At 37.7% G+C, this 67,519-nt stretch overlaps 11 protein-coding genes and 1 pseudogene across 16 annotated transcripts in view; 8 read left to right on the plus strand and 4 right to left on the minus strand.

Annotated features, from left to right (window-relative positions):
- The first annotated feature begins 3,638 nt into the window (after nt 1–3,638).
- On the plus strand, nt 3,639–7,554 carry LOC137729975 (hydroxyproline-rich glycoprotein family protein). Its single transcript, XM_068469028.2, has 5 exons — nt 3,639–3,847; nt 3,939–4,113; nt 4,327–4,804; nt 5,414–5,616; nt 7,203–7,554. The coding sequence occupies exons 1-5, from the start codon at nt 3,790–3,792 to the stop codon at nt 7,312–7,314; spliced, it is 1,026 nt and encodes a 341-aa protein (XP_068325129.1). The 5' UTR covers nt 3,639–3,789; the 3' UTR covers nt 7,315–7,554.
- An 851-nt stretch (nt 7,555–8,405) lies between these two features.
- LOC137729599 (uncharacterized) lies at nt 8,406–16,317 on the minus strand. Of its 2 annotated transcripts, XR_011068018.2 has the most exons (8): nt 15,749–16,213; nt 14,345–15,157; nt 11,516–11,871; nt 10,257–10,468; nt 9,573–9,829; nt 9,287–9,465; nt 8,801–8,968; nt 8,406–8,734 (listed from the first exon to the last, which is right to left on the minus strand). XR_011068018.2 is itself a non-coding variant. In XM_068468577.2 (7 exons), exons 1-7 carry the CDS (start codon nt 16,005–16,007, stop codon nt 8,885–8,887), a joined length of 2,160 nt encoding a protein of 719 aa, XP_068324678.2. In that variant the 5' UTR covers nt 16,008–16,317; the 3' UTR covers nt 8,406–8,884. The 2 variants fall into 2 exon arrangements, 1 of the variants encoding a protein (XP_068324678.2); XM_068468577.2 differs by having other exon boundaries at nt 8,406–8,968; nt 15,749–16,317.
- A 224-nt stretch (nt 16,318–16,541) lies between these two features.
- On the plus strand, nt 16,542–22,255 carry LPA3 (Low PSII Accumulation 3). Of its 3 annotated transcripts, none has more exons than XM_068467751.2 (12): nt 16,542–17,008; nt 18,009–18,039; nt 18,400–18,492; nt 18,570–18,632; nt 18,857–18,968; nt 19,165–19,250; nt 20,104–20,162; nt 20,252–20,354; nt 20,433–20,493; nt 21,459–21,541; nt 21,640–21,720; nt 21,871–22,255. In XM_068467751.2, the coding sequence occupies exons 1-12, from the start codon at nt 16,674–16,676 to the stop codon at nt 21,928–21,930; spliced, it is 1,167 nt and encodes a 388-aa protein (XP_068323852.2). In that variant the 5' UTR covers nt 16,542–16,673; the 3' UTR covers nt 21,931–22,255. The 3 variants fall into 3 exon arrangements, with proteins under 3 accessions (XP_068323852.2, XP_088534706.1, XP_088534707.1); XM_088678580.1 differs by having other exon boundaries at nt 16,558–17,008; nt 21,640–21,761; XM_088678581.1 differs by lacking the exon at nt 18,400–18,492 and having other exon boundaries at nt 16,559–17,008.
- Nucleotides 22,256–24,061: 1,806 nt separating this feature from the next.
- Nucleotides 24,062–25,562, plus strand: LOC137727685 (uncharacterized). The gene is made up of 2 exons (XM_088677201.1): nt 24,062–24,134; nt 24,602–25,562. Exons 1-2 carry the CDS (start codon nt 24,062–24,064, stop codon nt 25,174–25,176), a joined length of 648 nt encoding a protein of 215 aa, XP_088533327.1. The 3' UTR covers nt 25,177–25,562.
- Nucleotides 25,563–25,959: 397 nt separating this feature from the next.
- Nucleotides 25,960–29,142, plus strand: LOC137727575 (pentatricopeptide repeat-containing protein At1g71210, mitochondrial pseudogene; annotated as a pseudogene). Its single transcript, XR_015952283.1, has one exon. The product of XR_015952283.1 is annotated as a pentatricopeptide repeat-containing protein At1g71210, mitochondrial pseudogene (transcript).
- A 711-nt stretch (nt 29,143–29,853) lies between these two features.
- On the plus strand, nt 29,854–36,229 carry LOC137727574 (uncharacterized). Its single transcript, XM_068466413.2, has 9 exons — nt 29,854–30,165; nt 30,248–30,357; nt 30,539–30,746; nt 30,846–31,368; nt 31,493–31,744; nt 31,858–32,049; nt 32,135–32,209; nt 32,327–34,861; nt 35,661–36,229. The coding sequence occupies exons 1-9, from the start codon at nt 29,984–29,986 to the stop codon at nt 35,961–35,963; spliced, it is 4,380 nt and encodes a 1,459-aa protein (XP_068322514.1). The 5' UTR covers nt 29,854–29,983; the 3' UTR covers nt 35,964–36,229.
- A 413-nt stretch (nt 36,230–36,642) lies between these two features.
- LOC137727576 (NADH dehydrogenase [ubiquinone] 1 alpha subcomplex subunit 8-B) lies at nt 36,643–39,357 on the minus strand. The gene is made up of 3 exons (XM_068466415.2): nt 39,237–39,357; nt 38,935–39,144; nt 36,643–37,032 (listed from the first exon to the last, which is right to left on the minus strand). Exons 2-3 carry the CDS (start codon nt 39,120–39,122, stop codon nt 36,900–36,902), a joined length of 321 nt encoding a protein of 106 aa, XP_068322516.2. The 5' UTR covers nt 39,123–39,144; nt 39,237–39,357; the 3' UTR covers nt 36,643–36,899.
- A 2,387-nt stretch (nt 39,358–41,744) lies between these two features.
- Nucleotides 41,745–42,067, plus strand: LOC137730352 (uncharacterized). Its single transcript, XM_068469414.2, has one exon. The coding sequence runs from the start codon at nt 41,745–41,747 to the stop codon at nt 41,922–41,924; it is 180 nt and encodes a 59-aa protein (XP_068325515.1). The 3' UTR covers nt 41,925–42,067.
- Nucleotides 42,068–42,075: 8 nt separating this feature from the next.
- LOC137729212 (subtilisin-like protease SBT3.11) lies at nt 42,076–45,797 on the plus strand. Its single transcript, XM_068468074.2, has 3 exons — nt 42,076–43,496; nt 43,602–43,699; nt 45,569–45,797. Exons 1-3 carry the CDS (start codon nt 43,288–43,290, stop codon nt 45,640–45,642), a joined length of 381 nt encoding a protein of 126 aa, XP_068324175.1. The 5' UTR covers nt 42,076–43,287; the 3' UTR covers nt 45,643–45,797.
- Nucleotides 45,798–47,706: 1,909 nt separating this feature from the next.
- LOC137727817 (calcium-dependent protein kinase 11) lies at nt 47,707–51,818 on the plus strand. Its single transcript, XM_068466650.2, has 7 exons — nt 47,707–48,493; nt 49,244–49,387; nt 49,501–49,653; nt 49,765–49,880; nt 50,802–50,969; nt 51,108–51,332; nt 51,414–51,818. The coding sequence occupies exons 1-7, from the start codon at nt 47,950–47,952 to the stop codon at nt 51,564–51,566; spliced, it is 1,503 nt and encodes a 500-aa protein (XP_068322751.2). The 5' UTR covers nt 47,707–47,949; the 3' UTR covers nt 51,567–51,818.
- Nucleotides 51,819–52,295: 477 nt separating this feature from the next.
- Nucleotides 52,296–56,921, minus strand: LOC137729020 (putative membrane protein At4g09580). Of its 2 annotated transcripts, XM_088677738.1 has the most exons (5): nt 56,273–56,891; nt 54,973–55,243; nt 54,723–54,893; nt 53,964–53,988; nt 52,296–52,744 (listed from the first exon to the last, which is right to left on the minus strand). In XM_088677738.1, exons 1-5 carry the CDS (start codon nt 56,527–56,529, stop codon nt 52,698–52,700), a joined length of 771 nt encoding a protein of 256 aa, XP_088533864.1. In that variant the 5' UTR covers nt 56,530–56,891; the 3' UTR covers nt 52,296–52,697. The 2 variants fall into 2 exon arrangements, with proteins under 2 accessions (XP_088533864.1, XP_068323939.1); XM_068467838.2 differs by lacking the exon at nt 53,964–53,988 and having other exon boundaries at nt 56,273–56,921.
- Nucleotides 56,922–64,147: 7,226 nt separating this feature from the next.
- The window catches only part of LOC137727686 (NAC domain-containing protein 30-like), a 3,503-nt gene continuing 131 nt past the window's right edge, over nt 64,148–67,519 (minus strand). The window contains exons 1-4 of the mRNA XM_088677739.1: nt 67,153–67,519; nt 65,679–65,864; nt 65,074–65,345; nt 64,148–64,804 (exon numbers count right to left, since the gene is read on the minus strand). The exon at nt 67,153–67,519 is cut by the window's right edge and continues 131 nt beyond it. Of these exons, the coding sequence (XP_088533865.1) occupies nt 64,301–64,804; nt 65,074–65,345; nt 65,679–65,838 (936 nt within the window). The 5' untranslated portion in view covers nt 65,839–65,864; nt 67,153–67,519 and the 3' untranslated portion in view covers nt 64,148–64,300. The remainder of the gene's footprint in view (nt 64,805–65,073; nt 65,346–65,678; nt 65,865–67,152) is intronic.

The raw sequence follows: 67,519 nt of genomic DNA on the forward strand, positions 1-67,519 counted from the left end.
GTGGGAAAGTAGTTGGTGGAGTAAATAGAATTAAGCAATAGGTAGCCCACAAAAAGAGAAACGTATTTGGTGTCCAAGGTCTTCGGATGAGGATAACGTCAAATGTAAAACCGTACTAAAAGCTCCAAAAAGTAAGAAGAAAGAAGGAGATTTTTGAAATGGGTCCAAAGTAATTAAAAAATGAACTTATTTCAAAAGTCAAAAATCACTAAAAATTGAACCTATTTCAAATTTTCCCAAGAAAAACAATACACAATGAGAAAGTGAGGAAAGAAGTTCAACTTCGATACATTGAAGAAGTTGAAGAAATTAAAGTTGTAGGGCCAAAGACATTGTCGTGTCCTCTTAGGCATGTGGAGTAGTTTACATCTTGCATCAACACAACTATGCATTGGTTAAAAAATAGAGTCTAATTGCTATATTTTAATCATATAGGAAAATAAGAAATAATTCATGCAACTAAATACCAAATTTAATAAACTAGCCTTCATGTACACGCTTACACGCGTGCAAAAGGTATTTTTTGAAATACGGCGTGCTACGCACGACTTACACATTTTAAATGTATTTATATGCACGAATTGCTTCAATATTTTTTTCTATGACAAAAGGAAAGTCAAATATTTGGATTAAATGAATAAAAATGAATAATATTAGATCATGCTAGAAAAAACCTCTCATAAACCAATCAAAGCAGTTGAATCCACATAATAAAATAGACATGTCTATTTCCATCTACATTCTATTGAATTGACATTAAAATAGAGAAAACAATATTTAATAAACAACTGATTGAATTACATTATTGTTAACCCATTGTGAGGCTAAACTCATCGCCTCCCCCTTAGAGCAACTTCAGCCCTCTTTAAGAGGCTGGCCCAAAGCTTAAAAAAATAGGCTGGCACCCCAAAAACCCACTCTACCCCCACAAAATAGACCGGCCCAAAGTCCACCCCAGTCTCTAGGCTGGCCTAGAATAGGCTGAGTGAAGAACTGGCCAATCTGACGTCATCCTGATGTCAGCCACGACTGATTCTTTTTTTGCGGCTGGCACATGGGATACACACATGCGTTCCAGACTTAAAAAAAAAAGATAAAATATATATATATATATATATATATATATATATATATATATATATTAGAATCTTAATGTGGGCAACGTGTCCACTTTTGGGCTGTTGGATTTCAACCTTTTTGAAATCCAATTGTCCAGATTAATTAACTTAATAAAAAAATGATAAAAAATACGGAAAAAAAAATTAAACGATTATATATATATATAAATACCTAACCACTTCTACAAAAATTGTACTTTCGGAAAATGACACATGGCGTGACAAGATTAATTAAAATTTCTATCCAAAATTAAAAATAAAAATATTTTTTATTATTTTATAAAAATATTAATAATATTTTAATACGAATTGATTAGACTTTGGGTCAGCTCATTTTTTAGGGGTGGAGATGCATTTGGCCAATTACTGTTCATTGGGGTCAATTACGATTCATTTGGGTGGATTAAATGGACTTTGGGCTAGCTCACTTTTTAGGGGTGGAGTTGCTTTTAGTGTATATAATATTGTTTATTAAAAAAAAAATAATAATAATGAAAATGACTTGAAAATTTTGAGTTTTAACGATCAGGACAAAATAAAGGGTAAAATGAATAGTACCATGATTGACTTTTTAGTGTAAAATGTGGTTTTTCGTTAAGGTTAAAAAAAAAAAAGGATTATTTGACATTTAATTGAATCACATTATCATGCAAGTGCGAAATGTATTTTTATAACTAGCACTACACGCCTCTTAATTGTTTAAAAATAGAGAAAATAATATTTAATAAATAAATTATTGAATCACACTACTGTGCACGTGCGGATGGCTTTTTTTTATCACCAGCAGTACACACTTCTTAAAAGGTTTTGAACGTGTTTAAAAATAGAGAAAATAATGTTTAATAAACAACTGATTGTATCATATTATTGCTAGCTTATTGTGAGGCTAAGCCCACCATCTTCCCTTTAGTGTAGATAATATCATTTGTTCAAAAAAAAAAAAAAAAAAAACAATCATCTAACAACTAATTGAATCACATTATTATGCGCGTGCGAAAGACCTTTTTTATAACCGACATTACGCGCCTCTTAAGTTGTTTTAAACGTGCTTAAAAATAGAGAAAATATTGTGAGGTACTATTGTTAACCGACATTACGCGCCTCTTAAGTTGTTTTAAACGTGCTTAAATCACATTATTGTTAACATATTGTGAGGTACTAATTATAAAAAAAAACACTATACAAAAAATTTAATTATTAAAAATATTGTTTATATGACGAAAATACCCATGTATTATTTTGGGCTGCTTTTGAACTTTTTTGCTTGGGGGACATTTTTTTGTCCCATTGTTTTTGGTGAAGCTAGTGACCCCAAAAGGGGGCTGCTGGTCTTGTATATAAAAATGTGGAAGTGACGCTTCATAATAGTTTTGTTTTTTCTTAAAGAGTCAATAGTTGCATCTCTTCAATTAAAAGACAAAAGTTGCATAATTTCTCTTTAATTGAAAAATCATAACCTAATTCATAAATGAACACAACCCATCATATATAATTCCATTCAAACAAAATAATTTAATTCCTTTTGAATTGAAGTTTCCAACATGCCCGACAAAAAAAAAAATTACTTGACAGTAACTTTTGTACTTTTGTTATAGGCGATATCATTAGTCTAAGCTATACTAAAAAAAAAGAAAAGAATTTGAGCTTAAAACAGAATGAATTGAAGAATGAGATCATATTCACCAAGACAATTCATAACTTAGGGCATCTTCAATGGGGATACAAAATGCCTTGAAATGGCCATTTTACATATTTTGTTTGCTGAAAAATTCTTCAATGGTATAATGCAAATTATCCATCTTCGTCAGAAGTTGTAAATAAAAACCTAAATTGACATTCTTTTTCACATCTTTGGGTGATGATTGACGAGTCCAACTATTCAAAGAGGTAAAATTAAGAGCATATCCTATGAAAAAAAATGCAAATTTTAGATGCAAAAACCATATTACATCCTGTTTTATATTTTCGACAAATATAAATGAAAGTGAGACTCCAATTAGAGTGATGTAAATTTGAGATCTCATTCAATTTTCTATCTTTGATTAGTGGGACTCATCACAAAAAGATGTAAAAAGAATTTAATGTTAGGTTTTTATTTACATTTTTTAGCTAAGATGGATAATTTATTTTCCGTGAATTTTTCGACAAAGAAAAGATATAAAATGCCCATTTCAAGGGACATGGATCCTCTTTGGATCCAGTTGTCCTAATCCACCTAGTCAAATCATCCGAACCATTGAAATTTGATCCAATGGCTAAAATTATTATAACTTTTAAAGTGAGCCCCTATTTATAGCGGTTGAATCAAATTTTAATAGTCCGGATGATTTGAATAGGTGAATTAGACAACTGGATCCAGATGATCCATGTCCCATTTCAAGGCATGTCAGCAAAGATGCTCTAAGTTAGGGAAAAATGGGCTGTAAGATTTGAGAATCCGAAGAATGGGCCTTGCATGGACAGATTCCAAGTCGTTTTCTTGTCTTCTTAGTTTTGGAAGTCTTATCAGACGACAGACCGACCCACGAAACCAAAAAGACCCAAAAACGTAAAACCCTTTTGCTTCTCTTTTCTCTTCCCTCTCTTCTTTCTTTCAGACAAAATCGTAGGCACAGCGACGACATGCAAATGTAGAGATGGATTTCGACTGAGCGATTTGAATGCACAGAGCATGTTACGACGACGCCTCACTTTTTCCTCCTTCAACTCCAACTGCCCCCACAAATCTGGTAATTTTTCTCTTCCTTTTTACACTAAAACAATCGGTTTGATCAAAAGATTATGTGTTTAATGTTTTCTTTTTTTGGTGGGTTTTTACAGTATTGAGTGGGTGGCGCCGACGTCCGTACGCTAGTAACTCTAACGCCGCTGCTGCCGAAGCAGAGGCAGAGGGGGAGGCGGAGGCGCCGAATGGAAATGTCCCCAAACCCAAAGTTAAGGGGAAAAGGCTTCCCAAAGCGGAGCGCCAAGTTATGCTTGAATCCTTTGTCAACCAGTAAGTAGATTATATTATCATATGAAGTACTGAGTCTGATTTTGTGTTTGATTTTGATGGTTTTTATTTGAATTGATGATCAATTATTGTGTTTAGAGAGTTTTGTCATTGTTTTGAAGTTTGATTTGGTAGAATGTTATACGATTTTATTTTGGGGTTTCGAATCTTCGGTAAGGAGGGATTAAGTGAAGCGACATTGATTATCATTTACAGGTACAGAGCAAAGAATGCCGGGGCATTCCCTACCGTTTCATATGCCCAGAAAGAATTGGGTGGCTCTTACTATGTCGTGAAGAACATCCTTCAGGAGCTGCAGTACAGAGCTAAGATGTCTCCCTCGTGTCCTGCGACTGAAGATTTTCCAGTACAACAGAAAGTTAGCGAAACTGAGTCTTTGGCTCATGTTGAAGAGAAATCAACCGGTGAGGTGCCAGCTGATTCCAATGCTCAAAATGTTTCTGCGGCGATGTATGATTTGCCAAGGCAAGAAGAAGTTAGAGAAATTAAATCTGTGACTCAAGTTGAAGAGAATTCAACCAGTGAGATGTCAGCTGATGTCAGTGTTCGAATTGATTCTAAGGCGACATATGATACTGATCTTAATGGTGCAAGTGGCGGGAATTTAGAACCCAAAGAAGAGGCTCAGACTTCCTCCTCAGTTAATGTTGTGTCTGAAGAGGTTGCCACTCCAGTAAGTAGCCGACAGTAATAGTACTATAGTATGCTTCAATAACTTATGCAATGTATTCTTCGTAGAAGCACACAAAAATGTTGCATCCTAGGTCTTCCTCATGTTATTGCATTGAATTTTATAATAGGCTTCTTCTCATCTGATTTATTGCCCTAATGGATTGTGATATTGAATCCATCCTTATTCAAGAAATTTCTTCGAATCCGTGAGGTGCATGCTAGGTTCTTCATTAAACCTTGGTTCTTTGATTCTTTCAAAATTTCAATGCCTTTAGACTAATGTCAGGGTTGCCATAAATGAAAGTCTTTTTCTGTCCATGAAAATATGATGTTCCATGTTAGCATATTTTATATGAGGCTTCTTCTCATCTGATTTATTGCCCTAATGGATTGTGATATTGAATCCATCCTTATTCAAGAAATTTCTTCGAATCCGTGAGGTGCATGCTAGGTTCTTCATTAAACCTTGGTTCTTTGATTCTTTCAAAATTTCAATGCCTTTAAACTAATGTCAGGGTTGCCATAAATGAAAGTCTTTTTCTGTCCATGAACGGATGATGTTTCATGTTAGCATACTTCTATTTATATCTCTTGTATTTTTCTCTTTCAGGGACCGAAGAGTAGTCAAACAGACGAAGCCCAAGCTGATCAACATGAATTTGTTGCAAAAGAAAAAGATCTGCCAATAGGGGAAAGTAATAGAGTTGCTCATCCAAGTTTAGGTGATACAAAGGATATGATAAAACAATATGATGACTCAAAGCGTAAAACAGAGCAATATAAAGAGATCCCTCAGCCAGACAAACTTTCCAAGTAAGTTTCTATTTTGTATAGCAGTGTCATTATCATCGACATTCAAATATCTGATGTGATTGTTTGCCACCTAAGATATGCTCAAATGGATATAGATTTGTATTAGATGCACTAAGATCAGAGGCTTGTACCACAAAGACAAATGATAAAATATTCTTGCTTGGTGTGTAACATCGTTAGCGTATGAACTTGGTTGCTTTAATTTTGGTGTTCATCTACTCTAGTCTCCACTTCAATCATTCTCAACATATTTCACCAGATATATGACCCTTTTAATATGGTAAGAAAGAACTTGAAGCATTTGCTCAAAACTTCTCAGCTCAGTATCCTATGTTTTTACTATAGTTACATAGTTGTAAAATTTTCTATACATAGATAAGTGGGAAAAATTGTCACCTGAATAGAACTTGTCGCCACCTTATGTTCTCATACCATGATTAGCTTGGATCCTCATGCAGGACATGGCGTATGGTTATACTGGATAGCGACAATTAACTATGCTTTTGAATCAGTGCGCTTCCAATTCATATGCATTTAGTGTGTGAAAAGATAAATAAATTGGTTATCTACAATATTCAGCCCAAAGATCGTGCCCAAACTATTCTTCTGAACAAACCATGCTACTAGTTCGTCTGCAATTCATGTTGTGAAAGATAAATGAAAATTATTCTTTAGAACATCAACTATGGACCTCTACTTCTGAGTTATGACCCTGAATAACCTATAAGTTCAACTCCATTGATGCTCCTAGTCAGGGTGCTCTTCTGCTCTTATTTAACCCTGTAGCTCTTCATGTGCCCCTTCTCTCATATATTTATGCCATTGCTTGGGCATGGGGACAATGGAATTGAATGGAAAATCATAATTACTTACTGGTATAAGGACGGACATTAAGTGTACGGATAAAAGATTAGTGTTTGATTTGGTTGTAACTGTGTTTCCATGGGTTCAAGCTATAAAGTATTATGTCTTATCCCCTTGCTTATCTGCGCAAGATAAATACGATTGTATTTCTGATTTGCTTGTAGGCCTCTCTATCTTATCCAAGCATTTCAAGGAATTTTCCTTTGTATAGAATTCTTCTGGATTGGTCTTCATTTTTCGTTTGCCGCTTCCTTTTCCGTCTTATTTTATACTTCTCTCTCTTCAGTATTCTTGATTCCTATCAGAGAAATAGGGCCCTAAGCACATGCAGAAATTTAAGTTCAGGAACGTGATATTATCTTTGTATGTCACCTCTTCTACCATGGTTGGTGGGATGTTAACGAACCACCAATCCATGAGTCAGTAGTTAGCAAACCAATGAGCATGGTAATTTCCTTGTCGTTTTCCATGGTTAAGCTCTCAATTCACGATAATTATGTGCAGATGACGGCTTAATAGCTAAATCCCATCTGAAAATATGTCAAATCTACTTATTTTAATTTTTTTCGATAAAAGTTTGGTCAAAGGCCATGCTCAGTCTCTTTATCCGAATCTCTTTATCAACGATTAAGTTATGTGGGCAAGTGTTAAACTAGACATGTCACTTGAACATCTTTTCTTGAGTTTGATTTGGATGTAATGCAAAATTATTTGTTTTGCAGAGAGCGTTCCGGTACGCAGGCTGAAGATGCAGAGCCATCAACGACATCATCTCTTTGGGGGAATATGAAGTCATTTGCCAATGGCATTATTAGTCTTTTCAGAAAGCAGTAAATCTTTGTCTAGGTAACTATTGGAAGTTTTGGTATATTAGTGTTTTTGCAAGTGGTGATGGCGTATCGGTCGATATATCCTGCTTTCTTGGCTCTTGCTACCACTTTTATCAATTAATTCCTTCTTTTAGTTGGAGAGATGTACAGCTTTGCAGCCACATATTCTGAAGCTGTAGCAGTTGTTTGAATAGTTGCACAGCGAAGCTTAAATTTCAAATTCTTGAGGTCGTTTATCCAAAAATCTTTATGGTCTGTCTGGTACTCTACTTGAATCCAACTTTTTAAATTCAAAAACAATTTTCAAGTTTTAGGCCTTAAAAACTTATTTGGTAGGATTATTTTCAAAAAATTAAACTCAAGACTAACTCAAAAATATAGTCTATTCTCTAAAAACATAAAAAGTGAGTTTTTAGAGTTTTTAAACTTAAACCCACTCATTTCTTTTCTCTCCCTCTTCCCGTTACTCCAAATCTATCTCCCTTTCTTTTATTCTTTCTCTCTCCTCTTTTTTTTTTATTTACCTTTTACATCTCTCCTCTATTCCGCTCTCTTCATTCTCTCGATTATTTCTCACTCCTCTTCCACTCTATCTCGTCCGATCCTCTCTTCTTCCTCTTTCCTTCAATCATCACTTTCTTTCCTTCTCTCTCCTCTTTCTCCCTCCCCTACGACCCCTTCTTTTAGATTTCTTTGTCTAGTTTAAGTTGTAAGATTTAAAATTTTTAAATCGCAAACCAATCAAGTTTTTTTAAATAAAATTGTTTTCAAGAAATGTTTTGAGAAATGACAAAAATTTTCAAATATGATACCAAACAGGCCCTTATATTCTCATGAAATTACTGACCATGAAAGAAAATGTTACACTTTCTGAGGTAATTATAATGTACAAAGGGAAATAAATACGCATGGATCGAAATATTTTGGATAATTGTGTGCAAAGGGAAAACAGTTCTGTCCACCATGGCCTTTTAAACCGAAAGGTAGAGGGAGCTTCAACTTCACGAAGATCGAACTGAATCACTATTTCCCAAATTAAACCGAAATACGGGTTTTAAAGTAAAAAGTGAGGGCAAAGTGGCTCAGCAAGGTCAATTCAGAGAAATGAATTGTATTGCCTAAAAGAATATACGCATATGGTACATGCTTGAATGAGCAATTACAAAAACAACGAGACCGAAAAATATCCATCTGGTGTAAAATGCATGAATCGACCTATGATTTGGATACAGTGTCGGTTGCCGTAAGCGTGTTGCTACTTCACTTGCCTCCAGAATCCAGATAGGGAGCAACGAATCAAAAAATGAGAGGAATACAACCAAGAAGCCAATGTAGCTTGCATGCAGGGTTATGTTTCTTTTCGAAAGAGCGGAATCAGCAGCAAAAGCAGCCGCAGCAACGCTTACTTCACCCCCAAGAACTCTCTGGAAAAAGAGAATTCAATCATCATTATAGTCTGCTCACACTGAAAGTGCAAAATTTCTGTGTACCGTGTAGTCAGTCGGCACTTCTACACGGTGGAGCGTGGCCAAACACCATTTGTATAAAGCAGTTGCAGAAAAGCCAAAGAAACTCTACTCTGTTGCTTTTTTCCGAATACTCCTCTTCTCTTCTGACCTGTGGCGAAACAACTTAGCTATGGCTCTCCTCTCGCAATCCTGCAATGTTGACAGAAGAGAAGCAGAAATTTATATCCAATCCACGCCCCTTTTTTCTATTCTTAAGAGAAAAATGCTTGGCTTCTTATGCGTAAGGAGTATTCCTCCTCGCAAGATTGACGTGTGAATTGGGATTTACCCACATAAGCTTGTGAGGAGAATAACTTCTTAGTCCTTATCCATAAGGCATCCAAGCATTGTTATTCTTACTATTCACCTCATGTCGGTTGTGGTGAGGAGAGGTAATTTTTACAGTGATTGAATCAAATCGAAATTATTCACTTAGTTTATATTCAGTTTGGCTAGAACCAATCATACCTTGAACATGTTAAGATGAAAAGGCTTTCCCGGATTCATCCTTGTTAACTTTTGATATGTATATGCAAAACTTAGCTGATCACGAGGGGTAAAACGCTCAACCTCATTGAACCATAGACAGGAAAATAAGTTTGACATTGGAGTGTGTGCCCGGATGATAAAAGACCCTTCTGGTACATCTGCAGATGTGATAAAACAAATTATGTCATGGATTGGAACAAGCAAGTGCATTGCAGTCAAAATATTATAATGAAAACGCTCTTTTTCTCATTTAATAAAATCATACTGCTGGAAAGAAGCCTGTTGGGATCCGAGGCATTAAATCTTGTTAGGCCATCAGCCTGGTAGAATGTAAATTGTTGATCTATGATGGTATGGTTATACTTATTCAATCTCTTATTCTGTGCAACCTCTTCCCATACACAGTGTCGGTCGTAGTGATTGGAAATTGCATACTCATGACCTTTTCGCCACAGAAAGTATTCCAATATGACTAAGGGGTCAAGTTGGAGGCGCAATTTACTGTCCAGCCAGATTGAATACCTGAAAATTAATGGAAGGGCGTTAGACGAGCTAAGGAAAAACACCACCCACCAAATGAACAAATCCAACAAGCAAAGCGTACGAAAGCACAAGTCCTATTGTAGTAATATGCAGCTGCTTATATTCTTTGAACATCGCTCCTCAGTTGTTGGCTTAATGTCACACTTCCTAGTTTTCTTCAAGATGTGAATCATTTTCGGTAAGACTTGATTACTGAGAGCAGAATATTTGCGTAATGACTCACATTTAATAACTGTTTTTCATAACTATAACGGATACACAGATGCACACGCACAACATAATCTACACAACTAACATGCATACACACAAAAGTTAGCATTTTTTTACAAGCTTTAAAGGCAGCTACTAAATATAACTAACCACCTACAACATGACAATTAGTACATTTTAGTAGTCAAAGTCTCACCTTGCAGAAGGAAAAAGGCGATGAGGCAAAAGTTTTGGTATCTTTCCCACTCGCCGCATATCAGTGTATGGTAGGTTCTTCACCACCACAATCTTCCATAAACCAATAAAACCCATCCTATCTGGTGTTCGCCCTTCAGCAGTCAGGGTTTGCAAAGTAACTTCATCAATGAACATAACAAAACAAACATTCTTCCTTGACAAACGAGAGACCTGAAATCAAGAGAACTTCGATTGGGTCACCATTCTTTTTTACTCTGTATTTCTTTTCCCCTTTGTTGGCTATGCCATTTATTGCAACTTTATGCCTAAATCAAAGAATCTTCCTTTTTTTTTTTAACTGAATAAAGATAAAAATAATTAACAAACTAAAAATTGCATTGTTATTGGAAATTTCCAGTGGATAACTATAAGACCATTAAAGAAGACCAGAGCAAGTATTAGAATCATATAAACAAATGTGTGATTTAACCAGAACATGGGACAAGAAAAATCACAACTCTGAAATATGGGAAAATAAAATCCTACTGAGCATAAAGTGGACCTGATGAAGTGAAGAATGTCAGAGATTATCCCAAATAGTGAATCAAGCTCAATCCCAAAGTTACATTTGATGTGTTGGTCTACATTGCACATCATTGAATTTCAACTTAAAAGAGTGTTGCAAGCTTAGATCATAAAAAGGTCCATGTTCCACTCTAATCACGGTACACAGCAGACACTATATTCCACAAGTTCAGTATATGAACAACACAAGCCTTGGAGATTCGTAATTGAATTTTTTTTTCTCACTAGAAATGCACTGGGCTTGCTCTATCATGTGAGAGTTGAACAACCATGTAATAAGAGAAGGACCGGAAACATTGCTATTTATTGTTAGGTGTAAAAGTTATTGTAAAAGTTATGAAAAGAAGCAAAAGGCATGAGATGGTGTAAAAGGTATAACGTCTACCGTTAATCCTATGAGTTATAGTTCCATATTTCACTTACATATGACATGAGTAATAGTCCATATTCCCTTTAGTTTTCATTCATTAAACCCAGCTTAACATGTCATGGCATAAAACTTCAATTTACTCCTGTATCAATGGATGCTAAAAGCCCAATGCTTGACAAAGACGAGATGAAACATTATTTTTTATTTTTTTTTTCCTTGACAAGAAAGATGATATGAAAACTGGAGAACATCAAACAAATGCAATTACATCCTTAAGAGAACAGTAAAAAATTGTTCCCCCCATAAAAAATGAACCTCCTTACCATTTTATCGTAAGGTGTCCTCAAGCGATCTGAATTTCCAAAGATACAAGAGCTAACAGCGATGTGGCATCTGCTGATGTAATTTGTGTCATCTTCTGCCAAATCAAATCCAGTGCTTGGGGATCCTTGAGGAGCTTTAACAAAACCGCACTTTATGTTTTGATCACGTGCCAAAAAGGAATTTTCCCGTTCTTCCAAAGACTGATGTCCCGCAAATCTCGGTTCCCATTGCTCTTCTCCTTCAGGCTTGTCCTCTACTTCAGTATACTGCAAGCTGAATCTTGCAAACTTTCGACTTTCTAAAGGCTCTATAAGCATTGCACTAGAGTTTAAAAACTTCATCTCACAAGAGGAACCTGAAGAATTTCATTATGACGTGTCAAAAACACAACAGCAGCAACAAGGAGCATCCCCTAAAGTTGCTAGATCGAAGGACAACTCCTGTCATGAAGACGCATTCAACTATATGCATAAAACAATCCTTCAAAAACCAAGCCAGAAAAAAAACAGGTATAATGGCTCTTCCAACCAGTCATGGTCTAATTCACAGCATTTACTCCTAACAACCCCACTTTCTACATCTATAGAAATATCTCACATTATAAATAAAACACCTGAAATTTGTTACTCCAAGAGAACATGCACAAGAAAATATCATGATTCACAGAACCAGTTCTTATACATAAGGAGCAGCATCAAACAATCATTGCCAAGCTCAAGTTTTGTTCTTGCAGTGCCCCCTAGTGCATGTAGGACTGGCAATACGTATAAGTTTAAGACATGCCAAATTTGCGAAGCCAAAAATGTATTGATACAGAACCGTAAAAATTAACTAAGCAAAACCATGATCGGTTCCCTTGAGGTTAATGAAGTTTAAGGACTCAACACTACGGTCATGATTTTATAGGACTACCAACAACGTGAGAATGCTGTAGTAATCTAGCGGCTTCCTTTTCCTTTTTCTTAGTAATCGAAATAAATTAAGGACATATAGTACGGGGAGTGTAGAAATTACTCCTACTGCCTAACTAGGAAAAAAAAAGTGGTTGTAGCTTTGAAAAAGATGAAGCATAGAAAAGCAGTGGGTCCCGAAGGTATACCGATCGAAGTGTGGAAGGTCTTTAGAGAGACGGGTATAGCATGGCTCACAAACCTTTTCAATAAGATTTTGCATAAATGAACTACAGGAGTATTAAGTTAATGAGTCATACAATGAAGCTTTGGGAGGAGAAAGTAATTGAGCATAGACTGTGGCAAGAGACAAGGGTCTCAAACAATCAATTCGCATTCATGCCAGGGCGCTTAACTATGGAGGCAATCTATCCCTTATGGAGATTGATGACACGATGTAGAGATACGCAAAAGGATTAAAGATTTGCACATGGCCTTTATAGATTTGAAAAAAGCGTATGGTAGGGTCCAAAAGAAATTCTTTGGAGGATTCTAGAGATGAAAGGTACAAGTAGCATATATCCAAGCAATAAAGGATATGTATGATGGAGCAATGATTGCAGTAAGAACTCATGAAAGACAAACTGAAAGCTTTCCCATAACCATAGGGTTCATTGGCTCAACTTTAAGTCCTTAACTTTTTGCATTGTTAATAGATGGTTAATGGACATATTCAAGATGATATCCCTTGGCGTATGCTTTTTGGAGATGATACAATGCCGGTATATGAAATACAGGAGGGAGTAACTGCGAAGCTTAGCCTTTGGTGGGAAGTGTTGGAATCTAAAGGTCTTCGCCTAAGTAGGTCAACGACAAAGTATATAAAGTGCAAGTTTAGTGGGAATGGGGTTCTAAATGAAATAAGGGTGAGGATTGGAGATCGAGAAGTACCAAAGAGTGAACGCTTTTGTTAACTTAGATTTATCTTGCAAAAGAACGGAGAATTCAATGGAGATCTCAACCATAGAATACAAGCTAGATGGATGAAGTGGATGAATGCATCGGGTGTGTTGTGCGACCGTCTATGCTACTAAAGCACAAGGGAAAATTTTATAGGATGACAATAAGGCCAAGAATGCTTTATGGTACAAAATGTTGGGCGGTCAAGCATCAACACGTGCAAAAAATAAGTGTTGAAGAGATGAGAATGCTTTGTTGGATATGTGGGCACACAAGAAAGGAAAAAAATCAAGTACAAGGATGTTCGATGTCAAGTAGGAGTGGCCGCAAATAAAGATAAGATGAAAGAAAATCGGCTAAGGTGGTTTAGACATGTGAAACGAAGACCTACAGATGCTCCAGTTAGAAAATGCGATTACGAGACTGAGGATCAAGGAAAAAGGGGTAGAGGAAGACCCACGAAGACCTAAGAAGAAATGGAAAGAGACTTTAAGAAAAGACATGGAGTACTTGAAGCTAACGGAAGACTTGGTGCAAAACCGAGCGCAGTGGCATTCTAAGATTCGTACAGCCGACCCCACTTAGTGGGATAAGGCTTTGATATTGTTGTATAGTATGGGGAGTAGATGAAAAGTCACTTCCATATTATACCAGTATACTGAAATTATGCAGTTACTCAGCTGCAAAAAGAATTAACTGTTCTGTCTGCACTCAGTAGCACTTCTATGATTTGAAATAAGATCTAACTGTTTTGTCTGTACTAAGGAGTACTTCTCTGATTTTCATAGAGATTCTAATTTACAATCAATAGCATGCAAAGAGCATGAGACCAAATGTGCAAATGAATTCTAGATCCAGAAGAAGAAGCCAAGATGCATTTCACTAGTGCAAGCTGAATCCAATATCAATAAATGAAAGATAAATGTAATTAAACATGGTTCGCACACACCAATCTACAAGAAGAAACAGATAATTTACCAGAGTATTTGCGGCGCTTAGCTTTCTTTTTCGTACCGGACCGCGACTTTCTTGAAGATTGACCAGAAATTACACTCACATGCCTGGATTTTGTGCTAACTTCATCCAGGTTTCCAGAGTGCTGAGCAGAGTCATTTTCAAATGAATTGGTGGAGATTTTATCAACCTTCTCGGGAACGTTTTGATCATTAATTCCAACATCAGGAACATCTCTACCATCTTCATCATGTGATTTTTCTTCACCAAAATGGTCATCATTCTTATGTCTTGTATCATCATATTCATCCAAGTGAGTTTCATGAAAATCAATCCCGTCATCATACTCGTCATCAACATCAATTACATCCTTTTGCTTAGCCAAATCTTTATCCTTTTGCTTACCCAAATCTTCATCCTTTTGCTTATCCAAATCTTCTTCCTTATACTGTTGGATGTTCTTCAGAGAGGCCTCATACTCTGCTTCATAAACTTTCAACTCATTGCGCCCAGCTTCGTTGTACAATCCCCCTTTCCTATTGTAACTTTTAGTTAAGTAGTCATTTGAGGACTTCTTGTCACTGCTTTTAACACTCACAGGAACATCACCCTTATATGTGGATTCATCCCTAACACCTGCACTACTATGCTCCACCTCATCCTCGTTGTAATCTTCATCCCTTCTCCTATCATCTTTATCCCAATACCTAGAATCTCGGCCATGAACTACCGAACCCTTTCCAAACCTAAGGACCTTAGAAGTCTCCGTCCGTGTCACGTTTGTGAGAAAGTCAGGATCATTCTTCAAGTTATCTTCCTCAGCATAACTATTTATTTCTGCACCAACACGAGAAAGCAATCACTTGATGCTAAGCTAGAATCCATATAATTCCATAACCCCATACTGTTGAATTAATCATAGCAAAAAGGTGAAGGCGTAATTTGTAACATTTCTTCAACAACCATGGAAAGGAAATTAAACAATTAATTGGGTTGATTCATTTCCTGTATATTATTGACAATCAAACCAGCACATTAAATACTCAGAATGCAAGTGAAACATAGTGACAAGCTCTTTTTTCTCCGAATGTTTCGCTCTTTCTGTTTAACAAAACATGATCATATGCTTAGCTCAAATCTGCAGCTTCCATAATCAAAACTTCAAATGAACCGTAACACAGATCTTTTATTGGAGAAACAATTAGTTCTCTCCGAAACAGAAATGCGAAATCAAATAAGAAAACTAGAATGTGATCATTGTTTCTATATTTTCTCAGCAGCCAAACAAAGGCAGTCTCCACCAGTCATGCAAAGTGCATAAGATTGACAACTATCAAACTAACTACTAACTCTCTTTTCCCTTCCATTTTCCCGGAAACCAAACAGAAAGTTATTGTAAATTGACAAGCAAAAGCAAAACATACATACCTCCGCTGCTGCGGGAGAGGTAATAGTAGGCGAGAAGAGTGATACCGAGGACTAGAGAGAGAACGAGGACGACGGCGCCAACGGAGATTCTAAGTGGGCCCTTGTCGGATCGACCCGATCGGCGGATCCGAACGGACTTGTGGGGAGCGGAGCGGATCCCTACGGCGAGGTGATCCGGTAGTCCTCCGCCGTTGGAATGGTGGGAATCGTGGCCGCGTAATCCCAACCGCTCCAGCCCTGACTGCCTCTGCTGAGCCATTATTGCATCATTAATTTCAGTCCCCTCTCTCTACGCTGGGGAGTCCTCCCACAAATTATATATGATTTGACTACTCTCTGCTTTTTTTATTTTTTCTGTTTGGGAAGAATCTGAAGGAAGAGCGTGAATGCTAAAAAGAGGGTTGTAACAGCACAATAGCAATGTAAACTGTTAAATTGTGAGCAGATGAAATTGAAATCTCCTCCAATCTACCTGCTATTGTGTTTTTGCTGAAAGCGTTTTTGATGAAATTGAGTTGATTCTCGTCAAAAGTAATTGTTAAATTCGATTAATACAACAAATTGTGAGTGTGAATATAATTTTTTTTCTTTATTAATATAACAAAACATGCCACAATATAACGATGTATTAATATTCTTTTTATTTATAAATAAAAAATTATATATTCGATTTTCGTTAAAAATAAATTTGATATAAGGCTCCCTTCCCGTGCAACTCGATAAGGCGAAAACCAATGATTGTCAAAATAATGTGTGGTATAAAAATATATCTAATAATTGTCAAAATCAAATTTAACCTGTGAGGACCCCAGCAGGAGCAAGAGCAGAGTCCTTCAAATTCCTTATCATCATTCGTCTAATAATCCATTTCAGTTTCTTTTCCCTCCACCTCTCTCCCGCACACCAAAATCCCCAAAACACTGAGATGGCCATGGCCATGGCCTTGTCATCAACACGTCGCATTCTCTCTCCTTATTGCCCAACTCACCACTCAATTCTCTCTCACACTTCTCTCTCTTCCTTACCCAGGACTGCCACCACCCTCTCCGCCTTCTCAACTTCTCCAGCGCTTCCGAAATCTCCATCGAATAGCAGAAGCATCAAGTGCGTCGAAAAGGCCTCTTCGGCTTCGAGCGCCGATCCAACGTCTGGAATTGCAGTCTACAAGCCAAAGTCCTATGAAGTTCTTGTTACCGATGCTGCAAGATCGCTTGCTTATGCTCTCGAAGACGGGAAGACCCGCTTGGAGATTGATTTCCCGTAAGTCCTCTTGCTCTTTGTACGTTTATTTCGATCAGAATTTCTGAGTTTTGAGAGAAATTGCAGGACAAGTTATGGAAGATTTTGAAGTTTCTAACTTTTGTTTGTTTCATGGGAAATTGGTAATTTTCAGAGTGGCTTCTTGGTGCCCATTTGGTTAATCTAGCTTGGAATGGTTTTAGTAAAACCCAGTTTAGAATGTTCATTTGTGAGCATGCTCTTTCGGTGCATTTGGACTGATTCGCTTTATCTTTTGTTATAAATTTATTGTTTTAGATTGTAAAATCTCAACTTGTCTGGTCAGCTTCCATATACGTACATCATTCCTGAAAGTAAGCCTTTGGGATTAGATATCACAGCTGAAATTTACCTTCCGTGGTGTTGAATTCATATATGTTAGGTCAGCGTACCAGCTAGTTCTTTGTCTAGTTGTATTTCTCTATTGAATGTTCGAAGAGATCCTAAGTTCGAGTCCCGCCTCTCCCATTGATCTGAGGAATATATGTTAACTAAGTGAAGCTCTGGCATGATCAATTAGGGATTAATGTTATTTATGATGATGTTGAGCACACTGTAATTTTGGGAATCTCGACATTTTTGGTATTATAAATAACTTTCCATTTGGGAAAAAATGGAATTTATCTTGCAAAGGCTGAGAAGCTTATGGGGCAACAAAGAAGTAGAACAAGGCTTCGGGAAACTTACTTGACGAAATAAAAACTTGGTTAAGACAGTGCATGATAAAGGGCACATTAACTTGGAAATGCTAATAATAATGTAAAATATTTATGGAAGTTTGTTAAAAGAATGTTAAGCAGTTTAGAGACTACTAGATAATGTGAGTTCATTCTTTTCTTTGGGATTCCAAACTGTCTTTCCACTTGGATGAGCATTTTGGTATGTTTCTTATTGTTTAGAAGCTTGACTGGATATAATATTTTTGCCCTTCTAATACTTATTCTTTTTCATGTACCTTATATTTTCGAGCTTGTGCCTCCAGTCCCCTGCCTAGCGACATATCTTCTTATAAGGTATCTCTTTTTGCTACCAAGTTATTAGATTACTGGATGACCCGGCATGGCCACACGCTATTGTTTATTAAAGATTCTGTTCACTTTCCACTAGTTCGTTATAAGATGCATACTGTTTCCACTCTATGTAGTCATCAGTGTTACTTGTTTTTTGTGTTCTGTTTTTCTTCTCACTACTTAAACTTTAAAGTTATGCTACACTTAAGCCCCAACCCCAAAGAAAAAAAAATGCTGTACCTTAGCCCCAAATCATTGTTCTTTGATTTCATCTTATCAATTACAGTGATATAGCTTCTTGATGACACATAGCAATCTGAATACATGAGACATAATTTTCTCAACTTCCTAAACATGTAAAAGGGGTCTTCAGATGAATTCATTGATGCGAACGTACAACTTGTCTTGGCTGTTGTAAGGAAGCTCAAAGAAATAAGGGAAACAAGAGCTTGCATTGTAAGAAGAATCTTCGTTTCACATGGACATTTTATTTTGTCAATTTGAAGAGTATGCTAAAAAATTTCTATCTTCAGGTGTTTCCTGATAAGCCAGAAAAGCGCAGGGCCTCTGAGCAGTTCAAAACGGCTATCGACTCAGTAAAAACATAACTCAGAATTTTACTATTCTCTAATTTCTTTGTGTAATTTAAATGCATCAGATCTCCTCACCCCACGAATTCAGAATTGATTTAGTGATTGAGAATAAATTTTCGATCATAAGAAAAGGTGAAATATTGCCAAAAGGGCTCTTGAGTAAGTAGATTACCGTTCAACATTAAGCTCTCTAAATCGTTGTTTTCATTTTGATTATTTCCTTTCAGCTCGATGATATAACAATAGGTTCCCTGGATGATGTCCCCAGTGGTCCAGTCACCAAGTTCTTCCAATCTATAAGGGACACACTTGATTTTGACTTTGAAGATGAAAATGAAGGTTGGTTATGAATTTATATAGGACTGAAATGCTTGCTTGTTTATTTCTTCAAATGAATGCTTGTGTTCCTCTTCTTAATTTCATCTCAACTTATGATTTTCATGCTAATTTGATTGCTTTCTTTTTGTTCAACATATGATCCATTTTATCCGTGGAGTACTAGTTTTCATCGCTATGTTATATCTTACAATTGCAGGTCGCTGGGCATCCAGTCAGCCTCCCTCTCTTTATATATTCATAAACTGTAGCACTCGTGAGCTTGCTGCAATAGAGAAGTATGTGGTATGGTCTCCTCTTTGTTAGTTCTCTCAACCATTTTGAATGTGACTTGCAATCATGATTTCAATATCATTTGATAGATGAATGCTCGTTCCTACCATTAAATTTTGTTTTATATATATGAGTTTTATGTTTGATGATTGTATACTTCTATAAGTATCAACTATGGTTTTGGACTTGAAAACTTTTAAGGGTTTCTTATGGTGTCATAACTTTTGCATGCTAGTTATATTAATTGATATTTCCCAGTCAATATATTTCGGTAAGATTAGTTTGATACGAGTAATCTTTCTAGTGCTGCAGATTTATCTTTTGAAATCGAAAAAAACAGTTGTTTAATCTAGAAAATCTAGAAACTGACTCACAAAACTCTGCTAAGCCATTTCAAGATTATGAACTTGAAAATTACAGAGGTCAAGAAATTGAATGTGCTAGCACTGGTTATTTAGTGATCTATCAAATATGTACTCCCTCTATTACTGGATCCGAGGCCTGTGGTTTTAGGAACATGTAGTCTTATGCATATTTTCAAGTTCAACTCACAAGTGCACTTATTTTACGTATTTACTAAATTCTATGTACAATTAAATTGATAATTTGATTTATTGGGCATCTTAAAATGTTAAGGTGTAGTATATATGCCGTTTCCCGGCTACATAATCTTATTCCAATTCTGTCATCGAGCCTAAGGGTGTCATCATCTTGTTATAAGCTTGAAGTATCTGCGTTCTGAAGTTGACAGTTTCACATTTTAAATCATGAGAATTGTGTGGCTGGTGTTATCAAATCCGTCAATTATTGTGTGAAGTATTATTGCTGCTGCTGCTGCCTCATTTTAACTCTTTGGGATTTGCAGGAAACATTTACCATGTCAACCCCAACACTTCTATTTAATCTTGAACTAGACACATTGCGGTAATCCTAATTGACCGTCCATTGAAATCTGATTTTGCTATTTTAGAAATATACTTTTCATCTTACATTAGAATTTGTTAATTATGCAGTGCTGACTTGGGCCTTTTTGGCTTTCCAACCAAAGATTTGCACTATCGCTTTCTTTCTCAATTTACACCAGTATTCTATATCCGAATAAGAGATTACTCAAAGGTATACAATTAATTTGCGTTTCATAATCTTTTTTCTTAACATAAATTTTTGGTAACCATTTATTTGCTAACTCTCAAGACAGTAGCAGTAGCGCCTTATATAGTGAATTACAGTGGAGCACTATTTCGCCAATACCCTGGTATGTAATATGTTTTCTTTTTAACAAATTTTACCACCTGATTGTTGTCTATTCCTCATCCTATCCTCGATCACTTTCATTAAGGTTTATAATCTAACTTCTCACATAAATTGGAGCACATTACTTGGATTGTTTAGATTAGACAATAAGTTCTCGGAGGAATGATTAAAGAATAGTCAGAAGTTATTTTAAATTATGCTAATTTACGCAAGGCCTATTATCCATGTGACAATGGTTTCTCAACATTAATGCCTGTTTGGATTTGATGAAGAATGTATTGTTCATGTTTGCAAATCATGATCACAAACCTAACCCATTATAAGCATGTCAAGAAATATTTATTCTTGTTTGTTTCCAACAGTCTAGAATTTGATTATTTTGGGACCATTTGTACTACTTGCAGAGTCTGTGTGCATCTTTGTTCTAACACTTAGTGTTATTCTTCTTGGTATGGGGTAGTCTTGATTTTATTATAATTAACGTTTGTACTTGGAGGTGTTATTATTGCGGTGGCGAGGGACATATATTCATCTTGCTAGTAACATTTTATTTATCAATATAATCGTTGTTCTCTGATATACTTTTTTGTACGTTTTAGAAGTTAGTATATACAACACTTCCATTTTTCTGTTTTGAAAAACAAGGCGAAATCAGCTATGTGCTATGTGATTCTCACTGGAGGTTTATAAAATCTTAATCTTTGACACCTTAAAGTGTCTGGTTGTCCCTTTGTAATTTCTTTACAACTGTTATTAAAATTATCTCCTCATCAGTTGGTATGGGTAAGAACTTAGTTTGATATTGATTTTATGTTTTTCAATATCAATTCTTTATCCAGGAAGGTTCTGCTGTACAATCAGCTTGTTTGTGTTGTTAACCATGATTTTGTCGGCACTTTATTTTTCTGAAAATCCTCTCGTTTTCTCAATGGGTATTTGTCTCGTTTTTTTCTTCATTTTGTGCAGGGCCTTGGCAGGTAATGCTAAAACAAGCCGATGGTTCTTATGCTTGCGTAGCAGAGAGTGCAACACGCTTTACTCTGGGTGAAGTATATTTCTGTCTAAACCTCCAATCATCAGTCACCTTCTGTTAGTTGCTAGACATAATTTGTTATGCTTTAAGGCTGATTATTTGTGTACCGTTTAGACAAAAGAAGAACTTTTGAGGGTCCTGGGACTGCAAGAGGAACAAGGAAGCTCGCTGCAATTTCTTCGTAGAGGCTACAGGGTTAGCTCTCCTTATCTTAAACGTTTTCTTTTATCTTAAAGGTTTTCTTTTCTCCCTCAAATTGTTTAGAAACTCGAATGCAAAAACAAATTTTTTAAGGAAGAATAATGGCTTGAAATCTTACTGAATGAGATGTGATATAATATGCAGAGTGCTACTTGGTGGGAAGAAGATGTGGAGTTGGAAGAATCTTCTGCTTGGCGTAATTGAGCAGCTCAAGGAAATGAATGCCGATGTACCGAAGGATCGTGGACACACAGTTGAGCCGGATCGTTCTCAGATGTAATCAAGGCACGGGCATGATGTAATCCATTGTAATCTATCATTTTTGGTTGAATTGATTCGCCCACATACGTAATTTAGTTCTGGTGTGTAAAAAATGTAACTAGTAAAATTAATTTCTTTATCCCAAATATTATTTTTTATTTTGAATTGGATTCGTCCTCCAAGTCCAACTACAAGGTTTAGGGAACAAAGGAGGCTTGTTTTTGTTTATTTTAATCTAAGAAGAACCACAAGGTTATTGTCACCTTCAGTAAGTTCTATAATTTAATTTAAAAATATTTAAATTTCGATGTTTGAATTTTTGTGGATGCTGGAACAAATACATTGATATTTATAGAGTTTTTGAGTGAAATTTGATTTAATTTTTTTTTTTAAATTGCTTCAACTGTTGAATCAATCTCTTTGTTTTACTATTAGATTTCATCGCATTGATCACCCCCATTGGATTATAAAAATAAAAAATAATTGATCTTTGATTGTTGGATTACAAATGGTTAGATTATTCGAACCTTTGAACAAATTCAAGCCGTTGGGGTATGGCTAACGGAAGAGGATTCTTTCCCTCCCTAATTTCTCTTCCCTTTCCATTTCCTTCTATTTGAACGATCACGGTTAAATCACGTTAATATCTTATATTTATTTTTTTTATAAGGATAATAAGACAAAAAACAATATGCGAGAGAAGGGAATGAAAGAGGATAAGAATAAGAAGGGAGAGAATCATACTCCCTTCAACAACACTATCACGTGGGCCCCACTTGCTTCAATCTGGCGTGTGGCGCACGTGTGGAGGGTGGATTGAGATTTGAGGCTTTCGGTTCACTCGTGCACAACCCACTTGCATTGGATGGTTTGATGGGTCCAGAAGGACAAGCTTAATTCTTAGCATAATCTAACCCAAAAAGATTTTTTTTTTTCTTTCCTAAGACTTATTTTAGCTCAATGATTGAAGATGGTTTGAGGGTTTAAAGAACAAATTTTAAGCTTTATCTGAACCATTGGAGATGGTGGAATTTGTTAAAATCAATTTGCACACTGTCGCGGATGGTTGAGCTCATGCAAGCCTGGCCACCTGCGGGCCAAAAGCTCTCCAACAATCAAGTTAATAAACAATATTAAGAGCACGGATTAATGTTCTAAGGATGAGATATGCGTTTGTTATGCGACCCAAGAATCTTGAGGTGGTAAAATACCCAACTTGCTGAGTCAAACGTAAAAGCATTTGTGTAATTGTCCCTCGAATACAAAGTGGAACCAGACCTTAGAACCAAACCTTAATTTCTATCTTTTCCCTAAATAGAAGCTTAGTTGAATTGAGGAGGCACCTCCTTTGTCCTTTCTGGTTTGTTCATCTTCTTCTTCCGAGTAAATTTAGCATGCTCGAGTTATTGAAAAGAATACTAAGCTAGTACCACTGTCAATGTAAACATTCGGGAAAATGTTGATTGTCATTGTGATTTTAACTTTAGGAGCTTAACATTATTGTACATAGTGAGAAATGTTGGAATAATTTCGTCTTTTGACAGGTGAGAAATTGTAAGATGCATGCTCTTGGTCTATTTGATAACCGTTTCATTTTTAGTTTTTAGTTTTCACTTTTGGTTAGAAGGCAATGAAAGGAAAATACAGGGAAGAAAGGATGCATGAATGTAGAGGAAGGGTGGTGGGAAGAATGTGGAATAAATGCACAAAGAAATGATACGCAAACCCGAAAACCAAAAACCAAAAAACTGAAAACAATTTTCAAGTAGGTTTTCTTTTCTAGCTTTTTGTTTTCATCTTGTATTTTGTTCGTGCATTTCTCGCGTTCTCTATATATATTTAGTAATAGAAAATGAAAACTCAAGACTAAAAACGAAATGGTTATCAAACGGGCCCTAAAGGTACAATTCACTAAACTAAGTGCTAGTTTCGTAAGTACAACAACAAAATGCTCTGGTGTCTGTGTTCCCTTGTTTGTTCCACTTTTTTGATTAACCATATGTCAGCTGTTTTGTTTTTCTGACCCTATTGACCTTTTATTTTGTTGTTGTTCTATTTTTTTGACAGTGCCGGGATGCTAGGAAGGTCATTAGCTTCGCCATTGCTAACCAATGATTTTGCAGCATGCCTTTGCTTTTCAACTGTGAGTACCATTTCATGGAAACTTTCAAAATGTTAGGTCATATGACTCTACTTGTATAACACCATTGATTATCGATGCTGTATGTTGAACTCTCAACACAGAAACCGGAATGGTTTTGAGGTTCTGAGTTTTGTTTACTTGTCAGTTGTCATAGCTAATTTTTGGGTCCTCCCTCTTACTTTCGAGTGGGTTGGAATCACAGTATCCGTTGAAACTTGAAGGGTTTTGAAGTCGTGAGTTTCAAACACCAGTCATAGCTAGTTTTCGTTTCTTGCCATAGCCAGTATAGGCCTTTTTTGGGTAGAATCAGTGTGTTTTCTAGTTTTCTCAAGGCGGAAAAGACTGAATTTTTAGGGAAAAGGTGGCAAGGAATTAGATTTCTTGCCATTTGAGGGAAAAATATGACATAATATTGTGATAATCCACGATGTTTCGTAATATGACATAATGTTGTGATAATCGTTGCTGCAGCGTTTGTTATAAATACCGCACCAAATACCAGATTGCTAAATTTTTTGCCAAATCGAAACAGAGGAGCTTGCTCGTCAGGTTTGTCTACCAAGAAATGGGTATTACATTCAACTGCAGAGACTGAAATTTCGACATTGAAAGATGAAGAGAGGAAGGCATGGGAAACATGCCGGGAAGCTCCATCTGCATTTGGTATCAGCATTGAAGAAGGAGAGAAGACTCTTGGAAAAGCATTTGGCCTGGTTCATTCACCTTACTGGGGTGAAAACCGGAAGACGGAAGTACCAAAGTTTGAGACTGTAAACGAAACACTGGACTATCTTCGGAGTTTAAACCTTTCCGACGATGACCTATGTAAGTTGCTAAAAAAGTTTCGAGAGGCTCTTGGATGTGACCTTGAACGGGAGTTGAAATCCAATGTGCAGATCTGGGAAAATGAATGGGGAACAAAAGGGAAATCGCTTCGAAACCTTCTTCTTCGATCTCCAAGAGTATTGGGTTTCAATGTTGATTGCAAGGGAGATTGTATGGCACAATGCAAACGATGCTGGGTTCGGTTTTGGAATTGCTGTTAAAAGAATTGAAAGAAGCACATTCTCAATCTGTATTAGGGTAAGTGTTTCAGTAAAACTCAGTTGGGGAAAAAATACGAATCACAATTTGACATGTATGCATATCGATCTCTGTTTTTATGATTTTAACAGGAAGTTGTTACTGAAACTTCGAAAAGGTTATCTTGCGCCCCTCATGCGGAAATAGGAATGAGAAATCGCATTTGATGGAGTGGGAATTGCTATTTTGGATTGCCGATAACTCTTCCTCTTCTGTGAGTTATTTTTATACGTGTGTATGCGTGAATAACAGGTGCATTTGTGCTGATAAATGAGTGTATATTCCTTGGGATGTATCATCTATGAAACTTGAGCAACTCTCTTTCCAAAAATTATTTGAGTGACATGAATGTCTTACTCTTCACTATATTTAACAGTTGGAACAGTTTATAGTTTTTTTAATCTATTCTCGCTCGCTCGGAGAAGTAGATCAAAGTAAGAAAGTGCCTCGTTAAAGAATAACCTCGTGAAAGAATAATATCGCATAATCTAGTTTGAACCATTGGATGTATATTTTGCTAGCGTTAAAGGTTAAGATTAAAACCGTTTTATGTTGAAATTCTCCTGTTTTATTGCCTTCAAACATTTACCATGTAACCAAAATAAATTTCAAAATTAAACTGCATTAAAGATCCATTGACTAATTATAAAAGTTTAAGGGTAATCGCCACTCTTTTACCATCTTGGGCGAAATCGACAGATACTCTTCTTTTGTAACATAAGAATCATTCACTGGTTGCTATGCTATTAACTTCCGCAGCTCATCAAATCGGCAGTGCTTGGATTTCTGAGACAGTGGCATAATGGTAATTTCAAATGCTTATAAAACCCGTCATATTTTAAACCAGGCCCGGCAAACGGGCAGAGGGAAGAGGGAAACCAATTGAGGCTGCGCTGGGTTCGGCAGCTGCAGCAACTCGGTCGACAATATCGACGGATTAATAGTACAGTAGTAATTATGCTTATTTCACTCAGAAATCTAGCCAAATCCAAGGCCAATACCAACTGCTCCCTTTGCTCCTCCTCCGCCGCCATCCTCGATGCCAATTCTCTTCTCTCCGCCGCCGCCGCTACCACCACCAGCAGCATCAGCGGTGGTTGTTATTGCTTTTGTTGTTCCTTCAGTTTCAGCCCCAACGCTTCCCCTGCCGCCGCTGCTTTCTCAACCATGGCCCGCATGACTCCGGCGAGGGACGTGGTCCTCTCTTTCAAAGAATGGTTCCAGACTCGCAACGACGCCTTATTGGACCGCATCTTCCTCATCCTCAAATCCTCTACCGACGGCGACGCCGCCGCCACCACCTACCGCCGCCTTAACGGCGACGGCGACATCCCCTTGCGCTATAATATCCCTTACTCCTCCGCCGACTTGGCCCTTTCCCATCTCAGTCTCCGCCTCACGGAGGCCTTCGTCCTCGAGGTCCTCCGCTACGGCAGCAACGACCATGATGTCCTCTCCTGCCTCAAGTTCTTTGATTGGGCCGGCCGCCAGCCCGGCTTCCACCACACCCGCGCCACCTTTAACGCCATCTTCAAGATCCTTTCCAAGGCCAAGCTCATGTCTCTCATGCTCGACTTCCTCTCCAACTACTGCAAGCAGAGGTACGCCCACACCGTCCGATTTTACGACACTCTGGTCATGGGCTACGCCGTCGCCGGCAAGCCCCACATTGCCCTCCAACTGTTTGGTAAAATGCGCTTCCAGGGTCTCGACCTCGATTCCTTTGCCTACCATGTCCTTTTGAATGCTCTAGTGGAGGAGAGTTGCTTTGATGCTGTTCAGGTCATTGCCAAGCAGATTTCTTTGAGGGGTTTCGAGAACGAAATTACCCATTCCATCATGCTCAAGTGGTTCTGTAAGCAGAAGTTGCTCGATCAAGCTGAAGCCTATTTGCGTCAATTGGTGTCTGACGGCAAGCCGGTCACTGGCCATGCCATCAGTGTCCTTGTGGACGCCCTTTGTAAGCAGAAGAAGTTCCAGCATGCTGGCCAATTAGTCGAGGAGTTTCAGGACCTTGGGGTGGCTTTCATGGAGAGTGTTTATAGTGTGTGGATGCGTGATCTTGTTCAGGCTGGGAGGTTGGATGGAGCATTGGAGTTTTTGCAGAACAAGAAGTCATTGGAAGGGTATGTACCTGATGCTTTTAGGTACAATACTCTGATATGTAGGCTTTTGAAGGAGGATCGCCTCGAGGAGGTTTGTGATTTGTTGATGGAGATGAAGGAGGGTAAGATTTCCCCTGATAAGATCACCATGAATGTTGCCTTGTGCTTCTTCTGCAAAGCGGGGATGGTGGATGTCGCACTTGAGTTGTATAATTCAAGATCTGAGTTTGGGCTCACGCCTAATAGTATGGTTTACAACTATTTGATCAATGTTTTCTGTGGGGATGGTAGCATTGACGAAGCCTATCGAGTGTTGAAGCATTCTATGGAACAAGGGTATTTTACAGGTAGGAAAACATTTTCTATTCTGGCAGACTCATTGTGCCGAGAGGGAAAGCTCGAGAAGATGAAAGAGTTGGTTATTTTCGCCCTAGAACGAAACTTTATGCCAAGTGACTATACATTTGATAAGTTCATTACAACTCTTTGCAGTACTGAGAGGGTAGAAGACGGTTATTTGGTACATGCGGAACTCAACAGAATTAATAAGGTTTCTACAAAGAAGACATATTTTAGCTTGATAAATGGTTTTAACAGGTCCAGCAAGGGGGATATTGCTGCCAGGCTTCTGATTGAAATGCAAGAAAAGGGTCACTTACCAATTCGTAAACTGTTCAAAGATGTAATTTGCTGTCTCTGTGATATGGAAAATCCAGATAAGCAATTTTTTACTTTGTTGGAGATGCAGTTGTATTGTAGGGAACCCAGCCGTGATATATACAACTTTTTCATCTACGGAGCTGGGCATGCCAAAAGGCCCGATCTGGCTAGACAAGTATTTGAGATGATGGAGCGGAGTGGGATTCATCCCAATGTGAGATCAGATGTTCTTATGTTGCAGGGTTATTTGAAGAGTGAACGAATTTCGGATGCATTGAACTTCTTCAATGATCTGCACCAGAGAAGAAAGGTGATGGGGAGAAGGCTATACAGCACCCTGATCGTTGGTCTATGCAAAGCCAAAAAGGCGGAAATTGCAGTTAACTTCTTGATGGAAATGAAAGAGAAGGGAGTGGTTCCAAGCGATGACTGTTACGAGTTTCTGATACAGTTGATGTGCCAGAACAAAGAATTTGATATGGCGGTAAATCTCATAAATGACTTGGAGAAAGTTGGCCGCCATATTACATCCTTTACTGGTAACATACTTCTGTTGCAATCTCTGAAAACTCCAGAGCTCTACAAGTCTTGGGTACGGCTGAGAGAGGAGCAGAATGAGATGTCTGATTGTTCAATGCTTGGTCTGCTCATTGGTGCGTTTTCTGGTCAGATTAAGGTGAGCCGAGATATTGGGAATTTGGAAGAAGCAATTGAAATGTGCTTTCCACTAGACGTGTTCACACACAATTTGTTGATTAGAAGACTAAGCCAAAGCAACATGGAGCACGCTTGTGCTTTGTTCGAAAAGATGTGCCAGAAAGGTTATGAGCCTAATCGATGGACTTACGATGCCTTGGTAGAGGGTTTTCTTAGACATGGGAGAACCTCTGAGGCAAAGAGATGGGTAGAAGTGATGTACCGGAAAGGGTTTTATCCAACAGGGCGCACAAATCTACTCATTTAATTGGATTTCATTTGATAGACATTACACAGTTGCAAAGCTTGTACGAGCTTTTGCTGCCGTGGTAAGATTTGTCTTGTTGATATTTTCAATTGTGTTTTCGACCATGTTGGAGTGTTAGTCACCAAAGAGTTATTCAATAGGGTGAGTCTTCGACAATATGCTACACTGAATATAAGCGCACCGTGCTCTTTTTGCTTCAACCAGGTTTTTATCATACAGAGTTTTCATTGCAAAGTTTTAGCGAGGCAACATTATGCGCATCAAACATATCAAAGTTTCCTAAGTTGTGATCGATTTTTCTCTTTTGTTTTGTTTTTATCCCATTGGGTTTTCATGCAAAGTTTTATTGGGCAACTGTTATTGATTCGTGAACATTCGAGGGGGAGTATTGTAAATAACATTCATCATCATCATATGACAGCTTACTTCAGGGTTAATATGCAATATGTAGTCAGCTAGGACATTTTTTATATAAATTATAAGCCTATAAATAGACACTCTAATTTATCCTCTCAATGTCTCCTGTCACACACATGTCCATTTAGTTCTGTTATTATTTTCGTTTGATTTATTTAAGGATAATTAAATACAATAAAAATATTTTGAAATTTTTCTGTAGAAATAATAAATGTTTATTATGTGGTCAATATATTATTATTGTATTGTCATTATATTATCATTGTGTGGTTGATACATACTCAATATCTCATGTTATTGAAATTTACCACTTTTACAAACTCAATACTAAAATATGTTTATTGTAATTATTATTTTTATTTAATTAGATAAAAGAAAATATAAAGTTCATATGCAAAAAGCTAAAAAGTGTGCCAAAAATATAAGGCCCATCTACTTTGGGTCAAATATAACCCGGAACCATAAATGAAGAGCTGTTGCGTCCACCAGGAGTAGCGGTTTATTTGAGTGAAGTTTCCAGAAGAAAGAGAAGCAAAGCTTATTTACAGAGAGTCCGCCAAATTTTGAGAAGGAAAGCAAATCACAAATTGAAACTGAAACCCTAGCTTAGCAAAGTGAACAGAAATGGAGAAATCATGGTCATCGTTGGCACCGTCGAGCTCCGATGGCTCCCGAGAGCTTCAGTGCATCGGCAAGTTAGAAATTGAAAGGCCGAACCCCGTCGGCTTCCTCTGCGGCTCCATCCCTGTTCCCACCGACAAAGCCTTCCACTCTTGCGATTCCGCTCTCATTCCCTCCCGCCAAACGTCCGTACGCCTTTCCCTCTCTCTCTCTCTCTCTCTCTCGAGTTGTTTCAGTTTTCATTGATTTTGTTTGTGAATTTTTCAGAGTGAGTGCTCCGCGGTATCGAATGCTTCCGACGGAGACGGACCTGAAGAGCCCGCCATCGCTGAACAATGTTCTTCCCATTGCTGCTGTGCACCCCAAGGCCGCCGGAGGTATGCTCACTTCTCTTTCAATTTTAGTCTAATAATATTTTCCGTTTTCAGTTTTTGATGCTATAATTTTGTAGAGTATGTGGGTGGTAGAAATATTGAAATAATTCGAGGGTTTTTTTTAGAATTATTTTTGGCTTCTGTAACAAGCATGGTATGGATATGGTATTATTTGAGTTGGCAGATATAGCTTGGGATGGTGGTACTGTTTCATCAAATCTCACTAGAAAATGTGAGGCCCTTGCGGTGTCTGGATTGGTTGATTATGGGGATGAGATCGACGTCATTGCTCCAGCTGACATTCTGAAGCAGATCTTCAAAATGCCATATTCCAAGGCTCGATTATCAATTGCAGTTCAGCGTGTTGGACAGACGCTTGTTCTCAATACTGGGTGTGTATTAGCCTGTTAATGTGCTATTCTATTTTGTCCACTATTTTATAAAATTTAGAAGGAGAATAAAAACTTATCTGATCCTTTTCTCAAGTGTAGGCCTGACATTGAAGAGGGGGAAAAGTTAATAAGAAGACGTAAAAATCAATCAAAATGTGGAGATCAGTCTTTATTTTTGAATTTTGCTATGCATTCTGTTCGGATGGAAGCTTGTGATTGCCCGCCAACTCATCATGTTCCATCACAAGAGCAATCAAAATCCTCTGTTCTTCCTGGGGCAAATACTCAGTTCGTGGGACAGCATGATGATGTTGCTCCGGGCGGAAAATCAAATAGTCCAGAGTACACACAGTTTAAAAGGGATGATTTCTTTTTAGCAAATAAGAAGGATAAGAAAAATAAGGGGCGCAATCCTGTCAAAAAGGCTTCACAAGTTGGCGAGAAGTCCAGGAGCTCAATACAAGAGTCTGAAAAACATAGAAGAGTTGGTAACGACGGGTTTCTAAGGGTTTTGTTTTGGCAATTTCACAATTTCCGCATGCTCATAGGGAGTGACTTGCTTCTGTTTAGTAATGAAAAATATGTTGCTGTTAGCTTGCATCTCTGGGATGTGTCACGACAGGTTGATGTGGTGTACTAAAATTTTTGTCCTATTCTTTTTCCTCCATTTCTTTTTTTACGTATTAACTATTTTCCTCTTTTGTTTCTTTGTCTGTTTTTTTCCTTTTTATTAATCTTACTGGCAGGTTACACCATTAACTTGGCTTGAAGCCTGGCTTGACAATGTCATGGCAAGTGTGCCTGAGATGGCCATTTGTTATCATGAAAACGGTGTTGTGCAGGGATATGAGCTTTTGAAAACAGATGATATATTTCTACTAAAAGGGATCTCTGAGGATGGCGCTCCTGCTTTTCATCCTTATGTGGTGCAACAAAACGGCCTTTCTGTTTTGAGGTTCCTTCAAGAAAACTGCAAGCAAGATCCTGGAGCTTATTGGGTACTGATGTGATTTGATTTTATTTGAAACTGATTTTTCATTTGCCTTTTCTTTTTGCAGTTTGATTTTTTGCAATTCCCATAATAATATTCATTATATCTTAAAAATTTCAGCTGTATAAAAATGCTGGGGAAGATGTCATTCAACTCTTCGATCTTTCTGTGATTCCCAAGAACTGTTCTCCTGATGATTGTGATGATAACTCAAGCCCCCTTCCTTCTCTATTGCATCAAGGAAGAAGTGATTCTCTGTATTCATTGGGGACTCTCTTGTATCGAATTGCTCACAGGCTTTCACTTTCAGTGGTATGGAAGAAATTTGACTATTTTACTCGCTAGCTTCCTTTGTTCCTTCTTTTAGTGATTACTAATTTATTTGGAATTCCTGCAGGCTCCAAATAATATGGCAAAGTGTGCAAGGTTTTTCAAAAAATGTTTGGAATTCCTAGATGCGCCAGATCATCTGGTACTGTATAATGAACTGACATTTTTACCTTTTTATATTTGTTTGGTTACTAATTCAGCATTTTTGTCAAAATCACAGAAAGAAAATGATGACAATAATTGATGTACTGCTTAACAGGTTGTGCGGGCATCTGCACATGAACAATTTGCAAGGCTTATTTTGAACCACGATGAAGAGCTGGAATTAGAGCCTGATGATCTGCCTGTAGAATGTGAACTTACAGTCACTGATGCTGAAGAAGATTCTTTGGATTTAAGTAGCAATTCTGAATCAACGGTACATGAAGAACCTCAACTGGTGGGACAGGAAAAATCATATGACGATTGTCAAAATGTTGAAGATTTAGTAACTGAAGCTTCTGTAAAGATGACTTTAGAAGCAAATGCATATTCTCCCAGAAATTTGATAGCAGAAGGTAGCACAGACTACGGAGATTTGACAGAAGCTGTACCAAATTCCTCTGGTATTGAAAGCTCTGCAGTTTGCAAATTGCCTGCAACAACCGGACATGTAGTTCAAACTGTTGCTGAACCAATCTCTTCTAAGCTAGCTGCAATACATCATGTTTCTCAAGCTATTAAATCTCTCAGATGGATGCGCCAACTGCAAACTACTGAATCAAAGTTGATGGACCAGGAGAGTGAAACCCATGATAGGCCACCTTCATCTATTAATCTTTCTGTTTGTGCATGTGGTGATCCTGACTGTATTGAAGTTTGTGACATTAGAGAATGGCTTCCAACATCAACATTGGATCACAAGTTGTGGAAACTTGTTCTTTTGCTTGGAGAGTCGTATTTGGCACTTGGACAAGCTTACAAGGAGGATGGTCAGTTGCATCAAGCTTTGAAGGTTGTAGAATTGGCCTGCTCTGTATATGGATCAATGCCTCAGCATCTTGAAGACACAAAATTCATTTCTTCCATGAATAGTTGTTTTCCATCACCAACAAAATTCAGTTATACAAATAAAAAGATTACATCATCTAATAGTGATCAGGAAGATCTGAGCTCCAGCTCCACTCATGGTTGTCTTTCATTCGAGCAGTTCTCATCCATCTACCTCTTCTGGGCCAAGGCATGGACACTGGTTGGAGATGTTTATGTTGAATTCCATTTGGCTAAGGATAGTATCACCTCTCCACTAGCAGAGAGAAAATATTCTATTAGAGAGTTGAAAGTTTCATCTGAGGTTGTCAAAGAAGTTAAAAGGCTCAAGAAGAAGTTGGGGCACAATACACAAAACTGCAGTTCATGTTCTCTAGTAAATTGCAGCTGCCAGAGTGATAGGGCAAGCAGTGGTAGCAGTGCAAGTAGTAGTAGTGGCGATATGCGCTTGGTAAATTCTGGCAGGAAATACAGTAAAAGACCATATGCTAAGAGCAATGCCTTCTCGCTTGCAAGAGAGACTGAAGATGATAATCCTTGTTTGAAAACCGAGAGTGGCAAGGTTTCTGATTGTGGATATCTGCACCAAAAGAGAAATGGTGAAACCATAGAACAATCTTCAAATATGGATATGCTAACAGTGAAACATGTGTCATCTGATAATTCTGACAATCTAGAAGGCACTTTAGGAGTGCATGACATGGGGCCGATACTGGCCTCTCAATCTAATGCTTCTGTGAGAGAAACAACGAAAGTGAAAAATGGTGGGATATTCAAGTTCCTTGGAGGTCCTGCAGTTGGAGATGCTGAAAACAATCTTTCGGAAGCCTGTTGCTGTTACGAAGCTGCTACAAAGGCATTAGGTGGTCTTCCATCTGGTTCCGCTGAACTACAATCTATAATGAAAAAGAAAGGGTGGGTATGCAATGAACTGGGTCGAAACAGACTTGAAAGGAAAGAACTAAAAAAGGCTGAATTTGCTTTTGTAGATGCTATAAAAGCATTCAGAGAAGTCTCTGATCATACCAACATCATATTGATAAACTGTAACTTGGGGCATGGAAGACGAGCATTGGCAGAAGAGATGGTATCAAAGATTGATGGTCTCAAGGGGCATCCGATCTTTCATAACGCATACAACCATGCATTGGAGACCACAAAGTTAGAATATACTGAATCTCTTAAGTATTATGGGGCAGCAAAAGCTGAACTCAATGCTTTTGTTGAAGAGGCTGGCCCTGAATTAAACAATTTGAGGACTGAGGTATACACACAGTTTGCTCATACGTATCTGAGGCTCGGAATGTTCTTGGCAAGAGAAGATACAACTGTTGATGTCTATGAAACTGAAATGATGGTCGATGTGCATGTTGGTTCCACTAGTCCTAGTGGCAGAAAATCAAGAAAACAATCACGAAAGCATGAGATTTCAGCCAACGATGCCATTAGAGAGGCACTGTCTGTGTATGAATCATTAGGTGAATTGCGGAAACAGGAGGCTGCATATTCCTATTTTCAGTTGGCTTGCTACCAAAGGGATTGTTGTTTGAAATTCTTAGAGCCAGATCATAAGAAAAACAACTTACCCAAAGGCGAAAACACAATTCTCCAACGAGTCAAGCAGTATGCATCCTTGGCGGAGAGGAACATGCAAAGGGCCATGGATTTCTACAGCCCAAAAACGCATCCTACCATGTACCTAACTATTCTTATAGAGAGATCAGCTCTTTCATTGAGCCTTTCAAGCCCTTTACACTCAAATGCAGTAAGCTCTTGAACTTGCTTCATACATAATGCATTGAATTTTGCTTGCAAATAATGTCTATCCACCTTTTTCTCAAATTCAGAGACTTGAAAGTATATGTTATACACATTTGCATGCACAAATGGCACCACATTTAGCTGTACGTGAAATCAAATTATAATATGTATTTTAAATGAGAAGATTGTTTCTGCTATTTATTTGATGAAGTGATAACGCTCCCTTCTTTTTTTTTTAATTTGAGATTTTGTACTATTTTAGGAATTATACAGGGGAATTGAATCCTAAGAAGAGATTTTATTCATCTTGATGACTCTCTAACTTGTCCTGTTTATCGCCATGTAACATCACACTAAGTTGGTTAGGATTGTATTTGATTAGGGAGTTGATCAAGGGATTTAATTTTGATTTTCGGACTGGCCCTATAAAAAAAAAATGGGATATGATATGTATTCATACTAATGGAAGTTGATCAAACTCCTTGTGGTCTCCTCTCTTTCATTTGTTGGCTATCTGTTCTGCTGCATCAGTCTTCCGTAGTCTTCACATCATGAGTGACAATGTAGAGGCCATTTATACATTTCGTTAGTTATACTGCAATTAATTAACATAGGTAAGTAGAATTAGCACGTATTGAATGTTATGCTATTCTTTATTTGAAGAGTTCATCGTAACTAGGATTATGACTTTATATAATTTTGTGAGGTGGTTCCAGACACAGTTTATATAATCTTGTCTTACTGTTATTGTTTCTGTTACATGTAAAATACTCAAAGAAGCTAAAACATTGCTTGTGTTGCAGATGTTGGAATCAGCTCTGTCTTGCATGCTTGAAGGACGGTATGTGTCAGAAACAGACTCGGACTCTTGGAAAACCGATCACCCCGAGGTACATGCCAAGTTTTGGAATCAGTTGCAGATGATTTTGAAGAAGATGCTGGGTGTGGCACTTTCTTCACGCACAAGCAAATCTTCTGTTTCTCAGCCAGCTTCAGGATCCAGCAGGTGTGGGGATACTGAAAAACTGAGGGAGCTTTACAAACTCTCTCTTAAATCCACAAAGTTAAATCAATTGGATGCTATGCACTCCCTGTGGACATCATAATCTTAATCTGGAAGTCGTTTCTGCGCAACAAACCCTATTGTAATAATACGTCCATAACAGATTGGAGAGAGAGAAAGCTTGGGTTCTGTTCTGCATATCATAATACCAAAGCATTGCTTCAGGAATTGAAGGGAGAGGGTATGATTTGTTGAATTTTTTATATTCTGTTACTTGTATGTATTGTATGTATGCAAGCGTGGATGTATGGATTTATGTAAGTAATATGTATGCATGTATGAATGTATGCTTTGCTCGTTTTGAGTTAACCTACGCTCCCGTCTCATAATTTTTTATGAATTTGATTCCATGCAAACTTTGTGGATGTTCAGTATGACTAGAATTCAATGTTTAGTGGCCTTGGAAATTTAAATGCTTTGGATAACATGAGTTTTCACATGCTAAACGAAGACCTATGGATGCTAAGGTTAGAAAATGCGGTTTAAGAAGAAGCTCAGAGCAAAAGAAGTAAGTGAAGACCTAGAAAGACTTGAAAATAGACTTTAAGAAAATACATGTAGTACTTGGAGCTAATTGAAAACTTGGCGCAAAACCAAAAGCAATGACGGTTTTTAATGGGATAACACTTTGTTGTTGGATAACATGAGTTTAAACTTGGCATTAGGTGCTTTCTTCCATGCAAAAAATGGATTTAGCTTTCTAAATTTGTTACAATGTAAGAGGAGGATAAAACTCATTTTCCATTAGGCCCTTAGCAATAGGATGTAAGGTACAACAATTCCAACTGCAACACTAGTCAATCACTCTTCAACATTGCAAAATATTTTCCTTCATGGGAGCTTACCCAAGTGAAAATTCGACATGAAAATAGGAAGAAAATAGCTCAAGATCCATTGAAATTCAAATTATACGTAACACTATTTTCTCATTGCACGCTGCCCCTATTATTGTGGTAATGGCGGGACAAGAGGCATGTTCTTAAGCCAATGGGCATTTTTTCTCGAATTCCTCTTGCTCTTTGCGACATAACTCGAATTCATTTGTATTGTAATACATGCATCCAACATAAGCATCCATCTCTTTCGTGCACTTCTGATGAAGATCCTTCAGCCTGCAAGGACAAATGTCATATTTAGAAATGGAACAAGGCCTGCCTCTCCTTGCTCCACGAAAAACAAAAGAAGCATCTGCTAACATGTTCATCAGTCTGTTAGATGGGAGAACTAAAACATTTTATGCAAGTTTCTCGATAAATTCTGGGAACTCTTTGATAAATTGTTTCCAATACCGTTGTATCTCAAGTTTTCATAGACATCACGCAACTAACTGGATTATCAAATCACCGAAAAAAAAAGTCCAAATCTTAAATAGTGAAAATACAAGAATGTGATGCAGAATTCAAAACATTTCGAGAGGTGAGAGAAAAAGGAATGATGATCCTTGAAAATTCGTCCAATTCAAAAGCTGTTCGTGAGTATCCAGGGATCAGTGGGATTTTTCTTTTTCATGTTTGGGCAAACACTCCTCCGAACTTAAAGTCAATGGAACCTAATTAATTGGTTACGCGCTTTTTCTAGTGGTTTTAGGCCATTGAATAATTGTGCAAGTTGGTAAACAATGGCAACTTCAGGATGTCTAACAGGATACACCCAAACCCGAGCCCAAGCCCCTATCCAATAGGATACGCCCCTTGTGGTGTTCTCTCAAACCCATGAAGACCACACTCTCACCCTAGAGCAATGCCCTCTCTAGTAACCCAAGAGATAACCCACACTTGTAGGTCTCGCCTAAGAGATATACTATCTCTTGTACCAAATGCACTTAGATAAACTCCATCTAAGCCATGCTTCAAATGACCAAGGCCTCTAGAAATCACTAGCCACTTCCTTGCACCAATGCACCGACTTGCATTAATACGTGAAATTTAACCTAGTTGCCCCACTAATGGAATTCTCTAAAGCTACCCATAGTTATCTGCCAATACACCAATTAATCAGCCAAATAACCATTGTATATTTTTTTGGTCACAAAATAACCATTGTATTAATTACACTACAATGCCAAGAGCCAATTAAGGAAAATACAATGCATGTCTTCCATTATCAATGCATGTAAATTATGTAATACAACATGCATTTACCATGTGTAAATTCATGGGAATTCCAAAAGCCATGCAACTCCACTATGGAGGGACCGTTCCCAATACCATGAGCTGCATTGAGTTCATTTGAGCAATTGAAGCGTCAAACTGTTTATAACCCATGAGCCACATTGATCTCATTTCAGCAATCCTAATGGAGCTCATTTGAACAATCGAAGCGTCAAACTGTCTATAACCCATGAGCCACATTGATCTCATTTCAGCAATCCTAATGGAGCTCATTTGAACAATCGAATTGATCTCATTTCAGCAATCCTAATGGAGCTCATTTGAACAATCGAAGTGTCAAACTGTCTATAACCCATGAGCCACATTGATCTCATCTCAGTAATCCTAATGGAGCTCATTTGAGCAATCAAAGTGTCAAACTGTCTATAACCCATAAGCCACATTGATCTCATTTCAGTAATCCTAATGGAGCTCATTTGAGCAATCAAAGTGTCAAATTGTCTATAACCCATGAGCCACATTGATGTCATTTCAGTTATTCTAACGGAGCTCATTTGAGTAATCCAAGTCTCAAATTCTACATAACCCATGAGCCACATTGATATCATTTCAGTAATCCTAATGGAGCTCACTTGAGCAATCGAATTGTCTATAACCGATAAGCCACACTGATGTCATTTCAGTAATCCTAAAGGAGCTCATTTGAGTAATCCAAGTCCCAAATTCTACAAAACCCATGAGCCACATTGAGCTCGTGTGAGCAATCCAAGTATCAAATTGTCTATAACGTATGAGCCCAATTGAGCAACCTAAGTGCAGTCTCTAATCAATAAATCACAGACCACTCAAACTTTCCGATTCCAAAGGGAAATAAAAAGGGGGAGAGAATTAGAAATGGCTTACAGGGTAAGAACGCATTGAGTGACTTGGCGACCTTTTTCGAGACATTTCTCAGGGTTCGGGTCCTTCTTCTTGCACTTGAGAAAAGCCACGTTCTCCGCTTGGCAGTTGTACTGAATGTGCTTCGCCGCCGCCGTCAGAACCGCCGATGTTGGGATCGGATCTCCTGCTGGGTCCACTGCGCTCGCCATTTCCCACTTCTTCCGATCGATTCTGGTAAATAAAAAATTAAAATTAATACATAAAAATGTAAATTTTCAGAAATTGAATTGGAAAAGAGAGAGTAGAATTGGTAAAGTCCGCACCTTTACTTTTCGTTTCTGTTGGGTTCTGCGGTGGAATGAGTTTTTCTCACCTGAAACTGAGTGTTAGGTTATGGTGGAGGAACAAAACATAACCCTCCAAAGGCCAAATTTCATTTTTCATTTTTGACCCTTATAGTTTCTATAGTTTCAATTGTGCCAATTAGTTTATATTGTTGGAATTCGATAATTTATCACGATTTATAATTGATGCATTTTTTTGGCGGATATAGTTTATTATTATTTTTCAACAGCTATATTATGAGCTCAAACACGGAAGGAGATCTCGTCTGGATCTCTTCTATTAAGGTCACCGGATTAAGTGATTTAGATCTTTGAAATTTCATCCAATGACTCACTTGTTTTGATCTCTTAAAAGTTATAATAATTTTTTGCCGTTGGATGAAATTTCAAAGGTTCAGATCACTTGATCCGATGACCTTAGTGAAAGAGATCCGGACCTCAAACACCTCCGTATCCTGATTTAGGGATGTATTCAATTAGAATTCTGATAAATTTTAATAGAATTATGAGAGTATATTTTAAAAAAAACAGTATAATCAAGATAATAAATAAAATTACAATTTATGTCTATTTTCAAGGAAGCAACATGGGAATCTCATATAGAGGGATATTTTAGTCATTTAATATTCTAAAAAAAAACCAAATCATCAGACCAGTAAGAACTAAAAATTGTAGTCCGTGAGTAAGAATTGTTATATGTTTAAATCAATTATGACAGAATGGTCTACTTCGCACAAATCTCAAAGTAAAACTCTAACAGAGGTAGAGATAGAGATCAAGCAGCCACGACGACTCAAGAGTATTTACTCCACCCTAGTGGTAATAGTTTTGGATCCTTTTTAACTTTTTATTATAATTTTTTAATAGACGCTGCTTCAATGTTGAACATTTCAGCAGGAGGTTTTGCTTACACCAAATTTTGGGTAGACACGTGTCCAAGTTTTAATTAAAAAAATCAAAACTTGGACACGTGTTCATCTGAGATTGAGTGTAAACATGATCTCCTTCTGAAATGTTCAGCAGCCAAGTTTTGTTGTTTTTTAATTCCAAAATTTGGTACAATCCAAAATGCACCAAACTATGGGCAATATTAAAAATTTTGCCGAATTGGCCAATAGGGCATGAAAGCCGAGTTACACCGAAGAAAAATTGTAAAATTGGCACAAAGCAAAATGCAAGGACGAAGAACAAACCTCAACCAAACTATGGGGACCAAGAAGCGAAATTTAGGGGTCTTTCTTTTATTTACCAAATAAACAAAAAGAAAGAAACTAAGGGCATTTCAGTCCTTTTAAACAAATATGATGTCAGTTACAACGCGAGCGTTATGGCATCGTGTTATTAGGGCTTCAACTTCAAGCTTTCAACTCTGAACCGAATCCGTCTCTTCGGCTTCCTCCTCGTCGTCCTCTCTCTTACAAATTAAATTTTACAACAGTAAGTGCAAAACTCTTTCAACCAATTTCTACCCCTATCTTTTTCTTTATGCGTTTTTGTTGTTGTAGTAGTTCTGCTGCACTGCTTGTTTGTTTTAAATCTTTTGAATTGGGAATGGTCGCAGATTCACAGGCTCGTTTTTCCAATAGGTAATAGGGTGGTTCTGTATCAGTTTATGTTCTTCCTTGTCACTGACGTTACGATTTAGTAGTATTACTCTCACTGTGTGACCCTATTAACATAGGGAGAGAGTATGGTTCTCCCATTGTGTGACTTAGCGTCATCCCCCTGAAGAGTAGAATATCATCGTACATATGAAAAAACAGAAGCTTTTGTTCTTGAAATAGCCTTTGCCTTTGGTTCCGTGATTTTTGTCTCCATGTGGTTCAGAGGTTTCATGTTTGACGCACATTGATTGTTGTAATGACGAAATATATTTGTGATGAGTTTTATGCCTTGTTTTGATCTAGGGTCATTGTAATGACGAAATATGTTTCCTTTGCATGTGCTCTGTTTCTGAGTGTAGAGTTGATAGCAGTGCATATGACTTGTTTGTTTAGAGGTGGATATCGTCAATTAGAGAAGTACAACCTTAATATTTTGAGGGTATGAAATTATGGACCACTGTCATTTTAAATTTTTGGTGCAAAGAGCTTTCTTGATTTCATTCTTAATTGAGTTTTACCCTCGTTTGGTGTCAAAGATTGAATTGGATTGCTTAACTCACGAGAAACATTGTCCGTTGAAGGAAGAAATGTATTTCATTCACGACTAGTACATCTTCTACCTTCAAATTAGACAAAATATGAAAAAAGTTGACATCAATTTCTTCATTCAACGTACATTGAATCTAGTGAGTTATGTAATCCAATCCTAATCATAGACACCAACCGGGCCTAAGTGCTTCCTTTCGGGCCACAATTATGCAGTTTTTCCTTTTTGTTTGGGGGGTGGGATATTGATAGCCAATACGTATGCAGTAACATGTGCTTTCTGTTTTCTGTGGCTGATGATTTGCTTTCTGTCTGTGTTGTTTGAAGTAGTTAAAGAATGGCTGGTGAGAAGAAGAAGAAGACTACGATGGTCATTCGACTTGTCTCATCCGCTGGCACTGGATTTTTCTACACCAAGAAGAAGCCTCTTAAGGTGAGGGAAAAGCTTGAAATCCGAAAATTTGACCCTGTGGTAAATCGTCATGTTCTGTTTAGAGAGACAAAAGTGAAAGTTTGAGTCTTTTTTTCTTTCTCTTTGTTCCCTTCGTGTAGGCCTTTTGTTTTAGTTAGACCTAACTCCTCCTAAAAGCTTGCCTTGATGAAAGTTGTTGCTCTCTCTTGCTTAAGTATATATAATAAGTTCAAATTTTGATTGTTTAATTTTCGGATGAAGGGTTATATTTGTTAAATTCTCAACTATACCAAATAGAACTTTTGAGTATAAAACCGGGAAGGACTGCTCTAACCAACAAAACTAATTGTAATAGGGGTGTGAAAGATACGGTTACTCGTGAACTTTTTTTTTTTCATATGATTTGGGGGAAATGGTCTAGTTGGGTTTGAATCCCATCTTTCTCTTGTTGCTTAGGCAACTTAAACCCTCAACATAGTGAGGAATGAAGCGAAAGGCCTAACTCAACGACTATCAAGTACTATGCTAGAAATCTTGGCAATGCACACCCTCTTTAAAAAGGGTTGATTATTGCCCTTTTGACACTCTTTAAGGGCATCTATTGATCATTAGACATTCTTTAAAGGTGTCTTGATCATTTGACACTCTTTAAAGGCGTCTATTGACATTTACACCAAATCGGCACACTACTAAAATATTTGACAGAGTTTACTAGCTCCTACCCTAGTTATATTTCGAATCGACATGTTAAGCGCCTATGCCTAATGCACTTATATTTTGAACAATGCTTTGCTACTGAAGAATGATAAGAAACTCTTACCCAAAATTCTTTGTGTTCAAATAACAGAGCTTTGTGCTTATGATTAGAACCGTTCATATTACGAATCATTATCTAAATATCACCTTTGCGAAAAATGAATTAAAACAAAGGATGTTTAGACAATTTATTGTAGCAAATGCATAGACAGTTCGTAATACTTTTATTTATTCCCGTTCATTTGTTTTTACCCAGTTCAATAACTCAATGATCCTAATTTTAATTGATTTTTTGCAAAGACGATTTTTATAAAATGATTTACGATATGAATGGTTCTAATTATAAATACGAAGTTTTATAAATTAACAACAAACAATTTTGACTAAGAACTTCCTACTCATCTTTTGAGTATCCAAATATTATTCTTATATTTTCCGGACAGTTCAATATTGGTACTCCCAAAGAAAAAAAAAATAGAAAACAAAGGAAAATAAAAATAGAAAACAAAGGAAAATAAAATAGAAGATAAAGTAAAGGAAAGAAAGGATAAGGAAGAAGGTGCCATTCCAAAGTGCAGGCCTAAGAGGCAAAAGGCAAAGGCAAAAGGAAAAGGCAAAGGCAAAGGCAAAGGCAAGGGCAGAAGAGTAAAGAGAGAGACGGAGTTACCAAACAAACACAAATTGAAATTGTGATTGAATTGTATAAAAAGGAATGGTAAGAATCACCAAGGCTTTCCTGTCTTCAATTTTGCTTCTGAATCTCATCATCTTCTCTGTGTTCGCCATGGCCGACCAATCTGCTCCCAAATCCGTCGCTGCTTCCTCCGAAACGGCGGTCCACATCGTTTACACCGAACGCCCTCTCGAAAATGAAGAGCCCGAGTCCTATCACATCCGAACCCTAGCCTCCGTCCTCGGCAGGTCTCTCTCTTCTGTTTGTTTCCTGGGAAAACGAAAGAAAAATGAATTTGTGAATTTGTGAATTTTGTGAACTTGTGATTTGCATACATACATATATACGTACAGTGAGGAGGCTGCCAAGGAGGCGCTGGTATACAGTTACAAGACGGCTGCCAGTGGATTCTCTGCTAAGCTCACTCCTCAGCAGGTTGAACAAATTTCAAGTTAGTCCTCTCTCTCTCTCTCTCTCTCTCTCTCTCTCTCTCTCGTTTTTTATAATGTTGATGATGATTATTCTTCTGGTTCTTAGCAAATGTTATTTATTTATCCGATCCCATGTACTCCTCTTTGACATGGTTAATATGACTGCTTCAAGCTTTATGAGGCGATTGTAATGTTGATGTATGTCAATGTTTCAAGCTTCATGAGGCGACTGTAATTGTAAAGTTGATCTTTAAATTTCCGGTAGCGTATTGATTCTTTCTATTGGGGAATTAGGTGTGTACTGATTTATATAGGTTGGCCTTTGTGGGCTTGTCTTAGTTTTGTTTTGGACCCCAGATCCCATCTGTTTCACCAATTGTGGCTATTCTTTGCTTGTTCATTGTTATCACTTTCTGGCATGTTCAGAATGCGTTGGACTAATTTGGTATAGGGGATTGGAACGGAAACCCTCTAAATTCAAGGCATATTGAAGGTAGAGGAGAATGATTTTCATTTTGAGGGGATTAGATATGAAGGAAACTTCTCCCTTCTAAGTTCTAATCCTACCATTTGACGAGGATTATAATGGATAAGGTTTCTTCTTGAGAATAGTATCTTATCCACTCGAATTCAATTGTCTACACCAAATGAGGCCTTAGAGTTTCAGTTTTACCCCACTACCAGGTCATATTTGACGTGAACTTTGTCCCTATGTTTGGATCAAAGTCCCAAGGAGCATTGACTCATTTGTTAAAAATGAACTACGAGAATATTACTTGTGAACTACTTAAACACTACAAAGCTACTACTGAAACACTACAATTGCGCTAAAGGGACATTTAACACTGGGCTTTCAAAAAGACACCTTTCAAGGAGTCATTTGAGCAATCTCTCAAATGTGTTGTCTTTAGTCATCTTTAAGGCCCTCCTCTTATTTTTGTAGTGCATTCCTAACAAATTTAGCCTGAGTTCCATGAAACTTCAAAGTCCCTCACGCACTCTCAAGTTTCATGCCTTGAAATTCATAATATGCTATTTTTGGCATACCCAAATGTGGGAAAAACAAAAATAAATAAAATAGCAAATGATGTTTTTACTATTTATCATTGGTTGCATAATCTCTGTAATTCTCTTATCCTGTTGTTGATTCAGAGTCTTTGCAGTTCTAACTTCTAAACAAATCAAAGTTACCTGATGTAATTATTTAAAAAAAAAAACTTTTATGCTACTATTGTTGCTCCAATGAGTATCCCAGTGGTAGAACATCTACTGTTTCCTTGTTGATTCACATTATAATAGATTACTTTTGTTTAACTTAGGCTATACAATTGCCCATGCTTAATACCGATGGCTGACAGCCTGACACTGTGTTCCTTCTTCTTTTTTTGTCATTGTTTTTCTTGTTGTTGTGTATGACTACTATTAAGCGCATGGCAAATGTTGCATAATCTTTCATATAGTAAATTAATTACCAGTATCATGGCATTTGTTTGTGTCTCTAGGCTGGCATTGATATGAAGTACTGGTGTTATATGATAATTACGTCCATGATTGATTGCTCAAGTGTTTCGCTTTTCACATTTTGGGTCAATTTCAGCGTTTCATCTATTTGCTATGACAGATGAAGAACAGATATGAGTAATTCATTTTTTTATGCTAGGAAAACTTTAAGGCATGTGCATTACGAAAGTGAGTTTAATCGTTTCTTCTTCCAAAAATAAACGCCAAACAAAAGAGAAAAATCCATTTTATACGAAGTTTCTCAATGATGCCGGATTGTTGAATTACAGCTATACTTCTTTTGTGCAAGCTATGAGCCCGGTAAACCAGCCAGTTTCAGATTATAGAAATAAATACTCATTGTTTTGTTGTCTACTCGATATTGGCAGAGCTTCCTGGGGTTCTTCAGGTTGTACCAAGCAGGACACTCCAGCTGCATTCAGGACCTGGAAAGCTGCATTAGAGGAACTGAATTCCATAGTAAGAAACATGTTTTAAACTTAAGTATCCACCGTGCTGTATAAAACAATAAACTTGTTTACTCTTGGCATGCTGTCTACTTTTTCCATAATAAGGTTGATAATATATGTTTTAAGAGTGCCGCTCGTACTTATGTAACTATGGTATGTTGTATATATAGTTTTCGTAGATTACTTAATTCCTAGTTAAGTTGCAGATGTAGTAATTTGAGCATACGTCTGGTTCCTTAGGAAATATAAGATGGATGACTATGCTTATGTTCCAAAGATGACTTGTAAGGGTGCATTGCGAATGACAAACATTCGGGCCCAGGCTATAGGTTTTTAGTTTAATTTGGGAAGGCTTTGGGTCAATCAACGTGGTGGGTAGGGTAGGATTCAGATGAGGTGATGTAAAAATTAAGAGTAAACGAAAAGCACCTCATAGTGAGAGGATGGACCATTGGATTTGGGAGATGGAGTTAGATGGACTGGGTACACCGCCACGGTGGGGTCTTGTTCTTTAATAACACAATGTCATGTGGAGTGAGAGGAACACGTAATATTGTTTGGACTGCGACGCCATGGGTAGCCAGTCCATCTAAGTTGCTCTACGTATTAGGAGGTTTAGCCTAGGTGATGGCGTCATCATTCAACACGAAGACTTGCCAATGTGTCATTATTCAACGGAAAGAAGCACATAGAGAGAGAATCATGTCGGGGGTGGCGGGGTTTGAGCTACACAATAAGCTATTTGTAGTTTTGTATTTTGGTGTTGAAATCACTGAGAGCTCCAACTTAAGATATTTCACTTATAAGTAGAGAATAATATCATTTGCGTAATATTAGTGACCAAAAGAGAATTTTGGACAATAGAAAATGTATTGGGAGTGGTAGGTTGGCTTGAACCACACAATAGACAAGTAAGAAATTGATTTTGAACCTGCGATGCATGTGAGTCAAAATTGAAAAGCTCGTTAAAAAGTGAACATGTGATTGGCATGCAACATTGTTTAACAAGAAATAGAATGAACGTAAAAATTGGTAAATTGGCAAACTAGTTGAGAAGTAAACTCATAATTTTGAGACAGTTAAGAGGCTAAACTGCATTTACTCCTTTTTTTAATCTACTAAAAAAGAAGAGTAATTTTTACTGGTATTACGGTCCATTGATGTTTCTCGTTATTTATAAACGAGAGATTCAACTTAAAGCATGTGTACTTAATATAAATGGGTTAAAGAATGAATCAGATGGGTTAAAAATATTTTCACCCAGAGAGTTTGGCAAATGATTTGGGCCTTGGTGCTTGATAATTATGAGCTTTCGCCGATCTTAAGTCGGCCAGATTGCTTTGACCCATTGAGCTGAAATTGTGTTTTGCTCGCATGGTCAAAGATAACTTATGATTCGTTTAGAAATATTTTTAAAATGACTATAAATATTTTTGATGAAAGTAATTTTGAACTTTGAAAGCATTTAAGTAATTTTTCTTTTTTTTATAAGAAATATTAGATATGTGCTTCTTGCAGGAAACACTAGATATGTGCTTCTTGCAGAAAACACTTGGTGCTTTTCCAAGATTCATTTTGATTTTTACTAATGTTTGGTTTTAAAAATATTTTCAACTAAAATATTTTCAGTTATTTTAACAGTACTTCTAAAAATTGTGTTTTTAGTTACATAAAACCTGCAAGACATGTTTTGATTTATTGCGGTTAATAACATATGTCTCCACATGACTACACACGTGAGAAAGTAAAGGGGAATAATTTAGGTTGCTTGTCGTCTTTGTCGTAATTATGAATTTGCTGACGTGGAGGGAATGTATGCGGCTAGAGATGAGAAGATAGACGGAGAGCGCGCGCGAGCGCAACAAAGCAGATACTGCTACGTGATATTTATACAAATTGTGGAATTTATGTATTAAATATAATTTAAAAAATAAAATTTTTCATCATATTCTCGAAACAATAAAAAATTTCTTTAAAAGCAGAATACAGTTACAGGACCCCATGTCCACGTGTCACACCACAAACAGACAAACTCACATCCTCTCTCCCTCCCTCCAATCTCACTTTCGCCCAAAATAAAAAAATACTAGATAATAATTGAGGCAGATTCAGGGGGTCTGATAGTTACCAATCAAAATCCACAAAGGGAGAGAGAAGGAGGAGAGAAACAGAAATAACAGTTTCAGAGAGCGGAGGAGGATGATGGAAAGGACAAATCACAAGTAAAAAAAAAAAAAAATCAGAAGAAATTCATCGTTATCGGAGAAGAGAATCGAATCGAATCGAAACGAATCGAAAGAATGAAGAAAGGATTGCATTCCCAAGCAGGGAAGCTTCACACAGTACTGCCGTACGAAACGCCGCGACTTAGAGACCATTACCTCATGGGCAAGAAATTGGGCCAAGGCCAATTCGGCACCACCTACCTCTGCACCCACAAGCCCACCGGCGCCCAGTTCGCCTGCAAGTCCATCCCCAAGCGCAAGCTCCTCTGCCAGGAGGACTACGACGACGTCTGGAGGGAGATTCAGATCATGCACCACCTCTCCGAGCACCCCAGCGTCGTCCAGATCAAGGGCACCTACGAGGACTCCGTCTTCGTGCACCTCGTCATGGAGCTCTGCGCCGGCGGGGAGCTCTTTGATAGGATCGTCCGCAAGGGGCATTACAGCGAGAGGGAGGCGGCCAAGCTCATCAAGACCATCGTCGGGGTGGTGGAGGGCTGCCACTCCCTCGGCGTCATGCACCGCGATCTCAAGCCCGAGAATTTCTTGTTCGACACGCCTTCGGATGACGCCACGCTCAAAGCCACCGATTTCGGCTTGTCCGTCTTCTACAAACCAGGTTCAGCTTCCTTTCCTATCCGATCCACTTTTACTTGGTTCTTTCTTTCTTTTTATTAAACCGGGAAATGGAAATGTTGGTCTGCTGTAGCTTTTCAAAATATTTCTGATTATTTCTTCAACTATTTAATTTTGCTGAATTGAATTTCTTGTGCCTTGTTGTGTACTCAATCTTTAGGGTTGCTTGATTTACACGTACATAGGTTTCTCTACTTAGTCTTGTATATGATGAACAAACATAAACTCCGCGGCTCCACCTACGAGGGAGGACGAAGGAGCTATTTCCCGGATATTGCTTTTTTTTTTTCTTTTTTTTTTTTTCTCTATGCTATATATTACATCACTAGATTCAACAATATTAACGTCCAAAATAGATTCAACAATATTAACGTCCTTTTGGTTGGGGATGGATGGCTCATCTGTCATGGTATTGATATCATAAGAAGGAATCTACGTTTTATTCAGTATGCCAATACATTCGGTCATTCCCATGAGCGAAATTACTCATCAATCTCTATGTCCACGACAATCCGTCTGCATAAACATAATTCCAAATGCATTGCTTTGCCAGAACAATGCTTTTTTTCTTTTTGGTTTCCAAGCCAGTATACAATTGACGCCATCACTATCCTGTATCAAATGCGGCTCTCCCTTGTGTTTTTCTCTTCCTCCCCGTTGAAGCTTGAACAGCGTTTTTGTCATGCATAAAGATGGTTGGTTATGTGCTCTGCTATACCTTTTCTTGTTCCAGGACAAGTTTTCCAGGACGTCGTTGGGAGTCCCTATTATGTTGCACCTGAGGTGTTGAACAAGATTTATGGACCTGAAGCGGATGTATGGAGTGCTGGTGTGATACTTTACATCCTCTTAAGCGGGGTTCCTCCTTTTTGGGCAGGTACCGACCCTCAACAGTTAATAAACCCTTATCAGTGAGGCTTGGCCTTTATTAACATGTTTGGTTCTTTTGTTGTATCGTGAGCTGTTTAATGTTTCAATATGTATCTACAGAAACTGAAGCAGGGATCTTCAGACAGATTTTACATGGCAAAATCGATTTTGAATCTGAGCCTTGGCCTAATATTTCCAAAAGTGCGAAAGATCTCATGTGTAAGATGCTTGAGAGGAACCCAAAGAAAAGAATATCCGCCCATGAAGTCCTATGTGAGTGGTTTAATACCTACTGCTGTGCTGATAAATTTTTATGAGATTGTTGCATAGATAAGGTTATATCCAAATGGTAGCTGTGTTGAAATCTAAAATGGATCTTTTCAGGTCACCCCTGGATTGTGGACGACAGAGTTGCCCCTGATAAACCACTAGATTCTGCGGTTTTGTCCCGCCTCAAGCAGTTCTCAGCAATGAATAAGCTTAAGAAGATGGCTCTTCGAGTATGTCTTATTAATGTCTTACCATATATCATCTTTTTATATATCTATCATTCTAATACATTTTCCACAGTAAACTTGCAGTCAATTGTTAAATTCATTTATCACCCAATGTGAGAGTTACAATTCATTCTCTGTCAAGGCATCATAAGTTTAAGATAACAAATAATATAATAACTTCTGTAACAAGTATTTTTAAAATGGTAGTAACATGATATGGGATGGACTTGGGATTTCATTTCACCTGAAAAACATTGGGTTACTGTAACGTAGACACAGTTTATAGTTTCCAGATCAAAACTCCATTTATACACTGCATTCAACATCAACTGGAGTTGTAGAAACATCTATAGGATACCCAATTTTTCCACCAAAGAAATCTTATGCAACCAATACAGTTTTTGTTTGACAATGATCAAGAAGTGTTCTTTGCAGTGCACATCGTATTATATAAAGGCCGGTCTGAGCAGAAATAGCATTTTTGAATAATTAAAAAACTTATCACTTTCCTTATAATACATGTGTTATCATATATTGTTCGTATCAACTTCACAAGATGGGTGTATGTTGTGATAGTGTTTGCGGTTGTAATAATGGTTAAAGCAATGTGAGACTGGGGGATGACCTCTCATTTTCTGTTTAATTCTCTAACCGATAAATATGTAAGGCCATAGTGAAGTAGGCAGACAACACTGATTTGTTATATATATGATTAGTAATGGTTAAGTAAAGTTCTAACCAGAATACCTGAGTTTTCACTCAATCAGCAGTGAGAAGCCACATGTATGTTATCGTTTAGTATTGGACCAACTACCTCTGTTATTCTTTATGTCAGCAATTTGTTTCTACTTCTCCTGTGACCAGTTTTTTGTTTCGGTGATGGTGTAATCTAGATCACTGCGGTGTTCTGTTTTCTTTGCCCAGGTTATAGCAGAAAGACTGTCAGAAGAAGAGATTGGTGGATTAAAAGAGTTGTTCAAAATGATTGACACGGATAACAGCGGGACAATAACATTTGAGGAACTTAAAGAGGGATTGAAAAAAGTGGGCTCGGAGCTAATGGAGTCTGAAATCAAGTCCCTTATGGAAGCAGTTAATAGATTGATCCCCATAAACTGGCTGCATATTGCAAAGTTTTCAATATTCTTCTGTTTATGATCTTAATAGATCTCCAACGTTATTAACATGAATGACCCTCACAAAATCTTTTTGCTTCGGCACTGTTGGCAGGCTGATATAGACAACAGCGGAACAATAGACTACGGTGAATTTCTTGCTGCTACCTTGCACTTAAACAAGATGGAAAGAGAGGAGAATTTGATTGCAGCCTTTTCCTTTTTCGACAAAGATGGTAGTGGATATATTACCGTCGATGAGCTTCAACAGGCTTGCAAGGAGTTTGGTCTAGGTGACGTTCATCTGGATGAAATTGTCAAAGAGATTGATGAAGACAACGTAAGCGTTTCTTTTCATTTTTATTTCGATTAGAAATAATATTAATGAAGTTTCAGAAGCCTAATTACGTAAATTTTGCAGGATGGGTGTATCGATTATGGGGAGTTTGCTGCAATGATGAGGAAGGGGGGTGATGGAGGAATTGGGAGGAGCAGAACCATGAGAAACAATTTGAACTTTAACTTGGCTGACGCTTTCGGAATAAAAGATCAGTCTACGTCTACCGGACAATGAGATAGTACCAAAGAAACTGCAATTTCTTCTAAACATGCAATTTTTAAAAGGAACTAAAGACAGAAAACTTGGCATGAAGAGTAGCCATTTGACTCTCACCGTGACCATATTAATTTTCGTTTGTAACAAACAACGTATTTTCGTTATCTAATGGTAGTCATACTGTATTTTCGTATAACATTTGAATACCATGTGATGTGTAAATGCCATGTCAGTTAACGATTGAATGTACTCCTCTTTCTTTCGAGTAAATTTCCTACTCAATTGTCCTCTCTCTCCCAATTTCCCTTCCATTCCTTGCGGTTCCGGAAACCTCACTGCCCCTTTCTTTGAATAGACTCACTACCACATTCCTTGGTATTTTCTGAAGATTGATGTTGTCCTAGAGTTTTGAAAACGAAAATGTTATTTCATCTTAAAGTGCTGTTATTTGAGCCACATTCTCTGGCGATCCTTCCTACATACGTGACTTGGGTAGGAGGACAACAATGTCCGACGGTAAATGTGGTACATATAACATTGTTGTTTTACCCTATTCTTTGATCTGACATAATTAGCCAACGATTCAAAGAAATCCTGGCAAATACGTGTGCCGTACACAAAAATTTCTCCATTCCCATTTTGAGCCTCATTGCACTCAGCTACAACATATAACTCGACACTTTTTCAAACTTCCACTCAGCTACAACGGTTCCAAGTAACAAAAACGAAAGGGCAAACGCCATCGGAAAAAAAATATAGCTCCACAACTTTCTGAATACTCTGTTATTTTACAAGGACTATCAATGTTACATGAGCCCAAAGCAATGATAAATTCATAAACAATATTGCACAGCAGCTTCCGGAACATCATTTGAACTCCGTAATAATACATTACCTAGTAAAGAATGCTTTGAGAAGCCTATATTGAAAAACAGACACTCCCCTTTGGTACCGAAATACTTAAGCTTCGCCATTTTGTAACATTTGCACTACTTAGCGTTGAGACTACACAAGTCGCCTTTTGGACAGAAGCACGGAATGGGGGTTCCTCACCACCAGAACTTTCATTCGTAGATTCGCTTCCTCTTCAAAACGGTTGGAAATATAATCAAAGAGCCAATGAGGAAAAGCACAAACAAAGTTTTAAAGTCATAGAGATCCTTGACTGAATTGAGATCCCCCAGAGCAAGGCCAGCCTAGCAAAACAAAATCAGCAGGTATTAACGCCTACGATGAAAACATTTCAAGAAAAGAAACTGTCATATGTAAAGTTGAAAAACAGACTTCAGAAGGTCTAAGATGTTCAGATGTAAGCAAACAGTTAAAGAATGGCCCCTGCAATAAAGTGAGATGAATTCTGGGAATAAAAGGTCTTCAGAGAAACTAAATAAAGATGTCAACTATACTTTAAACCAATGGGATCAGATGTTCCGTTTATGTGTATCTTGATTATTTTGGTCACAATCGTGATGCCTTCTCTATGTGCAACGGAGCTCTATTTTATATTTTTAATATTATTAATAAGTGCAAGAAATAAAGTGGCCATACAACACGGTACGCAAGTTAACATGATGAAAATCAATTTAATCTGTCGTATTTTTATTTGGACAGGGACAATGCGTAAAATGCATGTAAGAACGCAATTCTTAGTAATATTGCTAGTGCAGTTATTAAATTCTATACCTGCAATCTAACTAAGAAAGCTTTAATTATCATGGCCTATCTCACATGGGCAAATCAATCATCAAACATAGAAAGTCCTTCTGCACCTATACACAGCACGGGAAGCTTGACAATGACAGCCTTACCGAGACCCCTTAATTCATCCTCAAAATATATATTTTTTCTAATTACTTTATATTTACTGTAATAATAATCAATTTGATTTCTTTATGATTTATTGCATTGTAAAAAGACAAATTTGACACTACGAGGTATAGAACTATTTCAACCAAAAACTAACATTCAAAAATTTGCAAATTTCATGAGACTTTGTTCTAGATTTAGGTATTCATAGAAGAGCTTGAAGGCCTCGACCAAATTTGATTATAATATCGAATTATGCCAAGAACATGCTAATACTAGAGTTTACCGCAGTCTAAGTACTCTGACCAAAATTAGTTCACTCTTGGACCCTAGGAGTATGGGACTCCAAGTAAATGGGATCTTGACTAGACACATTGTCAAAAGAGAAGAACCAAAACCAGAAGGTTTTCTGGATGGAAGTCAACTAACATAGTTGGTCGACTTCTTCTTTGGCTCAATCGCCTGGCCTCCCAGCAGGCTACCTTTGCCAGCAGTTGGCTGAAGACCCTTACAATTTAAATATCTCATGCAACCGCCAATTACACTTCAGATTGAAGATAAGACAACAAAACACATATCCACTAAGTTTCTGCAATCCACTGGTGTTACCTTGTGTTTTCCAGACTCTACATATCTGAGAAATGGAATTTTATTAAAGACTTAAAATTGAGATGAAAAACTTAGTGAACCAGAGGTCCACCCACTATACGATACAACCCTAGAACAAAATCCAAAAACACACCTCTAACATTGCAATACAACTCTAATAACTATCCTACAGCAGCTCCCCAATCTAATAAAATTACAGAACATGCAAAATCTCTAAAGGTTGGAGAAAGCAAGAAACCATAGTACACACACCACAAGGAAGTTAAGCTCATGTCATTACCCAAGAAAGCAATAATACATAGCACATACCCGCCACAGCCAAACTCCACTCAAGTTCTTCTATTTCTGACCAACCAAATTACCCAAGACATGCTTTTGACAAAAAAAAAAAAAAAAAAAAAATGTTTGAAAACGTGACCAACAAATAATAACCTAATTGAACCATGCTTCTCTGACAACCCCCACCACAGCATCAATGCTTATGGATTACCACCTCTAAATACGGCATACTTCAAGGCCTTAAAGTCCAAAACCTCCAAAAGCATAACAAAACAATGAAGTAAAATGCTGCCCAGAGCTAATCTAAGCAGTGTGGACTGTTTAACAAATTTGTTATTAAAAAGTATAGCGAGCACCATATGCAAACACCAAAACAGGAATATATAGAAGACAATAACTAACCACAAAATAGTAAGATGAGAAAGTTCCATTTATTTTACAGAAAATAAAGTTGGCATTTAATTAGTAGAAAGAACTTACTCTGACTGTGATATAAGATGCTGGAATAAGTCCAATAAAAGTCGCCAGAAAGAAAATATGAAACGGTATATCAACAATTGGAGATGCCAAGTTGATGAAAAGGTTCGGCAAGGTTGGAGTTATCCTAAGAAAAAGCATGTAATTTAGCAGCTTTTCCCTACGCTTTGCAATCTGGATGCACAAAAGTTAAGGTTAAAGTAGTGGAAGATGGTAGCAGAATGATCAATTTTAACGAAGTAATAAGAAGTACCTCTGCCTGAAAAAATCTCAACTTTTCTGGCCAAAACCAACTAACAAAAGGCCTTCCAATTAACTTAGACAAAAAGAAGCAAGATGACGCTCCAGCTGTAGCGTTGCAGACAACCAAAATAAGGCCTCTGATTACACCAAAAAGAGCTCCAGCTAACAATGACATAAAAATTGTCCCAGGAATCATAAAAGTCTGCATGAAGATGTAAGTAGAGCAGTAACCCAGAATAAATTGTGCTGGATAATCATTGGCATAAGTTGCCAGATTGTCTCTGCAGAAGATTATAAAAAATATTAAAAATCAGAACAAGCATTCAGGGGAAGTGACTAATGTTAAATGGGACCATAAAGGCCACAGAACTGGATAAATAGACAGCCAAAAGTGAAAACATGACATGACTCCAAGGCATAGACCAAAACTGCATCTGTCTCTCTCAGTGGTGTGTAACGTGCAAAAGGGACGTGAAATGTAGGTATCCATTTACAGGTGCATCCCCGAGTGACTTCTTGGATTTGAAAATGACTGTTTGAAATGAACGAGTTACCTTCAGTTTTCCTCCGATTGTTGAAAACTTAAGTCATGAGGTATGGTCTTAGTAACTGAGACAAACATTTTGGAGATGTGTTCTCATGGTCAATTATAGGTTCTCTATGAATGGAAAGAAAGGCGAGTTTGTTCTAATATTGACTTTGAGATTCTTCTCAGGCTTCCATATTGCCAAAGATTGAAGAACAGATTTTCCCTTTTTATACACGCCGAGAAAAAGGGGAGAGAGTGGTGGGGGTGGATGCCTATTTGTTACCATCTGAAAGCTGGCTACAGATATATTCTTTCTATCAAGTCTCAGATGCAAATGCAGTCTAAACGTTACACAAGTTCCTTCTACATTCTCATTCTACCAAAGTCTTCAAATACGCCTATGAAACAATATGCAATACCTTGCAAAGGTGAATTCGAAGGTGTAGTGACTAAAAAGAAGCCCTATCGACGTAGGATTTCTACTTGTTTCATAATTTTTATTCGAATTTCAAATCAACCCAACACTTCTGACAATATCTTTGGAGAAACCGCAAATTAAACGCCATGTTTGAACAAATATCGGACCTCTTATGCAAATCAGAGAAAGAGAAAGAAAAAAAAAAAAAAAAGCAACTCAGATAATAAAATTTTCCGCAATCATCAAATTAGTGCAAACAAAATCTCAATAACCCTTCAACAACACAACTACAATATAATGTATTCGAAAAATTTGAACAACAAATCCAAATTTGAAATTGATTGAATCGCGAAAGGGACGTACTTGAGAAGGCGAAGATCGACAATGGTGCGGGGCAGCTTGAGTTTACCGTACTCGGCGGCGGGCATGGTCAAGTAGACGCAGGAGAGGCCGGTAGAGAAGACCAAGACAACGGCGAGAGCCGCCGCGAGCTCCCACCGCGAAAGCGGAAACCTTTCGGACTTGAGCTTCTTGCCGGTGGACCAATCATCCTCCTTGGCATTCTCCTCGTCCCTCGGCAGCCTCCCCGCGTCCCCCGCCAGATTTCTCGGAGCCGCCATGTACGGATTGCACCAGCACCGACACGAAGATGATGAGGGCCCACTTCAATAGTAACACTCATTCATCGACAAATTTGCGTCCTTGGTTTCGTTGTCAAGGTCGAAGCTTCAAAGTGTGGTTTTTAGAATGCGACCCACATCGATCAAAGATTCAAAATCTGAGAGAGACATATGTTGTTGGATCAAATACTTGGATTCAAATTTGGGAATTGAATTTGGTTTCGGTTTTGGGTGTGAAAATTGAGATTCAATACCCTTTTGTTGGTGCGTAACAATCAGATTCAATTTATGTGGAAAAAGGAACAAGAAAGATGGAAAGCGAATGAAAAAAGAGAGACGAAAGGACTATGAACCGAAAATATATAAAAAAAAAGGAGGTTGTGTAATATATTAAACACTGTTTTTCCTAATTTTCACGTTCATAATTTTAAATTTTGATATTTGTATCTATTTATTGTACAAATTTTAAAATTTAAAGACCATAAAGTAGAGACAGTTTGCCACTTGTTTGTTTTGGTTATATTTGTCGTCACTAGTTAAAGTAGATTTTTGTGAATGATAAATTTGATGATTATAGAGATCGTAATGATTTATTTATTTATTTAAAAAAAAAAAAAGATGAGTGCAAGAGGGAAAAAAAAGTCATGGTCGTTTAACTAAAATCATATGGCGTCAATCTTCCTTGGTAGTCTTTCTAAAATCGCAGATGGATCGAGGAATCCAAATCCAACAAATAACCATCCATATTTAAATCCAAACATGATAGAATTGAAATCGTATTTCAATCCTATTTTGTAACAGTGACGAACAAGATATTTCTTTTAGGTGAAAAAGTTCCACTCATTAGGAAAAATCCACGAGCACACAACCAATTAAAGAATTCACTACTAAATAAGGATTTTTACAAGACTCAACGAGACAGACACTTACTACACTTGTCTCTTCATGTATTTTTCTCCTTGTAGCACCCCATTCTTCCCTTGCTCTTTTTTTAGATGAACACAACACACACAACAGATCCTCCTCACGAGCAAAATATTGCACACAGCTTCTTGACAGAAGATTTGTTTATGAAATAATATGATTGGTGCTTGTAGTGACAAAGTCACATAAGATCAAGGAGGACGCCCCTCCGGTCGTTGGATAACCCTATGAAGAGTAGGAAATCGCCCCTATCAACCTGCACGAAAGGTGTTCAACAAAATGCTTGAATAAAACTCAAGTATGTCAACATAGCTAGAAATAGCAAAGCTTGGCTATGGAGGTAGACAGAGATAACTATCGAGAGCTTTTAGAGAGAGAGAGAATATTGAAACTGTATTTCTTATTTCTGTTAAGTTAAACAATACAATGCATTTCTATTATTTATACTAACACGCTCTCACAACAACCTTAAGACAAATGATCAACAGCCACTAATATAATGACAGCTGGCACCCTCTACATAACTCAGATTATAATCTACAAATATCCTTATATTCTAACATTCCCCCTCAAGCTTATGTTGGGAAGTCCCAAGCATAAGGTTGGAACAATGATGAGTGAAGGAAGGAGAGCACAAGCCCTTGGTCAGGATATCTGCATACTGATCAGTAGAGGAGACAAACTGAAGAGAAATAATGCCTTGTTGAACCCGTTCTCTAACAAAGTGACAGTCCACCTCGATATGCTTAGCTTTGGAGTGAAGAACCGGATTAGTGGCCAACGCCATAGCTGAGATATTATCACAATGTAACAAAGGAGGAACAGAACTCGAAATATGCAAGTCCTTGAGCAATTGTTGGATCCATATAATCTCAGCAGTGGTAGTGGCCATAGCCCGATATTCGGCTTCAGTAGAAGAGCGACTGACTGTGTGTTGTTTCTTAGAGCTCCACGAAATGGGATTGGAACCAAGAAACACGACGAAACCGGTTGTAGAACGCCGATCATTTGGATCACCCGCCCAATCGGCATCTGTGTAGGCGCGAAGGTCTAAATCTCCAGGCCGAAAACAGACTCCCCAATCCATAATGCCTCGGAGATAGCGCAAAATCCGTTTGACAGCACCAAAATGAGACTCCAATGGTGTATGCATGAACTGACAAACCTGATTAACAGAGTATGCAATGTCAGGGCGAGTGAAGGTGAGGTATTGTAAAGCTCCAACAATGCTCCTGTAGTGGGTGGGATCAGAATATAACGAACTGCCATGATTAAGTAATTTTTGGTTGGGATGACAGGGAGTAATGCAAGGCTTGCACTGAACCATATCAGTTTTCTGCAGCAAGTCTTGTATATATTTAGACTGATGGACAAACAACCCCTGTGGACAATACTCAATTTGCAGACCGAGAAAATAATGAAGGAGACCCAAGTCTGTCATAGCAAATTCCTTAGTCAAGCGGTGAAGCACAGAGTGAACAGTAGTATCATGATCACCAGTAAGTATAATATCATCCACGTATAACAATAATACCACCATATAAGACCATCAAACTTGACAAAGAGAGAAGGATCGGCATAGGAAGCTTGAAAACCCAGAGAAACTAAGAAGGAAGTAAACCGAGCATTCCAAGCTCGGGGAGCTTGTTTTAGGCCATAGAGAGACCGTTGCAGCTTGCACACATATTCAGGATGATCAGAATCAACAAAACCCTGAGGTTGAGACATATACACTTCCTCCTCAAGAAAGCCATGCAAAAACGCATTTTTGACATCAAGCTGCCTCAACTTCCATCCGTTAGTAGCTGCCAAGGATAACATCAATCGGACTGTGGTTGGTTTAACTACCGGATTGAAGGTCTCATAATAGTCAAGGCCTGCTTCTTGAGAAAAACCCTTGGCCACTAACCGGGCTTTATGCCGAGCAATCGAACCATCAGGATGGCGCTTGAGCTTGTAGATCCATTTGCAGCCGACAAGGTTTTTGTTTGGAGGTAGAGGAACAAGGGACCACGTCTTCTGTTGAAGTAGTGCATCCATTTCCTCTTTCATGGCCTGTTTCCACTCACCGGATTTAGAAGCTGCAGTAAATGAGGTTGGTTCTGTGCCAATGGAAGAGTGAACAGTAGCACTAAAACCGTGTTTCCTCTTGCAAATACCAGACTTGGACCTAGTTTGCATAGGATGGCAATTTTGAGGAACAAGGACCATAGGTTGAAGATCGGCAACCTGAGATGTGGTGATGTCAAGATGTAACTCGGATATGGAACCGTCGGAAGTACCATGACATGCTGATGTAGGAGAGGAGACAAGGTCACCATGTGCCAGAGAACTAGACTGAGTAACAGTAGGTGATGTAGTGGGATGGTGAAAAACAGAAGGTAAGGGTATAGGGATAATAGGATACTGAGTGAAGGTATTGGAATGAACAACCTGTGGTGAGAAGGTAGATTGTGGAAAGCAAGAACCTGCCTTATCAAAAGAAGAACCTGCCTTATCAAAAGAGGAAGACAGAGAAGGATATTGTGTTTCATCAAACAACACATGCCTTGAAACAATCAACTTGTAATGGGAAATATCAAAACAAATATAACCTTTGTACTGTGCAGCATAACCCAAGAAAATACACTGTGTAGTCTTAGGATCAAGCTTAGTGGTTCTATACGGTTTCAACGAGGGATAACATGCACAGCCAAAAATTCTTAAGTGATCTAGACGAGGTGGAGAGTTAAACAACATTTCAAATGGTGATTTCATGGCAAGAATAGGCGTTGGCATCCGATTAATAAGATATGTTGCTGTTGCACAAGCATGATACCAAAACAGATTAGACAGGGAAGCTTGCTGAAGAAGAGTAATAGCTGTTTCAACTACATGTCTATTCTTTCGTTCAGCTAAACCGTTTTGTTCAGGTGTGTATGGACATGAAAGCTGGTGAACAATGCCCTTAGACTTTAGAAAAGACTGAAATTGAGAACTAATATACTCTCCACCACCATCACTTTGAAGAACTTTAATAGACTGAGCAAAAGCAGTAGTAATATAGGCGTGAAACTGAACAAATAGTCCAAACACAGCAGCTTTATTGATAACCGGAAAAATCCATGTATACCTAGTACATTCATCAATGAAGGAAACATAGTATTTGTAACCTTCTAGAGACAGTTGAGGAGCAGGGCCCCATACATCAGAATGAATCACTTCAAAAGAAATGGAAGATTTGGAAGCATGTACAGGAAATGGCAATTTTGTGAATTTGCCTTTTAAGCAAGAAAGACAAGACTCAGAATCAATGGTACTAGGGGCTGAGATGAAAGACTTGCTAAGGGCTGTTTGTACAATAGAATTGGTAGGGTGTCCCAATCGACAATGCCACAGTGTAGAATTAATTTTTTTTTCCAAGGAAAGCTGCTGGAGAACCGGTTGAAGTGTTGAGCACGGGAATGGGGTAAACAGCATTGTTACTCAGTCCGTGGAACAACGTTCTCTTGGTGACCTTGTCCTGTACACATACAGAAAATTCATCAACAATGCATCTGCAGTTGTTATCTTTACACAGTTGATGCATAGACAACAAGTGTTGAGACAATTTAGGAACATGCAGAATAGAATTCAATTGAAACATGTGAGATTTGGTGGAAAGTTGAGAACTGCCATAATTTGCAATTTGTAAACCTTCACCATTTGCACCAGTAACACGATCATTAGCAGGATAAGGAGCAGCCATATTGAGATTGGAGAGATCATTGGTCATATGATGAGTCGCCCCAGAATCAAGAAGCCAATACTCCTGTGATGGTGCAGAAGGTGATGGCTGAACCCGAGCATTCATAGCAACATGAGAGTTGTGTTGTGATCCTCCAGAATGTTGAAAAAACTGAGAATTCATTGCAGGAGTTGAGTTATAAGACGCAGGAGGCATTCCAGGATGTAGAGGTTGAGACTGCACGGAAGGTTGGTACTGTGGTGGATACTGTTGTGGATAAGTGGGAAAGGACTGTGAAGAATGGAATGGTTGAATTGCAGCTTGAGTTCGATCAAAGCAAGTAGCTGCAGTGTGCCCAACTCTATGACAAATTTGACACCCATGCTGAAAACAAGTAAGAGCAGAATGTCCTTTTCGATCACATATTTGACAAACTTGTTGAGGATTCTGAGACACCTGAGAACCTTGTGACTGAAATGGAGACTGTGAGTAGGGAGGTGCACCATAAGAAGGTTACTGATGGAATGGTGACTGATTCCCAGAAAAAAATTTCTTGCCCCTGCCTTTGGATTTGAAGGTATTTCCCCTGAAATTATTGTAAGTCCCTGAGCCCTGTTGAGAGACAAAAGCCTGAGATCCAGAAACTGGAATCTGTGCAAACTGAGGCATGAATGGCAGTGGTGCAATGGACTGGGGAAATGAAGCAACAGGAAAGGACAAGTGATTGTGGCCTGAGAAATGACCATTATCAGATCCAGAGGAATAGGACTTTGTCCCCGAAGAGCCACCAACATCAAAAGTAGACCCAGTAGTGTGAGCATGCATGGCTGACATGATAGGAATCTGTCGAGTGGTCTCATCTAGGGTAGATTCTTCAGCCCTGAGTTGTGATCGAAGTTCCTTAAGAGACACCAGATTCTCACGGCCCCGAATCACTGCTTTAATGGTGTTGTACTCAGGAGGTAGACCTCGTAATGCCACAATAACAATATCTTCATCAGATATGAAAACACCTACGGCAGCCAATTGATCCCTAGCATCCTTGATTCGTTGCAAGTAAGCATCAATAGTCTCAGAACCCTTTTTAATATTTTGAAGATCAATCTTCATTTGCACAATGCTAGTCCTAGTCATACTAGCAAACCGTTCATGAAGACAGTTCCACATCTCTCTCGAGCTTTTACAACCAATCACACAAGACAAAGCAGCCGTAGACAATGTAGCAGTTATAAGCGCCATTAAAGCTCTATCATGAATCTTCCAAACTTTATATGCATCAGTCACAACTTGTTCATTTTCCACGGTGTCATCAAAACGAGCAGGACAAGGGATTGATCCATCAAGAAAGCCTCGAATGCCATTACCATCCAACAACAGTTCCAACTGGAAATTCCAAGTGACATAATTGGAATCATCCAGTTTCACCGTAACAGTGTTACTCACACTTGGAATCAATGAAGAAATCGGAGATTGTGAAAGTGCTAACTGCGCAGCCGTAACCATGTTTGTATAGTTGATAAACCGCAAATCTTGATTGGCACGAAACACCACAGAACCAATGAATTTCACCACAGACAGAGAGAACACACAAGAAGCGAAGCAAGATTACAGTACAGAAGATACGAAAAGATGCAAAAACCAACCACAGCAAGAAGCCCCAAAAATTAGGGTTGCAGGAGAAAAATCAGAAATTTCGACAATCGACAATTATCAGCAACACAACCTTTAGGCAGAAGAAATAGCACCTCTGCACGACGACGAACAGCAATAAGCCCAAAAAATTAGGGTTTCGCAGAGCACCGATTGCGAACACCAACGACGGAAGCAATCACCAGAGAGAGCAACAACAATCCACTAAGCATGACAACAAACAGAGGAAGCGGAAGCAAGCAAGATCGGCAACTGGTAGCAGTAACCACACCGGCGAAGATACCATGTCAACATAGCTAGAAATAGCAAAGCTTGGCTATGGAGGTAGACAGAGATAACTATCGAGAGCTTTTAGAGAGAGAGAGAATATTGAAATTGTATTTCTTATTTCTGTTAAGTTAAACAATACAATGCATTTCTACTATTTATACTAACACGCTCTCACAACAACCTTAAGACAAATGATCAACAGCCACTAATATAATGACAGTTGGCACCCTCTACATAACTCAGATTATAATCTACAAATATCCTTATATTATAACAAAGTATGCTGTCATTGTTGTCACTACTGCTCCGCACCTTGCACGCAGGGCCATTTATTTTATTTTTTTAAAACCCAGGCCAAAACGAGTTATTGGCATTACAAAAGAAACACCAACATATTGTGAATGCAACAACATTAGTGGAAGTATCCAAGCAAACATTATAATTCTTAGTAGACGATAACTTTGAGGACTTGTTTTATGATGTACAAAAATTATGTCAAAAAAAAAAAGAAGATATTAATGTTCCTAACATGAAGGATTTGCATTTTGTATCTGGAATATCAAAATGTAAAGCTCAAAGAATCGTAAACTTTCATTATTATCGTGTGGATCTCTATTTTCAAGTCATTGATATGCAAATAAAGAATTGAATGCTCGCTTCAATGAATATTGTGAGAACATCACTGCCAAAATTAGAAATCAATAGTTGAGTGATATCATGATTATTTACGTAGAAAAAAAGAAGTTTACTTTTATTGATAATGCGATATTTTTATGATATAAAACTTCACTGGAAACAAGTATTTAAACTAAAAAACTCCTTTTTATTGGATGATATTATATTGATATCGAAAATATTCATAAAATAAGTTGTCATTTAAAAAGTTAGTTTCTTGGCATCAAACAGAGCCTCTCAGCCCAACATCCGTAACCAGGCTACCGAGCATGGGCGTAACCAAATGATTGGATTACTAGATATATTTGGCCGCGTGCACATTTGAGCCTAAACTCTTAGTAACTGTCTAAATAATCTTCATTTTATTTTGGGTTCTGTCTAAAAAATCTTAAGGATGCAATCTCTCTCAACAACTTAATATATAACCTTGTCCCGACCACACAATTAGATATGGACTGAACTATTATTTCTTTTTCTTTTCTTTTTTAAGAGCCACAAGCATAACAAGAATAAATCATTGAGACCATATATATGGATCTGCTGCTGTCACAAGTCTTGGAAGCATCCAAGAAGATGATTGTTCTGAGTTTCTTGCTCATAATTTTGAGGTGCCGACGACAAACTTGGATGAGAAAAGGATGCCCGATCAGTCAATTGCACTTCGAGTAAGTTGTCCAAATTTCTCCAATCTATGTGTTGATTGCTGCTATTATTGTTGCTCCTTTCCGCCTCATAGTCGTCAGTGCTTATATTATTGCTACGCAATACATTTTCTTTGGTGACAAAGCTTGTTGAAATGGTTGGGCTTTCTAGTTGAGGAAGTTCCATGAGTTGGTTACCCAAGAAAATGTTGTTCGAAACAAAATGATCTTCCTCTGAACCAAAAGATTGATGAAAACCTTGATTGGGGTTGATCACCATAGGAATTTCGCTCGAGAAGTTTGAAGATGAAGGATGATCTCTGACATAGGCATGCTTCCATGCTTCAAAACCTTGCCTGTGACTGGGACTTGGCTTCTTGAATGCCCGGCATACAACCCATCCTTCTTCCTGCATGATCACCCCCAGGCCGAATTAATGGCTTGTTTACAGAATTATCAATTGTATGTGTGCGTAGAAAATATATGTTCACTTAATATTAAAATTCCAACTACGTACAAATGCATTTTATTTACTGGTTTAGGGTTTAATGACGGCATTTCTCTTTAACAATAAAGTTTTCAGAGAATTATTAATGAGTATTAATATTGTCAAATGCTGGGATCAATTGAGGAAAATTAAATAACAAGTTAATGGATAGACGATGTTGAAGAACTTGCCTGAGGGGGTGCATGTTCAGAAGTTTGGAGTCGATATTCATGTATAATCCAGTCGGTTTTGTTGCCGTTAGGTGCCCGTCCCTTGTAGAACACTAGGGTCTTCCTCATTCCTATAATGTTGTCCTTTGAAAGCACTGCCTTGTCTCTTCCTGTTGCCTTCCAGAATCCAGCAGCTGTGGCTCTATTTGTCCGCGTTCCAGTCGGGTACTTCTTGTCTTTGTGACTGAAGAAGTACCACTCGTTCTGTTCACTGTAACATAACCTGCATCTCGCTGTACCACACAATACATATACATAGTTCTCAGAATGCCTGAATATGCTCATAATCTTATGAGATGTCAATAAAAACTCTTTTGTTTAGCCATTGATGAGTGATGACAGAGAGTAGCATTTGTGTTTATGTTGTTTCTATCTGTTTTGTTTTGATTTTGCTACCAACAATCATCCGCGCATTTTTCCAATGTTGTTTTCTTTCTACACGTTGCCATATCCAAAATTTTTAAATATAAATATAGTATGAACACAAAAACGCCCTTAGGACCATATCTATTTATGCCATTTCGAAGTCAAGCTGCAAATGTTAAAATTAAGTTGGTTCTAAGTACCTTGTATGTCCCATGGTTCGATTTTGTATAGGTCAATGTCAACGATGACATCTAGGTCAATATTTAGTGAGTTGATCTTTCTTTTCAGGTAGTAACCCACAAGTTCTTCTTCTGTCGGGTGAAATCTGAAGCCTGGTGGAACACAAGAATCCATCTCCATTACTAATGTTCAGTATGTAGACGCACCTGCATATCAGGCAAGGAAGTATGAGGAAGAGTAATTATTATACTTTTGACCAGCTATATATGTGCATGAGTGTTTATAGAGAGAGTACTACCAATCTTGTTGTAGTAATAACAACGTAATTATGTGTTATTAACTAAAATCTTATCATAATCATATTATACAGTATATATGAGATATTATATTTGAACGTGATTGCATTACACTACTAGCGTTCAAAATGGTACAACCCTCTTCTTATTAAAGGGTACCATAGAATTTTCCTATGTATATTCATCTGAAATAAAAAGAGTCATGTGATCCATTTTTTTCTCACAGACGTATTGCCTATGTAACAGTCATGGTTGTCATTCCTAATCTTCTATATCTAACATTTTGTAGTCCCTTTCTTTATAACTTAGTTTCAATTTCTTAGGACTTATAAATTCCTTACTCAAACATACAGCCGCAAGCTTCTTGTAATTGGCGTAGGTCTAACATCAAAGAGAAGACAACCAAACAATTTACTCTTAATTTGGAGAGATACTGAAGAAGGAATTCTATAAGTTTTATAGAACCTATACTATAGGGGCTAAATTGTTAGCTAGTAATGATGGCGATTTCACTTTGTGGGAGCTGTGAGTGGTCCTGCATGTCTTTTTAGCTAAATGACACTGCGGAAAAAGAAATCATGACAGACTAGTAGTGGATTGGAAACCACCACACACTAACATTAAAACATAGGATTATCTTATAATTAAGCTCAAGTAATTTGTTTTCATTAGTTGCATGGAGTAATTAGGCAAAAGTATATCGAACACAAAAGTTGGCCGAAAAGCTTGACTTTGCTGGCACAAGCATGTTATATTTCTTTGAGTGCAGTGCACTCCCTGCTTCCTACCTCCTGCTCGATCAATCTCTACTGGTAGTAACGGTGGTGCGAATTAAATTCCTTTAAGCATTTCATTTCATACCCAGGACATAGCTACACAATCAAAACTAATCAATTAAGACCAATCTAAGGTTTTCATTAATTACCGTGAGATTGTCAATTTGATCTATATAGTACAAACAAATCATTGATCGATCGATGGATCATCCATAACACAAAATGTTAATTTTTAATTAACCGTAAATGTAGATGGATGACACAAACGCTAGTAAGCTCATCAGTTAAAAGGCACTAAGAAATTATAAAAAAAAAAAATTGCAATATATATGTTGTATAATATATAGTTCTGCATGCTGCATTGTGATTGAGTACATATACATGATCGGAATAGTATATCATGCACACAGGAAAATACTCACAGGAAATCTATAAAATGTGTTGCTCCAGCTGCCTTCTTTGCTCTAGGAAGAGAACTTGTAAGAGATCAGGAAAGGAAATACTCAAGGATGATATATGCAGACGTAAAAAAAAGAAGGAAATATTGAAGATGTATGTATTAGTTGGATCCGGGGAACCCTAGCTTCTGTGTGTGTAAGAGAGAGAGAGAGAGAGCTTCTGCAGTTTCTGTGAAGTGAATATTAATTTGTTGATGAAGAGAAAGAGAGGCTAATAAATGTATTTATATACATGGGCCAGCTGCTCGATGGTGATCATGACGAAGATTTAGATGAAGAAAATAGCTAGTTGTAATTAGTTTAAAAACAAGAGGTATGGTATGGAATTAAG

The sequence above is a fragment of the Pyrus communis genome, chromosome 10 (assembly GCF_041283825.1).
Source record: "Pyrus communis isolate YQ-2024b chromosome 10, ASM4128382v1, whole genome shotgun sequence".
Classification (NCBI taxonomy): domain Eukaryota; kingdom Viridiplantae; phylum Streptophyta; class Magnoliopsida; order Rosales; family Rosaceae; genus Pyrus; species Pyrus communis.

Bases quoted from the DNA above. Each gene is read 5' to 3' on its own strand.
- LOC137727685 (XM_088677201.1), top strand. From the start codon at position 24,062: ATGCTAGGAAGGTCATTAGCTTCGCCATTGCTAACCAATGATTTTGCA. The intron at 24,135-24,601 runs GTACCATTTCAT...TCGTTGCTGCAG, and splicing joins CCTTTGCTTTTCAACTGTGA to CGTTTGTTATAAATACCGCA.
- LOC137727574 (XM_068466413.2), top strand. From the start codon at position 29,984: ATGGAGAAATCATGGTCATCGTTGGCACCGTCGAGCTCCGATGGCTCC. The intron at 30,358-30,538 runs GTATGCTCACTT...TTGAGTTGGCAG, and splicing joins GCACCCCAAGGCCGCCGGAG to ATATAGCTTGGGATGGTGGT. The intron at 32,210-32,326 runs GTACTGTATAAT...ACTGCTTAACAG, and splicing joins TAGATGCGCCAGATCATCTG to GTTGTGCGGGCATCTGCACA.
- LOC137729212 (XM_068468074.2), top strand. From the start codon at position 43,288: ATGGTAAGAATCACCAAGGCTTTCCTGTCTTCAATTTTGCTTCTGAAT. The intron at 43,497-43,601 runs GTCTCTCTCTTC...ATATACGTACAG, and splicing joins CTAGCCTCCGTCCTCGGCAG to TGAGGAGGCTGCCAAGGAGG. The intron at 43,700-45,568 runs GTTAGTCCTCTC...CGATATTGGCAG, and splicing joins GCAGGTTGAACAAATTTCAA to AGCTTCCTGGGGTTCTTCAG.
- LOC137730352 (XM_068469414.2), top strand. From the start codon at position 41,745: ATGGCTGGTGAGAAGAAGAAGAAGACTACGATGGTCATTCGACTTGTC.
- LOC137727817 (XM_068466650.2), top strand. From the start codon at position 47,950: ATGAAGAAAGGATTGCATTCCCAAGCAGGGAAGCTTCACACAGTACTG. The intron at 48,494-49,243 runs GTTCAGCTTCCT...TTCTTGTTCCAG, and splicing joins GTCCGTCTTCTACAAACCAG to GACAAGTTTTCCAGGACGTC. The intron at 49,654-49,764 runs GTGAGTGGTTTA...GGATCTTTTCAG, and splicing joins ATCCGCCCATGAAGTCCTAT to GTCACCCCTGGATTGTGGAC.
- LOC137729975 (XM_068469028.2), top strand. From the start codon at position 3,790: ATGTTACGACGACGCCTCACTTTTTCCTCCTTCAACTCCAACTGCCCC. The intron at 4,805-5,413 runs GTAAGTAGCCGA...TTTCTCTTTCAG, and splicing joins CTGAAGAGGTTGCCACTCCA to GGACCGAAGAGTAGTCAAAC. The intron at 5,617-7,202 runs GTAAGTTTCTAT...TTTGTTTTGCAG, and splicing joins CAGCCAGACAAACTTTCCAA to AGAGCGTTCCGGTACGCAGG.
- LOC137729599 (XM_068468577.2), bottom strand. From the start codon at position 16,007: ATGGCTCAGCAGAGGCAGTCAGGGCTGGAGCGGTTGGGATTACGCGGC. The intron at 9,830-10,256 runs GTGAGACTTTGA...ATTAATTTTCAG, and splicing joins CGCCTTTTTCCTTCTGCAAG to GTATTCAATCTGGCTGGACA. The intron at 9,466-9,572 runs GTATGATTTTAT...TCACATCTGCAG, and splicing joins CAACAGGCTTCTTTCCAGCA to ATGTACCAGAAGGGTCTTTT.
- LPA3 (XM_068467751.2), top strand. From the start codon at position 16,674: ATGGCCATGGCCATGGCCTTGTCATCAACACGTCGCATTCTCTCTCCT. The intron at 18,040-18,399 runs GTATCTCTTTTT...AACATGTAAAAG, and splicing joins GCGACATATCTTCTTATAAG to GGGTCTTCAGATGAATTCAT. The intron at 21,721-21,870 runs GTTAGCTCTCCT...TATAATATGCAG, and splicing joins TTCTTCGTAGAGGCTACAGG to AGTGCTACTTGGTGGGAAGA.
- LOC137727576 (XM_068466415.2), bottom strand. From the start codon at position 39,122: ATGGCGAGCGCAGTGGACCCAGCAGGAGATCCGATCCCAACATCGGCG. The intron at 37,033-38,934 runs GTAAGCCATTTC...TTGTCCTTGCAG, and splicing joins ACTCAATGCGTTCTTACCCT to GCTGAAGGATCTTCATCAGA.
- LOC137729020 (XM_068467838.2), bottom strand. From the start codon at position 56,529: ATGGCGGCTCCGAGAAATCTGGCGGGGGACGCGGGGAGGCTGCCGAGG. The intron at 55,244-56,272 runs GTACGTCCCTTT...AATCTTCTGCAG, and splicing joins GTCGATCTTCGCCTTCTCAA to AGACAATCTGGCAACTTATG. The intron at 54,894-54,972 runs GTACTTCTTATT...TTGTGCATCCAG, and splicing joins TGAGATTTTTTCAGGCAGAG to ATTGCAAAGCGTAGGGAAAA.